The sequence below is a fragment of the Pseudophryne corroboree genome, chromosome 1 (assembly GCF_028390025.1).
Source record: "Pseudophryne corroboree isolate aPseCor3 chromosome 1, aPseCor3.hap2, whole genome shotgun sequence".
NCBI lineage: Eukaryota > Metazoa > Chordata > Amphibia > Anura > Myobatrachidae > Pseudophryne > Pseudophryne corroboree.
In genome coordinates, this window is record NC_086444.1 from 222,070,726 (window position 1) to 222,142,814 (window position 72,089).

Below are 72,089 nucleotides of genomic sequence, written 5' to 3' on the forward strand. Positions count from 1 at the left end.
GCTGGTCGAACTTGGGATATACTGGTTTACAGGGACGTGCAGTCAGGGGAGGCAGGGGAGGCAGTGCCTCCCCTGTCCCTAATCATTCAAATTACAAAGAAGATACGTTATGACACAGGTTCTGTGTCATATGTATCTGTTATTCTTTATATTATTTAAAGCATGTAAAAAAAAAAAGTTTTAAACATGTTCGGAGGCACCGTTTTCGATGCCTCCTGCTGTCAATATAAAAGGTCCGGAAATGGGGGGCGGGGCCAAACACCGGGCAGTAGAAGCGGCAGTAGAAGCCCATTAAAAAAAGCCACATAAGCGGCACCCATAGAAGTGCCTCTGCGACAGGGGCGTGCTTTCAGCTCATACGAAAGCACGCCCCTGTCACTAACACTGATGTGATTGGGCAGTGGGCAGGGCCGAACTGGCTGCCCGGCACCAAACCACTCCCCATTCTTGGGCTGGCAGATACGAGTAACACACCCCCCTGCCCCCGATCTTATACCAGCAGCGGCCAATAATTGCCCCCCCTACCTGCTGGATTGTACAGCCGACTATATGCAGGGCGCTGCAGCGGAGATCCTGCCCCCCCACCGAGAGCCGCCCGCCGCCGACTTTCTCAGACAGCGCCAGTGTTCAGGGCCGCGGACTCTGGGGCACTGGCAGCGGGCAGCGTTGCTGCCATCGCTGCGCTGCCCGCTGCCAGTGCCCCAGAGTCCGCGGTAATGTGGCCACCTACTGCTGTAGTGTTCGGGTTCCGGACAGGAGGGGGAGGAGGAGCCGCCTTTCTTAGCTCCTCCCCCCAGAGTCAGTAATACAGCCTGTGTGGATGTGAATTGGCCAGCCGGAGGGGGAGGAGGGGCCTCTCTCTTAGCTCCTCCCCCATTCTCCCCCATGCTGCCTGTTTGGGACTCCACAGCTAGAGGTGGGAGAAGGGGTCAATACTTCTCCATGTCCCCTGACATGATCATGTCCATGAGAGGGAATCAATGTGCAGCAGCAGCATGATTGTCCACGCCACAGTAGCAGGTAGGAAAAACAAACGAGTTGTAAAGGTGGCAAGTGCTGTTCAGCATCTCTTTGTCAGTCCGTTGGCCCCCCACTCTCTCTATCTATCTCCCCCTCAGCTCCCACTCTCTCTATCTATCTCCCCCTCAGCTCCCACTCTCTCTATCTATCTCCCCCTCAGCTCCCACTCTCTCTATCTATCTCCCCCTCAGCTCCCACTCACTCTATCTATCTCCCCCTCAGCTCCCACTCTCTCTTTATATCTATCTCCCCCTCAGCTCCCACTCTCTCTATCTATCTCCCCCTCAGCTCCCACTCTCTCTATCTATCTCCCCCTCAGCTCCCACTCACTCTATCTATCTCCCCCTCAGCTCCCACTCTCTCTTTATATCTATCTCCCCCTCAGCTCCCACTCTCTCTATCTATCTCCCCCTCAGCTCCCACTCTCTCTATCTATCTCCCCCTCAGCTCCCACTCACTCTATCTATCTCCCCCTCAGCTCCCACTCTCTCTTTATATCTATCTCCCCCTCAGCTCCCACTCTCTCTATCTATCTCCCCCTCAGCTCCCACTCTCTCTATCTATCTCCCCCTCAGCTCCCACTCACTCTATCTATCTCCCCCTCAGCTCCCACTCTCTCTTTATATCTATCTCCCCCTCAGCTCCCACTCACTCTATCTATCTCCCCCTCAGCTCCCACTCTCTCTTTATATCTATCTCCCCCTCAGCTCCCACTCTCTCTATCTATCTCCCCCTCAGCTCCCACTCTCTCTTTATATCTATCTCCCCCTCAGCTCCCACTCTATCTTTCTATCTCCCCCTCAGCTCCCACTCTCTCTATCTATCTCCCCCTCAGCTCCCACTCTCTCTTTATATCTATCTCCCCCTCAGCTCCCACTCTCTCTTTCTATCTCCCCCTCAGCCCCCACTCTCTCTATCTATCTCCCCCTCAGCTCCCACTCTCTCTTTATATCTATCTCCCCCTCAGCTCCCACTCACTCTATCTATCTCCCCCTCAGCTCCCACTCTCTCTTTATATCTATCTCCCCCTCAGCTCCCACTCTCTCTATCTATCTCCCCCTCAGCTCCCACTCTCTCTATCTATCTCCCCCTCAGCTCCCACTCACTCTATCTATCTCCCCCTCAGCTCCCACTCTCTCTTTATATCTATCTCCCCCTCAGCTCCCACTCTCTCTATCTATCTCCCCCTCAGCTCCCACTCTCTCTATCTATCTCCCCCTCAGCTCCCACTCACTCTATCTATCTCCCCCTCAGCTCCCACTCTCTCTTTATATCTATCTCCCCCTCAGCTCCCACTCTCTCTATCTATCTCCCCCTCAGCTCCCACTCTCTCTATCTATCTCCCCCTCAGCTCCCACTCACTCTATCTATCTCCCCCTCAGCTCCCACTCTCTCTTTATATCTATCTCCCCCTCAGCTCCCACTCACTCTATCTATCTCCCCCTCAGCTCCCACTCTCTCTTTATATCTATCTCCCCCTCAGCTCCCACTCTCTCTATCTATCTCCCCCTCAGCTCCCACTCTCTCTTTATATCTATCTCCCCCTCAGCTCCCACTCTATCTTTCTATCTCCCCCTCAGCTCCCACTCTCTCTATCTATCTCCCCCTCAGCTCCCACTCTCTCTTTATATCTATCTCCCCCTCAGCTCCCACTCTCTCTTTCTATCTCCCCCTCAGCCCCCACTCTCTCTATCTATCTCCCCCTCAGCTCCCACTCTCTCTTTATATCTATCTCCCCCTCAGCTCCCACTCACTCTATCTATCTCCCCCTCAGCTCCCACTCTCTCTTTATATCTATCTCCCCCTCAGCTTCCACTCTCTCTATCTATCTCCCCCTCAGCTCCCACTCTCTCTTTATATCTATCTCCCCCTCAGCTCCCACTCTCTCTTTCTATCTCCCCCTCAGCTCCCACTCTCTCTTTATATCTATCTCCCCCTCAGCTCCCACTCTCTCTTTATATCTTTCTCCCCCTCAGCTCCCACTCTATCTATCTCCCCCTCAGCTCCCACTCTCTCTTTCTATCTATCTCCCCCGCAGCTCCCACTCTCTCTTTCTATCTATCTCCCCCGCAGCTCCCACTCTCTCTTTCTATCTCCCCCTCAGCTCCCACTCTCTCTTTATATCTATCTCCCCCTCAGCTCCCACTCTCTCTTTCTATCTCCCCCTCAGCTCCCACTCTCTCTTTCTATCTATCTCCCCCTCAGCTCCCACTCTCTCTTTCTATCTATCTCCCCCTCAGCTCCCACTCTCTCTATCTATCTCCCCCTCAGCTCCCACTCTCTCTTTCTATCTATCTCCCCCTCAGCTCCCACTCTCTCTATCTATCTCCCCCTCAGCTCCCACTCTCTCTTTATATCTATCTCCCCCTCAGCTCCCACTCTCTCTTTCTATCTCCCCCTCAGCTCCCACTCTCTCTTTATATCTATCTCCCCCTCAGCTCCCACTCTCTCTTTATATCTATCTCCCCCTCAGCTCCCACTCTATCTATCTCCCCCTCAGCTCCCACTCTCTCTTTCTATCTATCTCCCCCGCAGCTCCCACTCTCTCTTTCTATCTATCTCCCCCTCAGCTCCCACTCTCTCTTTCTATCTCCCCCTCAGCTCCCACTCTATCTTTATATCTATCTCCCCCTCAGCTCCCACTCTCTCTTTCTATCTATCTCCCCCTCAGCTCCCACTCTCTCTATCTATCTCCCCCTCAGCTCCCACTCTCTCTTTCTATCTCCCCCTCAGCTCCCACTCTATCTATCTATCTATCTATCTATCTATCTATCTATCTCCCCCTCAGCTCCCACTCTCTTTCTATCTATCTCCCCCTCACCTCCCACTCTATCTATCTCCCCCTCAGCTCCCACTCTCTCTATCTATCTCCCCCTCAGCTCCCACTCTCTCTTTCTATCTATCTCCCCCTCAGCTCCCACTCTCTCTTTCTATCTATCTCCCCCTCAGCTCCCACTCTCTCTTTCTATCTATCTCCCCCTCAGCTCCCACTCTCTCTTTCTATCTATCTCCCCCTCAGCTCCCACTCTCTCTTTATATCTATCTCCCCCTCAGCTCCCACTCTCTCTTTCTATCTATCTCCCCCTCAGCTCCCACTCTCTCTTTCTATCTATCTCCCCCTCAGCTCCCACTCTCTCTTGCCTCTTCCCCCCCCCTCTCTCTTGTTTACTCTCTCTTCCTCGGCCCCCCCTATCTCCCTATCCACCCCCTCTCTCTCTCTCTATTCTGCCCCCCTCCATCTCCCACATCACTGTCTCTCCCTCTTGCCTTATTCCCCCATTTGTAACTGCTTGTAGTACCTTTTCCTTGCATTAACTAGTTCTGATTTGGGTATTGTATGAGTTGCCGGCGGCCGGTTCCCTGGTGGCCAGCATACCGGCGCCGGGGTCCCGACCGCCAGCTTAGCGACAGCGGGACAAGCCCCTCTTTTCTCCCAAGAGGGAGGAAAGGTGTCGGTATGCTGGTTGTCGGGATTCCGGCACCGGTATACTGTGCGCCGGGATCCCAACAACCGGTATACTGAATACCACCCTTCTGATTTTTACTTACATACTGGCTTATTGCTATATTTGGTGGTCTCCCCCTATTCCTCCTCCCTCTCTCTTTCATCTCTCCAGTCACCCCCTATTCCTCCTCTCTGCCATCTCCCTCTGTTCCTCTCTCACTCCCATCTCCTCCACATTTCTCCTCTCTCCTGTTTCCCCGATACTTCTCCTCTTTACTGTATACCCCTATTCCTCCTCTCTCTCTCTGCAATCTCCTCTATTCCTTCTCTCTCTCTCTCTCATCTCCCTCTATTCCTTCACTCGCTCCCATCTCCGTCTATTCCTTCTCTCTCTCTTCCTTCTCCCCCTATTCCTTCTCTCTCTCATCTCCCTCTATTCCTTCACTCGCTCCCATCTCCCTCTATTCCTTCTCTCTCTTCCTTCTCCCCCTATTCCTTCTCTGTATTCCTTCTTCCACTATTCCTCTCTCGCTGCCTGCCGTCTCTCCCATTCCTCCCCTCTCCCTCTATGTTGTCTCCCCTCTATTCCTCCTCTCTCTCTCTCTCTCTCTCCAGTCTCCCCCTATTCCTCCTCTCTCCAATCTCCCTCTATTCCTCCTCTCTCCAATCTCCCTCTATTCCTCCTCTCTCCAATCTCCCTCTATTCCTTCTCTCTCCAATCTCCCTCTATTCCTTCTCTCTTCCTTCTCCCTCTATTCCTTCTCTCTCCAATCTCCCCCTATTCCTTCTCTCTTCCTTCTCCCTCTATTCCTTCTCTCCAATCTCCCTCTATTCCTTCTCTCTTCCTTCTCCCTCTATTCCTTCTCTCTCCAATCTCCCTCTATTCCTTCTCTCTTCCTTCTCCCTCTATTCCTTCTGTCTCCAATCTCCCTCTATTCCTTCTCTCTTCCTTCTCCCTCTATTCCTTCTCTCTCCAATCTCCCCCTATTCCTTCTCTCTTCCTTCTCCCTCTATTCCTTCTCTCTCCAATCTCCCTCTATTCCTTCTCTCTTCCTTCTCCCTCTATTCCTTCTGTCTCCAATCTCCCTCTATTCCTTCTCTCTTCCTTCTCCCTCTATTCCTTCTCTCTCCAATCTCCCCCTATTCCTTCTCTCTTCCTTCTCCCTCTATTCCTTCTCTCTCCAATCTCCCTCTATTCCTTCTCTCTTCCTTCTCCCTCTATTCCTTCTGTCTCCAATCTCCCTCTATTCCTTCTCTCTTCCTTCTCCCTCTATTCCTTCTCTCTCCAATCTCCCTCTATTCCTTCTCTCTTCCTTCTCCTTCTATTCCTTCTGTCTCCAATCTCCCTCTATTCCTTCTCTCTCCAATCTCCCTCTATTCCTTCTCTCTTCCTTCTCCCTCTATTCCTTCTGTCTCCAATCTCCCTCTATTCCTTCTCTCTCCAATCTCCCCCTATTCCTTCTCTCTTCCTTCTCCCCCTATTCCTCTCTCTCTTCCTTCTCCCCCTATTTCTCCTCTCTCTCCTGTCTCCCCGTTCCTCACATCTCGATACTTCTCCTCTCTCTTCCATCTCCCCATATTCCTCCTCTCTCTTTCCCATAAATGTATAAAAATTGTCAATATATTAGCCTGTCTGCTCATCACAAGTTTGATGAGCAGGCAGGCTGCGGGCATTGGCGGTGGCTTTGCCAGTAGCGGGCATTGGATCAGCGGCTGTAGGAGTCATCGGCGGCACTCAAAGGACATTATGGCTGCAGTGCCTCACCAGCCACTGACCTCACCGCACGCCACTGCTGGTTTAAAATTCATTATATTGCATGGTGTATGCACTAATATTCAGGTACAAAGAGCTGGAAGCTGTATCTAGTTGTGCAGAAATTTGATATCAGTGACTGGGCCATTATCATATGGTGTTTTTATAAGAAAATGAAGTTCTATCACACTGACTGACCACTATTGCTTCACCCATAATGAAGTTGACAATGATGAAATGTGCTGGGGGTTTATAATCTGTGTCCACAACACTGCAAACCGCCTCTGTCACAAGCTTGTGTCCTAGTGTTAGGGCAACACAAAGAGTGGCAATTTCCATCTGCAGTTTAGTGTTAATAGATTCTTTGTCAATGGTGTATCTAAATAATGATGGTCATGTTTTTATTGAAAACTATTTTATGAAAAAATGTTTTAACAAATATCTGTAAGTTATCAATTTATGATTTTGTATCAGGCAAATATTCTGCTACAAGAATTAACACTCAAAATATTGCACATCACTAGGTCAACTCAGTTTTTTACTAAATATCACACTCTGTAAAATTGATATCTTCATATCACACTTTAATATAACATACTGTATAACATTAAATAATCAAAAGACATGAGAAAGAGGTGGGAAAGTGTGTGTGTGTGTGTGTGTGTGTGTGTGTGTGTGTGTGTATGGGGGGTGGGGGGTGCTGTGTGATCAAGGGATACATCAGGAGGAAAGAGCTGGTAGGTGGATATCAGCTGGTATATACAGTATACTGTAAGTAGAGCCGAAAAGACGAGTAAAGTGGTGACAAGAGAGGTACTTGTCCTTGTCGCTTCAAATATGTCTCTGTGCAGTCCAGAGCTTCTTGTAAACTAATAAAGGATAATTTGAATAAAGCAAGCATTCCCAACCACGGTCCTCAAGGCACACCAACAGTGCAGGTTTTAGTGATATCCAGGCTGCAGCACAGATGGTTAAATCAAAATAACTGAGCTACTAATTAAGTCACCTGTGCTGAAGCCTGGATATCACTAAAACCAGGACTGTTAGTGTGCCTTGAGGACCGTGGTTGAGAATGCCTGGAATAAAGGATAAAATAAATTGTCTGCCTACTAATCATATTTTGCAGAAACAATTATTTTGCATACCAGTCCTGTCTCCATCTTTTGGGTGATATTGTGTGGCAGTCACTAAAATGATCTATTAGTCCCTAGGATGCTCTATGTCACAGGTTCTCAAACTCGGTCCTCAGGACCCCACAAGTGCATATTTTGCAGGTCTCCTCACAGAATCACAAGTGAAATAATTTGCTCCACCTGCGTATCTTTTAAAATGTGTCAGTGAGTAATTAATACACCTGTACACTTGCTGGGTTACCTGCAAAACATGCACTGTGTGGGGTCCTGAGGACCGAGTTTGAGAACCACTGCTCTATGTATTTTATGGTGGTCACAAGGATGCTCTCTGTATTGTCTGGGAGTCAAAGGGATGCTCTTGGTTTTGTATATCAGTATTTATACTGTATTTCAGTGCATGTTAAATACATTTTCCTTGTAATATGGAGTTTAGCTGGCTACCTCTTTAATTGTTACCACTTACTTTTAAAGCTCTCTCTGTCTTTCATGATGAAAGTATCCTCTTCACTTTATCACATAGGGGGGCCACCTAATTTAATTAGAACAGCAGGACTAGTATACAGATCCATTAGTTGCTTAAGAAGTTGCATCCTTTAAGCAAACAATATATCAGAGACAGTATGTACGATTAAGAAAGTGAATACTTAATACTAAATTTTAAGAATAGGGCAAAGTTCAAAAACTACTTATTGTATTTCTTCCTACTAACATCTTTTTTATGTTGAATGTTCATTAATAATAATTACATTACCAAGCTTGTTGTATTCAGGGCAGTAACTACCGGTGTTCAGGGAGAGAGCTAGACTTTTCATTTAAGGCGGTGGTTGATTAATTAACATAGACCCCTCCCCCTTTTTATTCCTGACTTCTCTCACTTCTGTGTCAATTCTGTGTCAATACAATTATAATTCAAATGAAAACAACATACCAGTGTACACCATTCCACAATACTAAAATGCATCATAATACTCCATGCAGGGAACTGAAACTCCCAGACTATAGTTAGACATTCAACCATGTATTTGCACCATGGTAATAATAACCTTCATTAACTTAATTGCTATCAATTAAAATAGACATCACTTCAAGCAAGGGAGTTGAACACCAAACCTCCTATTCTATATTAAGGCACTTAACTTGTCTCCCTGACACTTAACAAATAAGCTATTTGTTTCTATGTAGCCAGCCTAGTAAGCTAGTTATAATTGTTAGCTTAAAGCCCTGCATCCTGAAAGATCAGTAAGTATTGTGAGGCAGCAGGCTAGTAGGAGGACCTCAGACAGTACTTGCTGCCCCTCTGCTAGCCTGCAGCCACATAGATCTTCCTGGCTGCAGTGGTTTAAACTAACATATACAACTAACTTACATATAATTAGTATTATAAGGCTTGCAACATACAGTAGTAGCAATTAACTCATCTATAAATTGCCAGACCATGGTGCATGAGGTTGTGAGTTCAAGTCCTGTGTATGGCATGCTGAGCATTGTATGTTTTAAACTCTATCGCATTTAAGTTAAAGGTATTATTGACAAAGAAGCACCTGTCAAATGAGACTAAGCTGCCTCCAGGGGGCTACTGAAATGTCATTCTGGCGACCAGCTTGAGAGCCAACTGTTGAGACCAATGAGTACGTTCCAGGGCAGATATTATTTAATGTTTTGTTTCCTCTGTCACATGGGAGAATCTAAAAACGTATGTAAAATATATTAATATATAACACAACTAAATAAGGTAATGCGTCAAGTAATTTAGGGAAGGCTGGTGGTAAACATTTTAGGCAATATATGGTTACAGGACCATTGATATTCTTTAAGCATTCATATCCAAGCAATTGCTAGCTTCACATGCAAACTATTAAGGACTTCAAAACAAAAGCCAGTTTTTCCAGAAGGAGGGGTGTTTTTAAGATTATATAAAGAGGATTTGTGATGAAGTGCAAGTTTAGAGACAGATGATCTGATTAATCTAAGGATTTGACAAACAGGGAATGCAGGTGAATGGGATTTGTGTCAGGGATTATCATCAGTTAGTTTTGGCTTCAATTGCCAGAATTATTCAAAACTGGGCTCACAGATTCACAAATACTGTAAACATTGTAATTATTGCTCAGTGCTAAAACAGACCCAACAATGTGGAAAGTTCTCTCTAAAAATAATGAGCAAGACAAGTATGGAATGTTTTTGTGCATTTGTGCAACAATATTTAGAACTCATGATTGAAAGTGTTTGAAAATACAAAATAGACTCAAACAAGGATGTAACTAGAGCATATATTACTCACAGGGTCTGATTCAGAGGTGGGTGCGAGATGGGCAAATTACATGCTCAGAAATAATAATGACGTTTGCCTTTATTTAGACTTGGTGGTTGTATCTATGTTGCTACACTGTTATAGTAGTCATCACTATCATCGTACACTTGAACCAGCCCTGTCAAAGATTCTACAGATTCATCTGAAATCACACTCAACTGAATAACCTTCAATTCTGCCTACATGCTGTAAAAGTCGAAAAATATTGCAATACACACATCACGTACAAACTACACACAGATGGCCTCCGCGCGTGTACTTGTTCTGCTGTACATGCGCATATTCGCAATTTGTGTATGGTCGCTCCCGCGGTCCTGCGCATTAGCGTGTGGTATGAGTATTTACGGTAAAGTTTGTGAACGCATGTAAAAGCCATCAAAACACATTACATATTTAATCCAAATAGTGCACAATGTACACATAGTCTCCCTGCATCACACCAGCAAGTTACAACAGTTTAAATGGTATCAGAACAAAGGGATTCACCTTTACATGATAGGAGGGGACAGAACAAGGTTATAAGGTGGTGTTTGGTATCCAGCTGTAGGGTATTTTAAGGGTAATATTCCGGTGTTGGTTTGCAGAAGATCGCACGCTCCTGCAAATAGTTATGCACAGGAGCAGAATATAAATATAAACTGTATTTACTGTACATTTGGTATGCGGCGGGAACCCAGAGGAGACCACCCACAAGTGCATCTGGAGCAGACATCGCCCACCTATTCAAATTAACCTATGTCCTCTCCTGTACTGTAAATGACCATCCCTGTGTCCAATGGACAAAGAGATTACAGTATCCATTGTGTTAAGTTTTGGAAGATTGTATAAAAGAGCCAGCTGCATGCCTGGTCACACACAGACTCTAAAGGTCATCTACCCTGATGACTGAGGACCAGACTGGGAAGCGCAGGTGAAATCAAACAAGTATGTACCATTGACTGTATTTCCATTATTCAATTGCATTGTATTATATTGTTATTGTAACCCCCTTTCAGTAATTATATGTTGGTGTGTCGGAACCCGGCATTTTAAATACAATCTGGTGTCGTGTTTCCTTTCCCTGCTAAGGTTATTAAGTGTATTACAATCACATGTGTAGCTGCTAAGGGCTCATGGAGTATATTTAGGTGTGTACGCACTGAGTGTACTTTGTACAGCCAGCGCGGCGTTTGTACGCAAAGTACGTACACGGTACGGGGCTCTGTACGCTAATAGTGTAATAAGTACGTAGGTTAAGAATTGATTATAGCGGCCGTAGCGGCTCCATTTAAAGTGTATTAAATGTCTTTTTAAAGTGTTGCTTTTAGTCCTGAAAGTAAACCAGCGTTTACAATTGGGGGCATTGTCCGGTTTTCACATGCTAACAGCCTAACAGATCATAGCAGACTTAATCTATCAGCAAAGGGCGGAAAGTTATCCTACGTAACCTTTTCCTGGTCGATGGATATGCTGAAAACCCTATTTGTGTGCTGTTAGATTGCGTCTGCTCTGTCTGGTCTACAGATGTGCTGATAGAACCCGTAAAACAGGAAAAAAGCTATTTAAAAATCTGTGAATTTTTTTTGGTGCCAAAAGCGTACACAAAGGGCACCCATACTTTGCATACCCTCTCACATTGTTGCCGCAAGACTCAGATTGCTAGATTCATTTAGATCTGTGTGAAATCGGATACGTTTGTTGCTATATAGTTAAAATTGAAATAACAGTATTTAAGGAAGTAAGTGTAAAGACACAAACGCAGGTCTGCATAAAAGTTTATACAGAACAAGTTGTGTCTATTGGGCAATAGTAATTAGTATTGTTCACATTTATAGAGTTGTGTGATTTGTTTTATTGCGGATGCACGGTTTTGTACACGTGTCTCGGACAAAGTACAAGACTGCGCACGGTCATGTGTTTATGCAAAGTGCGTAAGAGTGTGGACGATAAGTACAAATTACACAATAGTTTCATTCAGTTAAAAGGTGGGACAGTAGCCATGCTACAATAGCACATAACTATCCGGTTTCTAAAGCAGATTAGTATAAAACTTTTGTTTAAACTGTATTGCCTCTGGGGGTAAAGCTGCCGATCAGAACGAGTGAAAAATTTTCTGCACAGAAAAACAAAGTATATTTGGATGAGTGAAAGCAAGAGCGAGTGAGTTGAACCCCATGGAATTCGGGATCCCGTCGTTTGGTACACCAAGTAAGTGAAGGCTTGGTGGCGTGAGGCGGCTGACTCACGTTAGTATAGATTGAAATACGCAAATCGTGAGGAAATTTGCGAAGGAGCGTAATAGGGAATTGTGCATTGTGTAGTATTGAAGTAAAAAGGTTTTTTTGTTACGCTCCGGCTGAGGGTCGCAGTTTGTACATCGACTCGTGGTCGTACGGCAGCTAGGTAACAAGTACCTAGATGTCATGCAATTGGACCGCATGTTTGTGGGTGCGATACATAGCACAACTTGATACCCATTTTACGAGCTTTTGCATAAAATCGTGGTATCATTAGCATCGTGTAGAGCATACGCAAGTGTGATTTGTGTATAAGTGCATAGGGAGTTTTCGCTGGTCTCTCTCACGAAAATCTCCAGCGGTGGATATTTGCTGGAAAGGGTAAGTCACTCCTAACACTTCCAGTAAATAGAAATCTTAGGTCGACCTCAGTGTGTACGCGGTGGTCACTATTGGAGTGAGTCGTGGTACTCAGCGGAGAAAGAGTGGGTGAAAGCGCTCTAAGAACTTTCACCGTATATTCGTGTAGTGCAATTGGGGATTGCATAAAAGGAAAAAGTCTGCGATGGGATCCAATTGCACAAGCGGTGGACGTATGATAGCCAGGGTTCAGGTTGAAGAGCCACAGCCAAAGGGGTCAGTGAGGTTTGTTATGTGTGGAAAATATGGTCCACACGCTGAAGACTTTTTGTCTGAATGGGTATGTATGACTGACAAAGATAGGGTACCATTCCCTAGGGTGGGCAGCTTTGAACCAGAGGTATTGCAGAATGTAGGCAGTAAAATATGTCTGCTTAAATCCAGAAAACAAAGGATTAGACATAACGAATGTTTAAAATTATGGCAACAAGAGGGGGAAATGCAAAGGGAACAAACCTGCAAAGCAGGTTCCAAACCTAGCAGGAACAAGGACACAAACACACCATTATCGACACAGGTCAAGAGGGTAGAGATGGCTACAGTCAATGGTATATCTATGAATGATAGGATAATGCAAGATAAATGAATTAACCCTAATTTTTGCAAGATGTATCCTATTTTGAAGTCTTTTCAAGGTTATAGGTCACAGGACGATGAAGGATCCAGCCAAATCGCAGCTCTCATTCAGGCAGTCACCTTGCAGGAAACTCAGGTGGGGCCTGTCCATCCAGTTAGAGCAGTAACAGTATTCCCCACAGAAAGAACTGGTGAGGTCACAGCTACCGGTAAGTGTGAGACGGGTCATTGCACAGAGACAACAACACCTTACAACAAACAGATTAGGAACGGAATGGTAGGATTAGATCCTGTCTTGGAAATAGTAACTCCCAATGGGGGAACCGATAGTCAGGGAGAAATCCTCACCAGGAATAATGAAATGTATTGCCCATGGTCCAGAGCTGAGCTGCGGTCAATCATTTCAGAATTCCCCGATCCCTGGAAGCATTTAGCCAGGATGTCAGAAGTTTATCAGAGATCTGGGTAATGCTCATGAGCCAGCTAACAAAGATTGGCAGATATTTTTAAAAGCATGCCTACCCCCTAATATTGACACCCAAAAATGTATCACTGATTGTAGATTAGAGTCAGATAGTCCTATGACTGATGGAAACAATCAGGAAAATGTAGAACAAATTAATAGGCAACTAGAGTTGTATTTCCCCACTACTGTTAAGTGGAGAAGAATTTTCTCCATAAAACAGAGAGAAAATGAAATGGCGTCTGAATATTTCCATTGGGCCCTGCAAATAATGGATACATACATTGGGATATCAGATCCAGGGAACGATGTGAATTACAGGGAGGTGGCTGTCTCTGTGCTAATGGACTCAATAAGACAGTAAGGGACAGGGTAGAAACATTTTTGCCTAATTGGAGAGGGGCCACAGTAGCTTGTCTTAGAGAGTGTGCAACGGAGCACCACAAGAATATTGCTAGGTGCAGAGAACAACAGGAGGAGAAGCTGATGACAATAAGTCTACAGGCTCTTGCAGCAAAGCCTCATCAGCCTAAACCCCAAAACCCTGGTAGTTGGAAAAGACCGAGAATATGTTACATTTGTAAAAAGGAAGGGCATTTTGCCAGAGATTGTAGGTATAGTAGAACACATAGTCAATATAGACCCCTAGACAGAGAAAACAAGACACATTATTAAACACATAGGTGGGATCAAGGGACATATAGTAAGGAATCACGAGCCATATAGAAAATACAGATTTGGTTAATGGGAAGAACGGAATAAATGCCACTTTACCCTTTTGACAAAACTTGCTGGGGTTAAGATGAGGCCTCTAAACTTTTGCTTCTTTCTCTAGCAGAAATGGCCCCTGATTGACTTAACAGGAGTTTTGTTAGAGATGGTATACATATAGGCCCTCATTCCGAGTTGTTCGCTCGCAAGCTGCTTTTAGCAGCTTTGCACACGCTAAGCCGCCGCCTACTGGGAGTGAATCTTAGCTTATCAAAATTGCAAACGAAAGATTAGCAAAATTGCGAATAGACACTTCTTAGCAGTTTCTGAGTAGCTCCACACTTACTCGGCAACTGCGATCAGTTCAGTCAGTTTCGTTCCTGGTTTGACGTCACAAACACTCCCAGCGTTCGGCCAGACACTCCTCCGTTTCTCCAGCCACTCCTGCGTTTTTCCCAAAAACGGTAGCGTTTTTTCGCACACACCCATAAAACGGCCAGTTTCCGCCCAGAAACACCCACTTCCTGTCAATCACTTTACGATCACCAGAACGAAGAAAAAACCTCGTAATGCCGTGAGTAAAATACCTAACTGCATAGCAAATTTACTTGGTGCAGTCGCACTGTGGACATTGCGCATGCGCATTAGCGACTAATCGCTCCGTTGCGAGAAAAATATAACGAGCGAACAACTCGGAATGACCCCCATAGAGTGCTCCCGCCCAGGAAGCACAAAGTATGTTGGATACCCACGAAGACTAATGTTGCATTTCACGGTTCTAGATTCATGTCCATCACAGGTAGAGGAAATTATCTCACAGATGCCGGGTTCCCTATGAACTTAGGATGGACAGGACACTGGATTGATGGTTGGGATAGTCCTAGTAGAGATACGACACACATAGATTTTTTTTTTTAAAGGGGAGCAGACAGTAGAGAATCATTTCCCCATAGTGCCCAATCCAGTTGTCAAACTTTATAAAATCCTCTTTGCTGCTACAAACTTATCTGTTACTAACCTCTATGTGATTTTTCTTCAAAGTTTCCTCCTCATCTCTTACGTTCACCGACAGGAGGGTACAATACATGTACCCGATTACAGTTCAAACGCCACATGCCTACTCGGCCCTTCAGAGATCTGCCCAAAATCCAGTATATCTCACTAGCATAAGGACACAAGGACACCAGTATTTATGCAGTGTGCCTGGTCATGCACAAAGGGTGGAGAATGAGAATACTGGTGAAGGGAGACTGTGTACAGACACCGATATGCATGATGATGTGACAGCCTGTTGGTGAATGACAAACCTGACATTTTCTTCTTTTTTTTATTTACTATTTTTCCCCTCTTCTCTCATCCAGAGACGGTTTACTTCACACAACTGATAACACACGATAGAAAATTAAAATGCAAAATTTATGTTCCTTACAGGAAAAGGCAGTCTGGAGGGCAAAGGGGTATGGCCAGGAGTCCTCAGGACTGTGGACAGGTGGACACGGTAAGCCAGTAGCCTCCAGAGTATATCTTCCAAGTCTAGCTGAGGTGGCACACGGTCTGACTCATCTAGGCAAAGAGGGTATGTGAAGGCTGATGAGAGCCTACTGGTGTGCGCCAGGATTCTTTTCTCATGCAGGTAAGAGAGACATGTTTAACTTGCTTGAGGAAGAATATTGGTAAGACAATCCCAACAGAGCCATCCCATATCCCTCCGACAGACGGACCTTTTCAGGTAATACAAATCGACTTCATACAGTTACAACCCTGTAGGAATTTGAAATATGTGTTAGTTTGTATTGATCTATTTTCCAATTGGGTAGAAGCGTTCCCTGCTGCCACAAATACTGCTACGTTTACTGCAAAGAAAATTGTGCAGGAATTTGTGTGTAGATATGGTATCCCTAGAATAATTGAAAGTGATAGGGGTACCCATTTTACAGGTGAAGTCTTTCAGGTCATGTGCAAACTGATGGGAATTAATAGCAAGCTGCATACTCCGTACCGTCCACAGGCAAGCGCAAAGGTAGAGAGAGTGAAGAGCACTATTAAGAACAAGCTGAGCAAATTAATGGCTGAAACTGGATTGTTGCGGCCAGAGGCTTTGCCACTAGTGTTGTACAGCATCAGAACCACTCCCAGGTCTCCACTTAATTTATCACCCTTTGAAATTCTTTTTGGTCGACAGCCTCATGTAATGATAGACCCCCAGGATGATTTGAAATGTAATAATGAAGTGACTGTGAAATATTTGGTTGGGATGAGCCAGCAGCTAAGAAATCAACAAAGAAATTTAAAGCTGGTGATTCCTGACCTACCGAACAGTAATTGTCATGACATTGAGCCTGGGGATTATGTGATGATTAAAAATTTCTTACGTTCAGGTTGCCTCATAGACAGGTGGGAAGGACCATACCAAGTCTTGTTAACCAGCACGACAGCACTAAAGGTTGCCGAAAGAGAGACTTGGGTCCACTCGTCCCACTGCAAGAAGGTCGCTGACCCGGAGAGAACTCGTGACAAAGTAGTAACTGTGCGTTCAAAGTGAACTGTGTGTTCAAAGAGCAAGGCAGAGACACTAGAGTGTTTGCTCCGGGAAAGTTGAGAGGCAGGACTCTTGAAAGGCACATGAGCACGGAGAGAAACAAGATCTAGAACGGTTGTTGCACCATTTTCTTTTTTCACCTCCCCCTGCATTTTCCTTTCTTTTCTCCTTCTTATTTTCCTTCTTTCCCCTAACAAAATGGATCGATCACAAGAGACTGCGTTTCGGGTTCTGTTAGTAATTCTGTTTTTGATCAGGACAATTTGTTTTGGTGAGGGTCCCAGAGAGGTCGAGCAGGGATCTGGAATGGGTTCTGATGGCGAGTACGAATTTGTAGTATCTCAGGAGCAGCACATCACTCGAGTAAAGGCTGGTATCAGTAAGCACTCTGGTAGTCATGGAGCTCAGAGGCACTGTGAAGGGATATTGTCTGCTGAACTTGTATGCCAAATAGACAACAGTGGGAGGTATTTTTGGTATAGGTATACCCGTGGAAGCAAGACCATGTGGGTTGGAAAAGTATTGTCAGGGTATTGTGCTCATATCATCCAGCCCGATACTTGTACTGAGCAGATGGGAGAACTAGGGATTGGTTTCTTTACTTGGAAAATTTGTAATATGGTGATGCTATATTTTCGTCCCCTATGTTCTCCCAGATGATGCCTATTTCATATGTGGGAGGAAAGCGTACAAGTGGCTTGCCCCGAGCTCAGAGGGATTGTGTTATATTGGGAGAGTACTACCAGAGGTCATGACCATAACCCATGATAAAATGAAAGACATTCACAGCAGTGCTCAGGCTCCTTACACTCATACGCACTATGAACACATCATCAAGAGACACCTCATAGATAGGGCAGAGCACGCAGCCTCTGATTTGATCCACGAATCCACCGGGATTCAGTTCCTTCTCGCATTAGACATTACCCGTACTGCCAGAGGAACTATAAATTATAGGTATATCCATGCACTAGCAAACTTGATAGATAATATCACTGAGATGTATGATAACACCTTCAGGTATACGGAAAGGGAGTTACAAGCCTACAAGAAGGAACTGATCCAGCACAGGATGGTCCTTAATTATGTCACAGCCGTGACAGGTGGGTACTGTGTTACTCTGGCAACTCAATATGGTGTGAAGTGCTGTACATATATAATGAACAGCACTGACGACCCCACGGAGATCATCGATCAGAAGATGGACGAGATCTTGCAGTTGAAGTGGGAGTTCAGGAGGAAGAACAACCTTACCTTAGCGACTGTGAGTAATGAACTGACCGGCTGGGTCTCATGGTTGAACCCACGTAAATGGTTCTCAGGTTTAGGAGAGTGTGCTCAAAATGTCATTATGAGTGTGGGGAAGTTTCTCCTTTGTATCCTGGGAGTCATCATAATTATTGGTTTGATATTTAGGTGTGTTCAAATTCTAACGCGGCGCAAGCACGGCACAATTTTGATGAGTCTAAGGAGCAAGGGCGCTGTTACAGCAACAGATTTAAATTATGATCCTTCCGTAGAGACAGCGTTATGATAAGGATTGCAAATGAATTTCATGGCCTGTTTCTTTCACCCATTTTTCTTTGTCTCCCACTCTGCCCAGATACATCCTGCCGGAAAAGACGTCAGCCCTACCCAAAATGTTTAAGTGAATGTATTTTTATATATGTGTCTTATCTTCATCTCTTCAACCTCCAGTTAATGGCACACATAGTTGACAGGTGATATCCACATATACTAGCACTCACATATGTTCCCCCTCCATGTATCATCAACTAAATGTGCACCCCATTTGTTGGAACAAAAAGCCGAAAAGAGCTCAGTAGTGTTTGTTGGCCCATTTACTGACCCTTAATACGGGATGAGAAGGATTTAATGTATACTTCGCAATACCTCAAAGCTTATTTAGAACATATATGGCACGATGATACATGCCCCTCAGACATGGATTCATACATACATGCTTTTACTATCCTACTAGGTCATATATTTCCCACCTACAACTCTACCCCGATCATCCAAGCTTCTGTATATATATTGTATAGATGTTTTTCTGTTTATTGATTAGGTAGTGGCAGTTATTGGTGACTGCCAAATGGTGGACTGTCAAAGTAAAAAAATATTGCAATACACACATCACAAACAAACTACACACAGATGGCCTCCGCACGTGTACTTGTTCTGCTGTGCGTGCGCATATTCGCAATTTGCGTATGGTTGCTCCTGCGGTCCTGCGCATTAGCGCGTGGTATGAGTATTTACGGTAGAGTTTGTGAACGCATGGAAAAGCCATCAAAACACATTACATATTTAATCCAAATAGTGCACAATGTACACATAGTCTCCCTGCATCACACCAGCAAGTTACAACAGTTTAAATGGTATCATAACACAGGGATTCACCTTTACAGGATAGGAGGGGACAGAACAAGGTTATAAGGTGATGTCTGGTATCCAGCTGTAGGGTATTTTAAGGGTAATATTCCGGTGTTGGTTTGCAGAAGATCGCACGCTCCTGCGAATAGTTATGCACAGGAGCAGAATATAAATATAAACTGTATTTACTGTACATTTGGTATATGGCAGGAACCCAGAGGAGACCACCCACATGTGCATCTGGAACAGACATCGCCCACCTATTCAAATCAACCTAAGACCTCTCCTGTACTGTAAATGACCATCCCTGTGTCCAATGGACAAAGAGATTACAGTATCCATTGTGTTAAGTTTTGGAAGATTGTATAAAAGAGCCAGCTGCATGCCTGGTCACACACAGACTCTAAAGGTTATCTACCCTGATGACTGAGGATCAGACTGGGAAGCGCAGGTGAAATCAAACAAGTATGTACCATTGACTGTAGCCATTATTCTATTCTATTGTATTATGTGGTTATTGTAACCCCCTTTCAGTAATTATATGTTGGTGTGTCGGAAACCGGCATTTTAAATACAATCTGGTGTCGTATTTCCTTTCCCTGCTAAGGTTATTAAGTGTATTACAATCACATGTGTAGCTGCTAAGGGCTCACGGAGTATCTTTAGGTGTGTACGCACTGAGTGTACTTTGTACAGCCAGCGCGGCGTGTGTACGCAAAGTACGTACACGGTACGGGGCTCTGTACGCTAATGGTGTAATAAGTACGTAGCTTAAGAATTGAGTATAGCGGCCGCAGCGGCTCCATTTAAAGTGTATTAAATGTCTTTTTAAAGTGTTGCTTTTAGTCCTGAAAGTAAACCAGCGTTTACAATGCTGACAGCATGCCTTCATAATCATCCTGTAGCCACCCAGTTGCACTTATACAGCCAAAAATGGAGATGCAGTTGGGATGCATAGATCTAATTCACCGGTAGTTGCTAAAAGTTGTGTCTGCCTGTTCAGAGTTGTATGCAAACTCGATGGTGTGCATACAGCTCTGTTGGCAGGTCCTGCATTGTCGTTCGCAATGTTCCCAAGCCACAATGTAATTGACATGCTGTGGCTTTTTGAGGCCTGGAGTGGGGATGATGATGGGGACCACTGTAGAAAACGAGAGCTTGTCAACCATGGTTTGTAGGAACACCGAGGCCATAATTTGTTTCTTCTGGCACAGATTTCCATGCGCCATCAGAGGATTCTGGCATTCATTCCAAGTGAGGTAAAGCTTACTCAGGTGGCTGATGGCTGCGACCATCACAATGGATGGTTGTGATGGTGATCCAGTGAAGCACATGGATCAGTGATGCTGTTAGGACGCATCTTTTGTTTTCAGACGTCTCCTTAGCAAATTTTTGCAATGCTAATACATTCATCTCTGAATGACCCCCTATGGAGCATGCACAGCAAAAGCTATCCCAAGATCTATCTGCAAAGCAGATTGCGTGCAACACTGAATCAGCCCCTCACTTCTTCGGAAATAGCTCATTCCAGATGTAGAGGTATGCAGGGATTTTAATATGTAACATGTACAAAACACATTTATTAATGTATCAGTATTGATGATTACTTTATGAGATCTGAACACTGTGAGAAATGGCAGATGTTATAATTGACAATTTACAGTTTAATAAAGTTAACTTTTGAATAGTAGTCACATCCGATCCAATGTTCTAGCCAATGGCATTATTGGTGATCTCAACATCCCCATCAACAACCATATCAACACCTCTAAACTTAGCTGGTTAGACCGACCTTCTGTTTTCCCAATTTCAATTAATGCCACTCACACTGTCCTTTTGATTTTTATCAAGATAATACATCACCTCAGCCTGGACCAGGGACGTGCGGTGAGCTAAATGGCTCAGGAGGCACTGGCTGGCACCAGTACCAGATTTACACGATGAGCCAAAGGGTATATCTGGGCAGTAGTATATCTGCAGTAGTATAAACTCCTGGAAATTTAGTGAGTTTTGATCAGAGATGTGTGCGGAAAAGACAGGCAGGGGAGGCACTGCCTCACCTGCCATAGACTTTGTACTCCAGAGTTTTGGCTATACAAATGATTAGACTAATACAAAGAAGATATTCAAACAAATTATTTGTATTTTCCATATACTTTATACAGTCAAAACTCTGGAACAAACATTAGTATGACAGGACAGGCTCTGCCTCACCCCACCGCACATCACTGGACTGGACCAATCTTCTGACCTCTGCCCCATTTGCTACACCATCTATTGCAGTGAGTATTTTTTCTACTGCATTGACCACTGACTTAGTTGTTACTCTGCCTTTCCAATTGCTAGCTGCTGCTCTCTGGCAACTACTACCTGTAGAAATACCAGCAACTATTATCCTTTTCCCTTTCTGTCTAACTGTGGTGTTTGCCACTGCTGTGTTTTACATCTTGCATGCAACTTACAATCTTCGATACATTTTGCTGTGGTCTGTTTTCTGTATTCAACTATTGAACAGTGACTGCTGGTTGTTCTTGGTACTACATTGTGCATCTCTCCACTTGTACCATGGAGTGGTACCTTGAGATTAGATATTTGTGTTTTCTAGTCATCAATCTCCTGTGAACCTGCAGCTGACAGATAACCACAACGTCTAGTTTGGGTCATGGGTTTAACAAAGTACCTGTGAACATATAACATTCAATTGGAACTGGGGTTGCTATATTTGAAAGTCTTGCCAAGATTTGTTCTCATAATTTATCTTGTGTATGAGTTTTGTAACGGTGCTATGACATTTTGCACATACTGGCACATAGTTCAAGGTGCCTACACACTGTAGCTAAAAAGATCTAATTTTCCTGAGTATGAGGGACAGCATAGCCAAGCCAAGATGTCTTTGCTATTGTTGTTAGATATCATCTGCCTATAAAATTATTTTGAAAACCAGAACACCAGTCAAGTCCTGTGAACATTAGGTATGCAATTCTTCTATGTTCCTTTCTGCATATAAAGCTGCCCATTACCTGTTGCCTAAGCAGTACCAAAGTGTCAGCAAGATCTTAGACCAAAAGCTGGCATAGAAAAAGAAAGTAACTCTCCAATTCACTTGCTAACTAAAACATGCAGGAAACATCTGCTGACTGAGCATTAGACAAGGTATATGAACACCAAAATACAGCAGGACTTGGACTAAGGTTTCATAACGAAGCCAGGTATAGGATTCTTTTTCATGGCCAAGGAAAATGCTTTCCCAGGATGCTGCATTGGATGTGAGGAACTCAACAAAATCACCTTCAACATTCTATACACAATCCTACTAATCTGTTCTTTGAACTGGATTTTTGAGGAGCATACACAGTTTCATGGCCCAAATCTAGGAGAATAATGAATGGAAGACTTTAACATAAAGGATGGCAAGGAATAGCATGTCATCCTGCTCAGCTGTTAGGAAGCTTGGTCCAGTCTGTGGCATCATGCAGCCTATTTTCCATTCATATACCTTATTTTGCATGATTATGTGATTATGTGATATGTGATTGGTGATTTAGATTACAGATATATTTAAACATTACCAGCAGGCAAAAGACAAGAAGAGCAATCCCATGCCACAGTGTGGTGTCACCAAGAGTGGGCTGTGCAAGCTGGATGCAGCAAACAGCTTCTTGTAATCATCTGTATAGCTACAATTACAGCATTTACTATCTTTGTGAATAATATTTTCTTGTCTACTGCTATTGCTTCATTCTGAGTTCAGTCTCTACATAGCATCACTATTACATTCATCTGACATCAGCTTGTGCAATACCACAGCCATCTTTCAAGCATAAAGTATGACAATTTCCCATTTATAAATCTACATGAAACAACAGTGCCCATCTGAACAGGGGCGTAACCAGAACTTTGTGTGCCCCATAACAACATTTTAAAGGGTCCCCATCCCAATACTTCTAGAGATACACTTCTCTGCAGCAGTCATTAATTTTATGCCCTATAATAGAGCCTTAGTTCATTTTCTGTGCCACAGTAGAGCCCTATTTAATGTTATGCCAATAGTAGTGCCTTAGTTTCTTTTATGAATCGCAGTAGTACTTAATTTCACCCTATGTCAAATTTCAGAGCTGCTAGTACACATTATGCTACACAGTATGCCCAATTCACATTATGATATATAGTGCTCCCCATTCATATTGTGCCTCATCCCATAGATTGTAAGCTTGCGAGCAGGGCCCTCCTACCTCTATGACTGTTTTTACCCAGTTTTCTCTTCTAATTGTGTCTAGTTGTAAAGCGTAATGGAATTTGCTGCGCTATATAAGAAACTGTTAATAATTACAGTGCCCCAGTTCATGTTATATAACATTATAATGCCCTCCAGTTCATTTTACACCACACTACAATGAGCAGGTCCAGGGGCATATCTAAATATATTGCAGGCCCCAAGGAATTTTTTTTTTTTTTAATGGACCCCTACATACTACCCAGTGGTGAAAAATGGATATAACACATGTAACTTTTACAGGGAATGTGGGCCCCTCTCAGCTCTGGGCCCCATAGCAGCTGCACTGCCTGCGCCTATGGTAGCTACGCCCTTGCATCTGGATGATATTTTCATTTTCTTGGTCACACTTGATGAACATAGTAACCAAGTAAACTTTCTGATACATATTATTTCAGCATAGTGCATAGAAATAGATCTGGAAAAGCTATCTGCTTGGTTGAATTGGGCAGGGCACAGATGGATTAGTGGTATGTGGGCTTAGCAACTTTATATTTTACATGCAATTTATTATTGATGAGGCAAATTCAGATTGCAAGCAAATTTATTTTGCAGATTAAGCTTGGTTAATATTTTTATTTAATTTTTTTGCACTGTGCATCCAACTGAGCCAAATACTGAATACATACCTATGGATGACAACGTACAAAACTTTTCATCTCTACTTGTGGTTGAGTGGATGTACTGTAACTAGGCAGTAAGAGTCATCCGTATGTAGACTATGCAGTTATTTGTCCACAGAGATCTGCCTTTTTTCAGAGAACTCTATTGCACGAATGGTTGGACTGGTGCAAATGCTCACTGATAATGATGATGGCTACTTGAACAAGGTGTTGCTTAGTTACAAAGATGCATATACTGTACCTCTGTATACAGCAAATACCGACATTTAGGTCCGAACATGCAATGTGGTTTTTCACTCTATAATGCATTTGGCCAAGTAAGGTACTCCTAAGGACATATGCTACTAGATGTAAGAAGATGCGATTTCTTTGGGTGTAAAAAAAATTGCACCAAATTGCACGTTTGTAACGTGTGAATTTTACCTATAAATCGCAAATGTAGTAGGACTCGATTTTTAGGGTTAAAATAGAAATCGCTAGCGATGTTTAGTAATTTTTCTAGTAAAAGAAACGTAGTTTTTAGTAATAAAAACATGTAATTTTTAAGACATGTTTTCATTTCTTTGTGCACTTAGCCAGAAGCATGCACATTTTCAGTGTGATCTGTGCATGCTTCTGTCTGGAACAGTAATGAAAGTGTTAAAAATAATAAACAAAAAGACATGCAGGCCCCCCCCAAAAGCATAACTAGCCCTGAGCTTTTGGACCAGTCCTTGTTCCAAAAATACGGGGGACAAAAGAAGTAGGGGTCCCCCCGTATTTTTTAAAACCAGCACCGGGCTCCACTAGCCAGGGAGGTGATGCCGTAGCCTGGGGACATTTTTATATAGGTCCCTGTGGACGCAGCATCACACACCCTAGCTAGTCACCCCCGGCAGGTGTTCCTTGGGGCAGTGGGGACCCCTTGGATAAAGTTCCACAACAAAATTAATATCCAAAAAACCACAAGACACACACCGTGAAAGTAAAAGTTTATTTATACTAGAGATGTGCGGCTGTATGACTAAGCTAAGAGACACAAGTGTGCGGCACAAATACCTGGCCTATCTAGGAGTGGCACTGCAATGGCAGACAGGATGGCACTTAAAAAAACTAGGCCACAAACAGCACATCATGCAAAGAAGAAAAAGAGGAGCAATGAGGTAGCTGTATGACTAAGCTAAGTGACACAAGTGTGCGGCACAAACAACATGGGACGTGCTGGAATTTGCCCAGATGTAAAACACGCATAATATTGGTGGCACAGGATAGCGTACACCTAAACCACACACACACGCATGGCAAAGCCTGTAAAATTAATTTGGATAATAATAGCCATTTGATTTGGAGCTATTATAATAATATGCAGCACAGGCGAGCATATCCCTACACCACAAAGGGCAAACCCTGTAAAAATTATTTGGATAATAATATAAGTAATGTATATAACCCTTTTATTTGGAGTAAATAATATACAGCACAAGACACCACCACTGGACTTATGGCCGCACAAGATACCACCACTGGACTGATGCAGCCCAAGACAGCACCACTGGACTGGACTTATATGGCAGTACCCCTGGACTTATACGGCAGTACCCCTGGACTTGTATGGCAGTGTCAGACAGGATGGCACTTTCAAAAACTAGTCCCCAAACAGTACATGATGCAAAGAAGAAAAAGAGGTGCAAGATGGAATTGTCCTTTTCCTCGCAGCCCCAGTTGCCGGAGAAAATGAAGGAGGAGCTGTTGACGGGTCACTGTCAGGAATCTGCATTCTCCATCGCATTACTTACTGTGGAACTACAGGTTCCAGCAGTTCAGTTCAGTTCCAGCTCCAGTTTTCAGTCTACTGCAGCCTGGAGTACACAGTGCTTCAGCTAACTCACAGCTGATCTGAACACCCAATCCAGCGGGGTGTGTTCTCACAGAGATGCAACATCCAATCATCACAGACCAAGGGGTATAAACTCCAGTTCCTGGCTCAGTCTCATCGCCTTGGACAACATGTCACATTCTGTGAACAGGCGGCTCCTGTTTGCAGTCTTCTGTCTGCAGAGATACCCCTGTGTATTGGACCTGTGGAACTACAGGTCCCAGCAGTTCCAGTTTCCAGTTCCAGGTTCCAGTCTTCAATTCTTTGTTTCCAGCAATCTCCTATTTCTGGCATCTCCAAGTTGTTTCCCTGTTCCAGTGTTCCTGTGGAACTACAAGTACCAGCAACCACTCCAGCTCTCCTGCGAGTCACATTCAGTGTGCAAGTTCCTGTGTTCCAGTCTCCAGTCTTCATTGTTCCAGTTTGCTACAAACTCCAGTACAGTCTGCACACCCATTTGCAGTAAGAGACTCTCCTCAGGTGTTTTTCAGTTCTCAGCCTGTGCACCTAATTACCAGCATTCCACTCTGTGCATTGCCTTTAGCATTTATCATCTTGCTGTGTTAGGACTGTCTCCTGCTAGGGCCTTGCTTGGCTTAAAGATGTATGCTTCTACAGAGACTGTGTGCTTTGATTGCTATTCATTATATAGTTTTGTTTGCTGCATCTGATTTCATTATTGCCTTATCATTTATATCAAGTTTCAAGTTCATCTTCATTGTTCATGTGTTACCAGTGACTTTTGCAACATTCATTTAATCGGACTAAGTTATCATTCATTATTCCTGTCATCCGTTATATCAGTTGTTCAGTTGCTGTGTTATCCCTGTGTGATAATAAATATCAAGCGCACATGCGCGGAACTTTTTGTCAGTCTCTCCGTTTCCTCTATCACACCTACACTGACCCACTAGTGCCCCCTCCGGAGACAGACAAAGTTACAGATTCCTGACAGTCACGTTCCGCTTGACTTGACAATTTTCTCACCAGCACGTCTTTGAACCTCTGCAGACTTGTGTCTGCCGGAAAGAGAGATAAAACATAGGCTTTAAACCTAGGATCAAGCACGGTGGCCAAAATGCAGTGATCTGATTTCAACAGATTGACCACCCTTGAAACCTGGCAAAGCAAATGAAGGGCTCCATCCACAAGTCCAACATACTTTGCGGATTCGTTCCGTCTTAGCTCCTCCTTCATTTTCTCCAGCTGCTTCTGCAAAATCCTGATGAGGGGAATGACCTGACTCAAGCTGGCAGTGTCTTAACTAACTTCACGTGTGGCATCAAAGGAAAGAAACAGGCCCAGATGCGCTATCACAGTTGCCTGTAAGGGATTGTCAGTCCCAAAGAAATAATGTGAAAAGAGAATATGAACTGGCGCTATGTGCTTCTCCAATAATAATGAATAACTGTGGATGAATTTCAATAAAATAACATTTAGTTTATTTGGCTAAACATCACATGCTAAAAACAAAAATATAAAATTCAAATGTAAACATGAAGTTTAGGGCATAGATGGAGCTGAGAATGAAATAATAATCAGAAAAAGATTGGTAGAGTCTGCACAGGATCACTCAATCTGAGTGTTTGATAATTTAGGATAATATCATTAAAGCGATAGCTCTAGTATAAACCAACATCTGGCCAATGTACAAAACAAATAATTGGTATTAGGCACTGGGTTGGTGGTGCTCCCAGAAATAGTTCAGTAAACTAATGGTAAAAGATGGTTCCTGTATAGTACCGGAGCCAAGAAAGAAAGACTATGTGTCTTTTCTGGGGCACACTTTTGTTGAAAATGGAATGATGTGTTCTGTTTAAAATATAACTTTTATTATCAACCTTCTTAAAATAATAGAAATAAACAACCGCGCCTGATTAAGTTACGAGATGCATACACAAATACTTGTCAATACTTCTTAAAATAATAGCTATGAGGCAAAAAGAGAAAAGAGAAAAAGAGAAATTCTAACAATTAAAGATAACATTATTAATCCAAATACACATCACATGATGTAATTTCATCAATAATGGCTGCTAGTAAGTGTCCACAAAGGATCCCGGACTGAAACAATGTGCAAAGTTCCCTGGGGAGAAGGAATTAAATACAGCTGGTGTTACCCGTGATGACGGAGACTTCCAGAGGCTTGAAAATTGGCAGCAAGCAAGCTGTGCCGTTTGTATAGAAACTGGGTCTCTCCAATCGATGCTGTAAAGGTGAAATCCCACAGAGAAAGTTCCAAAGGCAGGTTTTATAAGTCCATATCTGGATCCTTTCAAGAGTAGAACACTTGTGATGGTAGTGTGGCATGTTCGAAGGGTTGGAGAACCTTGCACAAGGTGGAAATCATTCTCCACTGTGCTTGAGTCAGGTGCATTCCCCACCTTTGCCTATATTTAGGCTTGAATGGATGTATATGCTTGAATGGCCTTTTGCTGCTCCTCCATCCTCTGAAGCATATAGAGGGTTGAATTCCACCTTGTTACCACCTCTTGCTTCAGGTGATGGCAGGGTAGGTTCAGGAGTGTTTTCTGGCGCTCCAGTCTTCAGCATGCGGTGGCTGAATGTTGAAAGTGGCCCGCAATTTTTTTGGGCCACTGACAGCCTCTTCTGCACGCCCCTGTCATTTTTAAAAAAACTCTGCACTACCAAATGAATTGTATGTGCAAAACATGGGACGTGCTGGAATTTGCCCAGATGTAATACACGCACAATATTGGTGGCGTTGTCAGATATCACAAATCCCCAGGAGGGTCTAATTGGGGTAAGCCATTGTGCGATGATGTCCCTCAGTTTCCATAGGAAGTTGTCTCTTTTGGAAAGCGGTGATACATAGCATAGCCTGCCTAGGAACGAGCTGGCTTTTGCAAGATGCTGCTACTAGTGCCAATGCTGTTGCTACGGGAGGTAAAAAATCTACCCAGTGGGCTGTCACAGTCATAGAGTCCTTATTCTGCCCTGTTCCACTTGTCCACATTTCCGTGGTAAAGTGGACAGCGGGTACAACTGCATTTTTTAGGACACTAAGGACACTTTTTCTGACGTCTCTGTACATTCATGGTATCACCTGCCTAGTGAAGTGGGACCTAGATGGGGTTTGGTGCCGGGGACACACTACCTCCATCAATTCTCTAAGTCCCACTGAACTAATGGCAGAAACCGGACGCATGTCTAACACCAACATAGCTGTCAAGGCCTCAGTTATCCGCTTTGCAACAGGATGACTGCTGTCATATTTCATCTTCCTCACAAAGGACAGTTGGACAGTCAATTGCTTAGTTGAAGTAGTACAAGTGGTCTTCTGACTTCCCCTCTGGGATGACGATTGAATCCCGGCAGCAACAGCAGTAGTAGGCGTACCAATCAAGGATCCTCCGGAGAAATCCCGGTTAGGAGAGGACTCCTCAGTCTTGCCAGTGACATGGCATGCTGGACTACTGACGTTCCTGACTGAGGAGGAAGTTGATGTTGAGGGAGTTGGTGGTATGGCTTGCAGGAACTTGGGTATAAGAGTAAGAAGGGATTTAGGTGTCAGTGCACTGCTAACGCTCTTACCCAAAGTTTTACAACTTGACACTGAATTTTGATGAATGCGCAGCAGGTGACATATAAGGGAGGATGTTCCTAGGTGATTAACATCCTTACCCCTACTTATTACAGATCGACAGAGGCAACCAGTGTCAGACTGGGGAATGAAGGGCCTACCGGGGGGATGCTGTTGTAGGGGCCCATGCTTAACAGTGTGGCCAGCCACCACAGAGGTTTGGCTAACCATTACAGAGTACATGTTCTGTGCCCCTTGGTAAATATATAATAAACCATGTTCTTATGAAGTGCAATGTAACATATGTATAATGCATAATTCATGTGCACTAGGATAGAGACTGGAACCTGATCCCTAGAGGAGGAGGAGGGCCCAAAGGTAGTGTGGCCTACCGGTGGTTTCCCCTGTCCCCCTGTGGGCCAGTCCGACTCTGGAGGCAACAAACGGCTTGGTACCTGTTGTCCGGATTTGTGGAGAAATAAATCCACACCGAAGAGGTGGCTTTTTGGTATTTTGCCCAGGCATCACAATGGGTTTATTCATCCCACAGACAACAGGTGTCTCCCCCGGTGCCTGATTTAAACAAACCACATCACCATCAGAATCCTCATCGTCAACTTCCTCCTCAGCACCAGCAACACCCATATCCTCATCCTTGTGTACTTCAACAGTGACATCTTCAATTTGAATATTAGAAACTGGACTGTGGGTGCTATTTCCAGCACTTGCAGGGGATGTGCAAATGGTGGAAGGAGCCACCTCTTCCCATCCAGTATGGGGAAGGTCAGGCATCACAACCACCGACACACTTGGACTCTCCTTGGGGATTTGTGATACCATCTTAGAATGCACAGTTCTTTGCTGTGCTTTTGCCAGCTTAACTCATCCTTTTTCTAGCGGGAGGATGAAGGCTTCCCTCGTCATGAACATAGGCCAGGGCCTTAGCAGTTCCTTGCCACTCTGTGTCAGAAATGGCATATTGGCAAGTTTACGTTTCTCCTCAGACCATTTAAATTCATTTTTTTGAGTCTTTTTACTGAACTTTGGCTTTTTGGATTTTACATGCCCTCCACTACCACATTGGGCATCTGATTTGGCAGACTAAGTTGATGGCATTTCATCGTCTATGTCATGACTGGTCGCAGCAGCTTAAGCACTAGGAGGAAGTGGTTCTTGATCTTTCCCTATTGTATCCTTCAAATGTTTGTTCTCCATTATTTTTCTGGAGTTATATAACAATATGCAGTAAAGGACAGCATACCTCTACACCACACAGAGAAAACCCTGTGAAAATGATTGGACTAAATATTAATTACTCATTTATTTGGAGTAAATATTATACAGCACAGGACAGCACCACTGAACTTATATGGCAGCACCACTGGACTGGACTTATACAGCAGTACCCCTGGAATTATACGGCAGTATCACAGGACTTATACGGCAGAACCACTGGACTGGATTTATACGGCAGTATCACTGGATTTATATGCCAGTACCACTGGAATTATATGGCAGTATCACTGGGGCAGTATCACTGGAATAATACGGCAGTACCACTGTACTTATACAGCAGTACCACTGGACTGGATTTATACGGCAGTAACACTGGACTTATACGCCAGTACCACTGGAATTATATGGCAGTATCAATGAAATTATACAGAAGTATCACTGGATTTATTGACCAGTACCACTGGATTTATACGGCTGAACCACTGGACATATACGACAGTATCACTGGATTTATACGGCAGTACCACTGAACATATATGGCAGTATCACTGGAATTATATGGCAGTACCACTGGACATATATAGCAGTATCACTGGAATTATATGACAGTGCCACTGGATATATACGGCAGTATCACTGGATTTATACGGCAGTACCACTGGACATATATGGCAGTATCACTGGACATATACAGCAGTATCACTGGACATTTACAGCAGTACCATTGGACATATACAGCAGCACAGGGACACCACCACTTGACTGATGCAGGACAACACAGCACCACTGCAATGGACTGGATTTATACAGCAGCACTGGACATATGGCAGCAGAGGACACCACCACTATGACTGGACTGATGCTGCACAACACACCACCACTGGACTGATGCAGCACAACACAGCACCACTGGAATCGACTTATACAGCAGCACTGGACAAATGGCAGCAGAGGACACCACCACTGTGACTGGACTTATGCAGCTCAACACACCACAACTGAACTGATGCAGCACAACACAGCACCACTGGACTGGACTTATACAGCAACATTGGATATATGGCAGCAGAGGACACCACCACTGTGACTTGACTGATGCAGCCCAAGACACTACCACTGTACTGATGCAGGACACTGAGGATGGAGACACGTCCTCTCGCTACACTCACCAATGCCGGAGTGAAAATGGCGGCGGCGTGCGGCTCCTTATATGGAATCCAAACCCCGCGAGAATCCGAAAGCGGGATGATGATGTTTTGCCTCGTTCTGGTTTCTGAGTCAGGTGGGAAAACCCGAGCCTGACTCGGATCCGGGCTCGGGTTGTGAAGTTCCAGGGGGGTTTGGTTCTCAGGGAAACGAACCCGCTCATCTCTAATTTACACATGCATGCATACTTACACACTCACACATACTTACCTACATCCCATACCACCATTCGTGTTCCCTCCTCCAGTAGAATCCATTAGGGTACCTGGGTACCGAGTGGGGATTTTGGCCGGCAGTCGGGATTCCGACCACCGGTATTTCACCGGGTGTCGGGATTCCGGCGTCAGTTTCCTGACAGCCGGGATCCTGGCAATCGGTAAATTGACTGTCTTCCATCACAGGCAAGGCAGATGGAATTGCTCTGGACAGGTTGAAGACAGCAGGAGCCTAGATATCTGGCACCCACAGCAGTCTGTAGTCACGGGTGGAAGGAATGGATCAGCTGCTTTGTAGTCCCTGCCGGAGGTGATCGGTCAGGCAGGAGAGGATAGTGGTGTCCCAGGTACAGGCTTACAAATGGTGCTGGCAGTGAGGGATACACCAGCAGCACCCTCATAGAGATGACCCATGCCCCGGGTACAGCAGTTCAATAAGAGGCCCAGATACTATTTGGGGGTTCCCTTTCATTAGAAGAGAAGCAGGATGTCTCAAATGGCTGGTATTTAGTTGAACGACAACAGAGCTTCTCCAAAGTGCGTCCACCATGTTAATACACTACACCAAATTATCAAGGAAATATTGTGTAAATGAAACGCACAGCAATGATCAGGTCTGAATAAGGCCATAAATCTTAACTTATTCCCCACATAAATCTATATAAGTAGGCCTACAATACTATAAAACAATATAAGGTTTATTGGCGATGTGCAGGCGGGTATATATAGAAAGACCTTTATATCAGCTGCCACCAGGTGAGGAGGTAGCCAGCCTCCTCTATATAGCCAAAACTAAAGAATATAAAACATATACATGGTAGGCGCTTGATAACAGAGACAATTTATTTAAAAATAAACAATTTATTCAACATTAATAAAACTCTTAAACAACACACAATTAAAATAATGGTAGTAATAATGGTCGTAGTAATGGTCAGGTGTTACCATGAATCAGAATAATAAATCCGAAATACCACATGCATGTGTAAAAATGAGAGTTCCTGAAGTTAAAAAATAAATGTTCAGAGCATAAAAAGTACATGACGTGCAATTACCACCAATGTTTGTAGCGGGCGGAGACTCTCAGTAGTAGTTCAGTCAGTCTCAACGCCAAAGGTGTATATATATGAGGTGAATATTATATCTGCATATGGAGATAGACAGGCTGTAGATAGTTTAACCTCCGTATCTTGATGTACTTATTGTACATACCATATAGGCAGTAGGTAGCTGTTGTATACCTGAGGTGGCAAGGTGGCCGCTGGTGATGGCCATTTGTAGATGTGCAACGGGTATATGATGTGGAGAGCTGCTACGGACGATCGCTATTGTCAAGTAGCCGATCCAGCTGCTAAAGGTATCCGTTGATAAGCAGGCAGCTGATACAATGTTGCAGAGAGCCACTGAGAGTGTGTACTGGTGTCTAGTAGCGGATCCAACAGTAATACCAGGCGCACGTAGCATTGCTGTGGCAGATGTTGTAATGTAAAGAGCCACTATGCCAGCCACTCGTTTGTAAAAGGGTCGCAAGCCCAGTAATCTCCGGAGCCACTAAAGATGAAGCCAAACGGTTTGCTTGTGCAAATATACGGCACATACAGCCAATGGTGTACAGGCTATGCAAAGGTCATTCCAGGGATCTCCTCTCTGTTTCCTCAACGCATTTGTTCGCACATGAGACAGCTTTGTCAAGAGGCAGAGTTTATTACCATACTATATCTTTAAATTGGGACACTCATTAAATATACAGGTACTGTGGCTGATTGACTGACTTCAAGTCTGCATTTCACCTGATTTTAATCAGCCACAGAACCCGTGTAGTTCACGAGTGTCCCGGTTTTAAGGGGATGGTTTGGTAACCCTATTTAAGTACTAGACAAAAGTATTGTTACCTCTTGGAAGTAGTTAGTAATAACTGAATTTCAAGCAGGTGAATCCCCTATGCTTTGATTCAAGGGATCCTGTGCCAGCAAGAATTGGAACCTCCCTGTACTCTTCTCTCATCTTGACTCAATAATCTTACTTTACAAAGCAAAATCTAGTGCAACTAGTCAGTACTTAGCTGGAATGCCTTTGCTATGTCCAGCTTCTCCCCTCCACATGTGCACACTTCATATCATCCACAAGCAAAACCACCTTGTTCTGGAAAATCCATGTGTCATGGTTGAAATCTATGAGCATGCTCATAGCTCAACCCGCATAGGAGGACCAAAGATAATTTAATCTTGTGGCTAAATTGTCACCAGTGGAATCAACACACAAATAGAGGAGACATCTGAAATTTTAATATTATGAAAAGAAATGTGCTATACTCCCTCATGAATAAAAAACCCACCACATATACTAGTAAGAAGACAAATTGGAGTTTTATACCCTATGGGGGTAATTCCAAGTTTATCGCAGCAGGATTTTTTTTCGCAATTGGGCAAAACCATGTGCACTGCAGGGGAGGCAGATATAACATGTGCAGAAAGAGTTAGATTTGGGTGGGTTATTTTGTTTCTGTGCAGGTTAAATACTGGCTGCTTTATTTTTACACTGCAAATTAGATTGCAGATTGAACACACCCCACCCAAATCTAACTCTCTCTGCACATGTTATATCTGCCTCCCCTGCAGTGCACATGGTTTTGCCCAATTGCTAACAAAAATCCTGCTGCGATCAACTTGGAATTACCCCCTATATGAAGTGCTTGACCTTCATCCTCGTTCTCTTATATGGTCAGAGAACATCACAGTGACTCCTGTCTTTTTCTGTTATGTTTCTTAGCAATGGATTCAGTTTTTATAAACACACAAACTTGTAACCTATTAATTAGGGATTTCAATTATTTATTTTAAAATTATTCAGAATTATCACATCTTAATGTAATTTACCCAGCCTGTTTTTATCATGTCATGTACACTTATACAGTACATTAGTGGATTAGTTATAATGAACATTAGCGAGTTATATTAAGAGAAAAGAAATACCCTTGGGCAGTCGTTCTGCCTCTGAGATTTTTTTTAAAAAGCCATTTTAATTATCAGCTCTTCCAAAGAGATATATTTATTTGAAATTATTTACCAGGAAAGATACATGAAGTAGAACATCTTGTTTTCAAGTATGGTTATTAATTGATACTTTGCAGAGAGACATACAACGAAATAAACAAAATTAAGAATTAAAATGCAATGTATGGCTCAGGCAGTTAATCACCTTAAATAGGCTAATCAGCTTTAATACACAAGTACATGCAAAAGCATCATGCAAAGCACAATGATCTGCTGCTTCACTGTGATCTAATAGGCATTGTTAGTTATGTGATCTTCACTTTTACTTGCTGACTACCTTTAAAAAAGAAAATTAGATTCATTCCTCACAGAGATATTTGTTCGAGTTTTTCCACATCATTAGATATATGCGGCTCTACTCTACAGGAATTTCTACAGAGAAAATGCAACTTTCCTCACATAAATTAACGGAAATCACTGAGTCTGCTTCTATAGACCATAATTTTTCTTTATTACACTTAATGTTCCCGCTGTCATACTGTGAATTTACACACATGGAATTAGAAAGCGGAAAGAGTTGGTTTACAGGGAAGAAAAACTTTAACAAATACAGAAATTTGTTAAAAACAGAGCTGATGTGGAGCAACATTGTGGCCACTGTTTATGCGTTAGATATTTAAACATTTTCCTACATATTTCAGATCTCTCTTGCATTTTGCTATATTTTGAATAGCAAATGCAATATTATATATTTAGTTTGTTTACACAGATGTGTTCTCATACACCGTTGCTCATGTTGCGGCCAAATAGCCTCTCTCGGTGCGCAAGGTCCTGGACAACAAAACTACTTTCGCAGATTGCACTGATCAATTTGTTGTGCACCATTTGTATATCTGTGTGCTACTGGGTATGCATCTGTGTAAGAACTGCTCCGATGCAGCGGCCACAGCTTTGTATGTGTTCACAACAAATACCTGCATGGTAACAGCTCAGCAACTCTAGTACACGGTAAGTGGTGTTTTGCTGAGTCTGTGAATAAGACTCGAAATGTAACCATTAATGGGCATGGTCACATGGGATGCGATGGCTTCCAGGTGGGCTTTGTCTGACATAGTCACATCCCATGCGACCATGCTCTCCCACTGTGTCCCCACCAATTAAAATAGGAAATCAGTTCTGAACTTGTGCAGGTCTGATTTCCTTCTGATGGCCTGACACCCCAGCAGTGATGTAGTTGTCTGTGACTGTCAACATCAATGCTGATTTGGAACCCCAGAATACCATGGCAGTAAAGTTAAAATCCAGTGCAAAGAGTGGAACTAAAGTTCATCTATGTGCACTCACTATTAGCTGATCATTGTATTCCGAATGTAAATAACAGCATGACCCGTTCTGCATGCAGCAAGGGGTTAAGTCACTGGTGGGGTGCATGACCAGGCACAGGGCAGTTAATACATACAAGGTGACGATGGGTTAATGCCACTAGCTGGTTTATTGCCACTGGAGGTAGGAAGTTACTATTACTATGTGACTTCCTATCCCCAGAGGGACTACAGACAATAAGATGGTGGCAGCAAAACCACTGGGGAATCTATTATTATTAAGGTGATGGGGAATCTTTCATTAAATGATGGATCAAAGTTAATGTATCAATGGGGACGTTTGGACATGGGGATGGGGGGGAATACTAGACCTCCTTAGGTGTTTTGTTTTTTTCACTAAAACATTTAAATATTCTTTTAAAAATATTTTTTTTACGTAATTAAATGTAAACATTTTTAAAAATCATCAGTTAAGCAGTTAAATAAAAATACAGTAAGATACTTCTTACTGAGCATCTCACCCCAGATAGTGTATAGTCACTTACTATTTGTACTAGCTTGCAAGAATATCTACACGTCTGTTTACCAACACCTCTTAAATCCAGTGAAAGCTGAACCCTTTGAAGGATTTAGGGCTTTTGGCTGTTTCTCAAAGTCCCCACTCTGGGAAAGCCATTGCAAGTTATAGCTTTCATCAGGGCATTCTGAGATGCTACCATATGCAAAGTATTGGAAATCTTTTTATCACAGAAAGCTGTAGAAAACATGCTGCAGCTGTCCTCTGATAGCCAAAGTCATTTTAGGCTACAGCAGGGACATGTAGTTGGCAGCAGGGTATGTCCACAGGAAAAATGCTTCGTTTTTAAAATAGTTAATAGTTTAATAGTTAAATAGTTAATTTTCTTTTTATATATATATATATATATATATATATATATATATATACACACACTGCTCAAAAAAATAGATCTGAATGAATGAAATATTCTTATTAAATACTTTGTTCTTTACATAGTTGAATGTGCTGACAACAAAATCACACAAAAATTATCAATGGAAATCAAATTTATTAACCCATGGAGGTCTGGATTTGGAGTGATCCAACTTTGATGTAATGTCCTTAAAACAAGTCAAAATGAGGCTCAGTAGTGTGTGTGGCCTCCACGTGCCTGTATGACCTCCCTACAACACCTGGGCATGCTCCTGATGAGGTGGCGGATGGTCTTCTGAGGGATCTCCTCCCAGACCTGGACTAAAGCATCCGCCAACTCTTGGACAGTCTGTGGTGCAACGTGGCATTGGTGGATGGAGAAAGACATGATGTCCCAGATGTGCTCAATTGGATTCAGGTCTGGGGAATGGGCGGGCCAGTCCATAGCATCAATGCCTTCGTCTTGCAGGAACTGCTGACACACTCCAGCCACATGAGGTCTAGCATTGTCTTGCATTAGGAGGAACCCAGGGCCAACCGAACCAGCATATGGTCTCGCAAGGGGTCTGAGGATCTCATCTCGGTACCTAATGGCAGTCAGGCTACCTCTGGCGAGCACATGGAGGGCTGTGCGGCCCCCAAAGAAATGCCACCCCACACCATTACTGACCCACTGCCAAACCGGTCATGCTGGAGGATGTTGCAGGCAGCAGAACATTCTCCTTGGCATATCCAGACTCTGTCACGTCTGTCACATGTGCTCAGTGAGAACCTGCTTTCATCTGTGAAGAGCACAGGGCGCCAGTGGTGAATTTGCCAATTTTGGTGTTCTCTGCCAAATGCCAAACTACCTGCATGGTGTTGGGCTGTAAGCACAACCCCCACCTGTGGACGTCGGGCCCTCATACCACCCTCATGGAGTCTGTTTCTGATCATTTGAGTAGACACATGCACATTTGTGGCTTGCTGGAGGTCAGTGCTCCTCCTGTTCCTCCTTGCACAAAGGCGGAGGTAGCGGTCCTGCTGCTGGGTTGTTGCCCTCTACAGCCTCCTCCACGTCTCCTGATGTACTGGCCTGTCTCCTGGTAGCGCCTCCATGCTCTGGACACTACGCTGACAGACACAGCAAACCTTGCCACAGCTCACATTGATGTGCCATCCTGGATGAGCTGCACTACCTTAGCCACTTGTGTGGGTTGTAGACTCCGTCTCATGCTACCACTAGAGTGAAAGCACCGCCAGCTTTCAAAAGTGACCAAAACATCAGCCAGAAAGCATAGGAGCTGAGAAGTGGTCTGTGGTCACCACCTGCAGAACAACTCCTTTATTGGGGGTGTCTTGCTAATTGCCTTTAATTTCCACCTGTTGTCTATTCCATTTGCACAACAGCATGTGAAATTGATTGTCAATCAGTGTTGCTTCCTTTGTGGACAGTTTAATTTCACAGAAGTGTGATTGACTTGGAGTTACATTGTGTTGTTTCAGTGATCCCTTTATTTTTTTGAGCAGTGTATATATATATATATATATATATATATATATTTATACAGATGTATCCACCGTTATCTTGAGTAGTTTTCTGTGCCTAGTCACAACATGATTTATTAGCATAAACCCTCCAGCTATTATTCTCAACTGCAATACAATACAGAGAACAATACAGCAGGGGATTAAGTCATTACAGCAGGGGATTAAGTCTGACTGGCCAGTCACAGTTAATCCTATTAACCGTCAAGATAAATGGGATACATCTGTATAAATATCTGTAACTGCAAGCTAAGTCCAGGCTTCTAGTGTCATGTACAAGCAGGGGCAATACACCAGCTCACACATTTGGATGATACTCATTTAAGGAGGGTTTAACTCATAATCAGCATCTATATACAGCCTTGCATTTTCATGCATAACAATTATTACCATACAATTTAACAGCAAAGTATTAAAAATGATATCAATACTGATTTTTGTCATAGGTTAGAGTCTGTGGTTACAGATAATTTTAAAGGTAGCGTATAATTATAGAAGCAGAAAAGGTTGCCGTTGTGTGAATGTAGTCTGCTGCAAGCAGAGCCAGTTCTAGGCATAGGCAAACTAGGCAAATGCCTAGAGCATTTGGAATGCCATGGGGCACAAGCAGCTTCTGCTGATTAAAATGATATGCAGCATGCTTATATTCTGTGTGTGACTGCGGCTGTATCTGCATACAAAAGGCTATTTTACAGTGTATTCCTGTAAATCACTGAAACATAGCATTTCGTATGCAGATACAGCCACAGCCGTACACACAATATAGGCATGCTGCATATCATTTGTGCGTCCTAGTCATGTAGCATGTCAGGCATCTCCTTATGCATTCTGCATGTCCTATTGAGGCAAGATGTATGAGGACTAGAGATGAGCGGGTTCGGTTCCTCGGAAACCGAACCCGCCCGAACTTCAGGTTTTTTTACACGGGTCCGAGCGACTCGGATCTTCCCGCCTTGCTCGGTTAACCCGAGCGCGCCCGAACGTCATCATCCCGCTGTCGGATTCTCGCGAGGCTCGGATTCTATCGCGAGACTCGGATTCTATATAAAGAGCCGCGCGTCGCCGCCATTTTCACACGTGCATTGAGATTCATAGGGAGAGGACGTGGCTGGCGTCCTCTCCGTTTAGAGAAGAGAGTGAGACAGTAGAGAGAGACACAGTAGTAGTAATTTTGGGGAGCATTATTAGGAGGAGTACTACTATACTACTACTACTTGCTGAAGTGATATAGATTAGATAGTGTGACTGTATTAATTATCTGACTTGTGGGGGAGACACTGACAGTGGGGAGCAGTTAGAGTCTGAGAGCAGGACTCAGGAGTACATATAACGTACAGTGCACACTTTTGCTGCCAGAGTCAGTGCCACACTGCCATTGTGACCACACTGACCACCAGACCAGTATAATATATTTTGTGATTGTCTGCTTAGGAGTACTACTTGCAAGTTGCTGATAGTGTGACCAGTGACCTGACCACCAGTTTAATAATCAATCACCACCACCAGTTTAATATATATATATATATATATATAATTGTATATAATATATATATATATATATATATATATATATAATATTGTATACCACCTACCCGTGTTTTTTTTTTTTTTCATTCTTCTTTATATATACTACTATAGTAGCTTACTGTAGCAGTCTGCGGTGCTGCTGAGCTGACAGTGTCCAGCAGGTCCGTCATCAGTCATTACATAATAAATATATATACCTGTCCGGCTGCAGTACTAGTGATATTATATATACATATATATTGATTTCATCTCATTATCATCCAGTCTATATTAGCAGCAGACACAGTACGTTAGTCCACGGCTGTAGCTACCTCTGTGTCGGCACTCGGCAGTCCATCCATAATTGTATACCACCTTCCCGTGGTTTTTTTTTTTTCTTTCTTCTTTGTACATACTACTATAGTATAGTAGCTTACTGTAGCAGTCTGCGGTGCTGCTGAGCTGACAGTGTCCAGCAGGTCCGTCATCAGTCATTACATAATAAATATACATACCTGTCCGGCTGCAGTACTAGTGATATTATATTGATTTCATCTCATTATCATCCAGTCTATATTAGCAGCAGACACAGTACGTTAGTCCACGGCTGTAGCTACCTCTGTGTCGGCACTCTGCAGTCCATCCATAATTGTATACCACCTCCCCGTGGTTTTTTTTTTCTTTCTTCTTTGTACATACTACTATAGTATAGTAGCTTACTGTAGCAGTCTGCGGTGCTGCTGAGCTGACAGTGTCCAGCAGGACCGTCATCAGTCATTACATAATAAATATACATACCTGTCCGGCTGCAGTACTAGTGATATTATATTGATTTCATCTCATTATCATCCAGTCTATATTAGCAGCAGACACAGTACGTTAGTCCACGGCTGTAGCTACCTCTGTGTCGGCACTCGGCAGTCCATCCATAATTGTATACCACCTCCCCGTGGTTTTTTTTTTTCTTTCTTCTTTGTACATACTACTATAGTATAGTAGCTTACTGTAGCAGTCTGCGGTGCTGCTGAGCTGACAGTGTCCAGCAGGTCCGTCATCAGTCATTACATAATAAATATACATACCTGTCCGGCTGCAGTACTAGTGATATTATATTGATTTCATCTCGTTATCATCCAGTCTATATTAGCAGCAGACACAGTACGGTAGTCCACGGCTGTAGCTACCTCTGTGTCGGCACTCGGCAGTCCATCCATAATTGTATACCACCTCCCCGTGGTTTTTTTTTTTTCTTTCTTCTTTGTACATACTACTATAGTATAGTAGCTTACTGTAGCAGTCTGCGGTGCTGCTGAGCTGACAGTGTCCAGCAGGTCCGTCATCAGTCATTACATAATGAATATACATACCTGTCCGGCTGCAGTACTAGTGATATTATATTGATTTCATCTCGTTATCATCCAGTCTATATTAGCAGCAGACACAGTACGTTAGTCCACGGCTGTAGCTACCTCTGTGTCGGCACTCGGCAGTCCATCCATAATTGTATACCACCTCCCCGTGGTTTTTTTTTCTTTCTTCTTTGTACATACTACTATAGTATAGTAGCTTACTGTAGCAGTCTGTGGTGCTGCTGAGCTGACAGTGTCCAGCTGGTCCGTCATCAGTCATTACATAATAAATATACATACCTGTCCGGCTGCAGTACTATTGATATTATATTGATTTCATCTCATTATCATCCAGTCTATATTAGCAGCAGACACAGTACGTTAGTCCACGGCTGTAGCTACCTCTGTGTCGGCACTCGGCAGTCCATCCATAATTGTATACCACCTCCCCGTGGTTTTTTTTTTTCTTTCTTCTTTGTACATACTAGTATAGTATAGTAGCTTACTGTAGCAGTCTGCGGTGCTGCTGAGCTGACAGTGTCCAGCAGGTCCGTCATCAGTCATTACATAATAAATATATATACCTGTCCGGCTGCAGTACTAGTGATATTATATATACATATATATTGATTTCATCTCATTATCATCCAGTCTATATTAGCAGCAGACACAGTACGTTAGTCCACGGATGTAGCTACCTCTGTGTCGGCACTCGGCAGTCCATCCATAATTGTATACCACCTCCCTGTGGGTTTTTTTTTTCTTTCTTCTTTGTACATACTACTATAGTATAGTAGCTTACTGTAGCAGTCTGCGGTGCTGCTGAGCTGACAGTGTCCAGCAGGTCCGTCATCAGTCATTACATAATAAATATACATACCTGTCCGGCTGCAGTACTAGTGATATTATATTGATTTCATCTCGTTATCATCCAGTCTATATTAGCAGCAGACACAGTACGTTAGTCCACGGCTGTAGCTACCTCTGTGTCGGCACTCGGCAGTCCATCCATAATTGTATACCACCTCCCCGTGGTTTTTTTTTTTTCTTTCTTCTTTGTACATACTACTATAGTATAGTAGCTTACTGTAGCAGTCTGCGGTGCTGCTGAGCTGACAGTGTCCAGCAGGTCCGTCATCAGTCATTACATAATAAATATACATACCTGTCCGGCTGCAGTACTAGTGATATTATATTGATTTCATCTCATTATCATCCAGTCTATATTAGCAGCAGACACAGTACGTTAGTCCACGGCTGTAGCTACCTCTGTGTCGGCACTTGGCAGTCCATCCATAATTGTATACCACCTCCCCATGGTTTTTTTTTCTCTTTCTTCTTTGTACATACTACTATAGTATAGTAGCTTACTGTAGCAGTCTGCGGTGCTGCTGAGCTGACAGTGTCCAGCAGGTCCGTCATCAGTCATTACATAATAAATATACATACCTGTCCGGCTGCAGTACTAGTGATATTATATTGATTTCATCTCATTATCATCCAGTCTATATTAGCAGAAGACACAGTACGGTAGTCCACGGCTGTAGCTACCTCTGTGTCGGCACTCGGCAGTCCATCCATAATTGTATACCACCTCCCCGTGGTTTTTTTTTCTTCTTTCTTCTTTGTACATACTACTATAGTATAGTAGCTTACTGTAGCAGTCTGCGGTGCTGCTGAGCTGACAGTGTCCAGCAGGTCCGTCATCAGTCATTACATAATAAATATACATACCTGTCCGGCTGCAGTACTAGTGATATTATATTGATTTCATCTCATTATCATCCAGTCTATATTAGCAGCAGACACAGTACGTTAGTCCACGGCTGTAGCTACCTCTGTGTCGGCACTCGGCAGTCCATCCATAATTGTATACCACCTCCCCGTGGTTTTTTTTTTCTTTCTTCTTTGTACATACTACTATAGTATAGTAGCTTACTGTAGCAGTCTGCGGTGCTGCTGAGCTGACAGTGTCCAGCAGGTCCGTCATCAGTCATTACATAATAAATATACATACCTGTCCGGCTGCAGTACTAGTGATATTATATTGATTTCATCTCATTATCATCCAGTCTATATTAGCAGAAGACACAGTACGGTAGTCCACGGCTGTAGCTACCTCTGTGTCGGCACTCGGCAGTCCATCCATAATTGTATACCACCTCCCCGTGGTTTTTTTTTCTTCTTTCTTCTTTGTACATACTACTATAGTATAGTAGCTTACTGTAGCAGTCTGCGGTGCTGCTGAGCTGACAGTGTCCAGCAGGTCCGTCATCAGTCATTACATAATAAATATACATACCTGTCCGGCTGCAGTACTAGTGATATTATATTGATTTCATCTCATTATCATCCAGTCTATATTAGCAGCAGACACAGTATGGTAGTCCACGGCTGTAGCTACCTCTGTGTCGGCACTCGGCAGTCCATCCATAATTGTATACCACCTCCCCGTGGTTTTTTTTTTTCTTTCTTCTTTGTACATACTACTATAGTATAGTAGCTTACTGTAGCAGTCTGCGGTGCTGCTGAGCTGACAGTGTCCAGCAGGTCCGTCATCAGTCATTACATAATAAATATATATACCTGTCCGGCTGCAGTACTAGTGATATTATATATACATATATATTGATTTCATCTCATTATCATTAGAGATGAGCGGGTTCGGTTTCTCTGAATCCGAACCCGCCCGAACTTCATGGTTTTTTTCACGGGTCCGAGCAGACTCGGATCCTCCCGCCTTGCTCGGTTAACCCGAGCGCGCACGAACGTCATCATGACGCTGTCGGATTCTCGCGAGACTCGGATTCTATATAAGGAGCCGCGCGTCGCCGCCATTTTCACACGTGCATTGAGATTGCTAGGGAGAGGACGTGGCTGGCGTCCTCTCCATTTAGATTAGAAGAGAGAGAGAGAGAGAGAGATTGACCTGATTTACTGGAGCTTAGGAGTACTGTAGAAGTGTAGAGAGTGCAGAGTTTACTAGTGACTGACCACAGTGACCACCAGACAGTGCAGTTTTATTTAATATATCCGTTCTCTGCCTGAAAAAAACGATACACACAGTGACTCAGTCACATACCATATCTGTGTGCACTGCTCAGCCCAGTGTGCTGCATCATCTATGTATATATATCTGACTGTGCTCAGCTCACACAGCTTATAATTGTGGGGGAGACTGGGGAGCACTGCAGTGCCAGTTATAGGTTATAGCAGGAGCCAGGAGTACATATTATATTAAAATTAAACAGTGCACACTTTTGCTGCAGGAGTGCCACTGCCAGTGTGACTGACCAGTGACCTGACCACACTGACCACCAGTATAGTTAGTAGTATACTATATTGTGATTGCCTGAAAAAGTTAAACACTCGTCGTGTGACTTCACTTGTGTGGTGTTTTTTTTTTTAATTCTATAAAAAACTCATTCTGCTGACAGACAGTGTCCAGCAGGTCCGTCATTATATAATATATACCTGTCCGGCTGCAGTAGTGATATATATATATATTTTTTATATCATTATTTATCATCCAGTCGCAGCAGACACAGTACGGTAGTTCACGGCTGTAGCTACCTCTGTGTCAGCACTCGGCAGTCCATCCATAATTCTATACCACCTACCCGTGGTTTTTTTTTCTTTCTTCTTTATACATACATACTACTACATCTCTTTATCAACCAGTCTATATTAGCAGCAGACACAGTACAGTACGGTAGTCCACGGCTGTAGCTACCTCTGTGTCGGCACTCGGCAGTCCGTCCATAATTGTATACCACCTACCCGTGTTTTTTTTTTCTTTCTTCTTTATACATACATACTACTACATCTCTTTATCAACCAGTCTATATTAGCAGCAGACACAGTACAGTACGGTAGTTCACGGCTGTAGCAACCTCTGTGTCGGCACTCGGCAGTCCGTCCATAATTGTATACCACCTACCCGTGTTTTTTTTTTCTTTCTTCTTTATACATACATACTACTACATCTCTTTATCAACCAGTCTATATTAGCAGCAGACACAGTACAGTACGGTAGTCCACGGCTGTAGCTACCTCTGTGTCGGCACTCGGCAGTCCGTCCATAATTGTATACCACCTACCCGTGGTTTTTTTTTCTTTCTTCTTTATACATACATACTACTACATCTCTTTATCAACCAGTCTATATTAGCAGCAGACACAGTACAGTACGGTAGTTCACGGCTGTAGCTACCTCTGTGTCGGCACTCGGCAGTCCGTCCATAATTGTATACCACCTACCCGAGGTTTTTTTTTCTTTCTTCTTTATACATACATACTACTACATCTCTTTATCAACCAGTCTATATTAGCAGCAGACACAGTACAGTACGGTAGTCCACGGCTGTAGCTACCTCTGTGTCGGCACTCGGCAGTCCGTCCATAATTGTATACCACCTACCCGTGGTTTTTTTTTCTTTCTTCTTTATACATACATACTACTACATCTCTTTATCAACCAGTCTATATTAGCAGCAGACACAGTACAGTACGGTAGTTCACGGCTGTAGCTACCTCTGTGTCGGCACTCGGCAGTCCGTCCATAATTGTATACCACCTACCCGTGGTTTTTTTTTCTTTCTTCTTTATACATACATACTACTACATCTCTTTATCAACCAGTCTATATTAGCAGCAGACACAGTACAGTACGGTAGTCCACGGCTGTAGCTACCTCTGTGTCGGCACTCGGCAGTCCGTCCATAATTGTATACCACCTACCCGTGGTTTTTTTTTCTTTCTTCTTTATACATACATACTACTACATCTCTTTATCAACCAGTCTATATTAGCAGCAGACACAGTACAGTACGGTAGTTCACGGCTGTAGCTACCTCTGTGTCGGCACTCGGCAGTCCGTCCATAATTGTATACCACCTACCCGTGGTTTTTTTTCTTTCTTCTTTATACATACATACTACTACATCTCTTTATCAACCAGTCTATATTAGCAGCAGACACAGTACAGTACGGTAGTCCTCGGCTGTAGCTACCTCTGTGTCGGCACTCGGCAGTCCTTCCATAATTGTATACTAGTATCCATCCATCTCCATTGTTTACCTGAGGTGCCTTTTAGTTGTGCCTATTAAAATATGGAGAACAAAAATGTTGAGGTTCCAAAATTAGGGAAAGATCAAGATCCACTTCCACCTCGTGCTGAAGCTGCTGCCACTAGTTATGGCCGAGACGATGAAATGCCAGCAACGTCGTCTGCCAAGGCCGATGCCCAATGTCATAGTACAGAGCATGTCAAATCCAAAACACCAAATATCAGTAAAAAAAGGACTCCAAAACCTAAAATAAAATTGTCGGAGGAGAAGCGTAAACTTGCCAATATGCCATTTACCACACGGAGTGGCAAGGAACGGCTGAGGCCCTGGCCTATGTTCATGGCTAGTGGTTCAGCTTCACATGAGGATGGAGGCACTCAGCCTCTCGCTAGAAAAATGAAAAGACTCAAGCTGGCAAAAGCAGTAGCACCGCAAAGAACTGTGCGTTCTTCGAAATCCCAAATCCACAAGGAGAGTCCAATTGTGTCGGTTGCGATGCCTGACCTTCCCAACACTGGACGTGAAGAGCATGCGCCTTCCACCATTTGCACGCCCCCTGCAAGTGCTGGAAGGAGCACCCGCAGTCCAGTTCCTGATAGTCAGATTGAAGATGTCAGTGTTGAAGTACACCAGGATGAGGAGGATATGGGTGTTGCTGGCGCTGGGGAGGAAATTGACCAGGAGGATTCTGATGGTGAGGTGGTTTGTTTAAGTCAGGCACCCGGGGAGACACCTGTTGTCCGTGGGAGGAATATGGCCGTTGACATGCCTGGTGAAAATACCAAAAAAATCAGCTCTTCGGTGTGGAGGTATTTCAACAGAAATGCGGACAACAGGTGTCAAGCCGTGTGTTCCCTTTGTCAAGCTGTAATAAGTAGGGGTAAGGACGTTAACCACCTCGGAACATCCTCCCTTATACGTCACCTGCAGCGCATTCATAATAAGTCAGTGGCAAGTTCAAAAACTTTGGGTGACAGCGGAAGCAGTCCACTGACCAGTAAATCCCTTCCTCTTGTAACCAAGCTCACGCAAACCACCCCACCAACTCCCTCAGTGTCAATTTCCTCCTTCCCCAGGAATGCCAATAGTCCTGCAGGCCATGTCACTGGCAATTCTGATGATTCCTCTCCTGCCTGGGATTCCTCCGATGCATCCTTGCGTGTAACGCCTACTGCTGCTGGCGCTGCTGTTGTTGCTGCTGGGAGTCGATGGTCATCCCAGAGGGGAAGTCGTAAGACCACTTTTACTACTTCCACCAAGCAATTGACTGTCCAACAGTCCTTTGCGAGGAAGATGAAATATCACAGCAGTCATCCTACTGCAAAGCGGATAACTGAGGCCTTGGCATCCTGGGTGGTGAGAAACGTGGTTCCGGTATCCATCATTACTGCAGAGCCAACTAGAGACTTGTTGGAGGTACTGTGTCCCCGGTGCCAAATACCATCTAGGTTCCATTTCTCTAGGCAGGCGATACCGAAAATGTACACAGACCTCAGAAAAAGAGTCACCAGTGTCCTAAAAAATGCAGCTGTACCCAATGTCCACTTAACCACGGACATGTGGACAAGTGGAGCAGGGCAGGGTCAGGACTATATGACTGTGACAGCCCACTGGGTAGATGTATGGACTCCCGCCGCAAGAACAGCAGCGGCGGCACCAGTAGCAGCATCTCGCAAACGCCAACTCTTTCCTAGGCAGGCTACGCTTTGTATCACCGCTTTCCAGAATACGCACACAGCTGAAAACCTCTTACGGCAACTGAGGAAGATCATCGCGGAATGGCTTACCCCAATTGGACTCTCCTGTGGATTTGTGGCATCGGACAACGCCAGCAATATTGTGTGTGCATTAAATATGGGCAAATTCCAGCACGTCCCATGTTTTGCACATACCTTGAATTTGGTGGTGCAGAATTATTTAAAAAACGACAGGGGCGTGCAAGAGATGCTGTCGGTGGCCAGAAGAATTGCGGGACACTTTCGGCATACAGGCACCACGTACAGAAGACTGGAGCACCACCAAAAACTACTGAACCTGCCCTGCCATCATCTGAAGCAAGAAGTGGTAACGAGGTGGAATTCAACCCTCTATATGCTTCAGAGGTTGGAGGAGCAGCAAAAGGCCATTCAAGCCTATACAATTGAGCACGATATAGGAGGTGGAATGCACCTGTCTCAAGCGCAGTGGAGAATGATTTCAACGTTGTGCAAGGTTCTGCTGCCCTTTGAACTTGCCACACGTGAAGTCAGTTCAGACACTGCCAGCCTGAGTCAGGTCATTCCCCTCATCAGGCTTTTGCAGAAGAAGCTGGAGACATTGAAGGAGGAGCTAACACGGAGCGATTCCGCTAGGCATGTGGGACTTGTGGATGGAGCCCTTAATTCGCTTAACAAGGATTCACGGGTGGTCAATCTGTTGAAATCAGAGCACTACATTTTGGCCACCATGCTCGATCCTAGATTTAAAGCCTACCTTGGATCTCTCTTTCCGGCAGACACAAGTCTGCTGGGGTTGAAAGACCTGCTGGTGAGAAAATTGTCAAGTCAAGCGGAACGCGACCTGTCAACATCTCCTCCTTCACATTCTCCCGCAACTGGGGGTGCGAGGAAAAGGCTCAGAATTCCGAGCCCACCCGCTGGCGGTGATGCAGGGCAGTCTGGAGCGACTGCTGATGCTGACATCTGGTCCGGACTGAAGGACCTGACAACGATTACGGACATGTCGTCTACTGTCACTGCATATGATTCTCTCACCATTGAAAGAATGGTGGAGGATTATATGAGTGACCGCATCCAAGTAGGCACGTCACACAGTCCATACTTATACTGGCAGGAAAAAGAGGCAATTTGGAGGCCCTTGCACATACTGGCTTTATTCTACCTAAGTTGCCCTCCCACAAGTGTGTACTCCGAAAGAGTGTTTAGTGCCGCCGCTCACCTTGTCAGCAATCGGCGTACGAGGTTACATCCAGAAAATGTGGAGAAGATGATGTTCATTAAAATGAATTATAATCAATTCCTCCGCGGAGACATTGACCAGCAGCAATTGCCTCCACAAAGTACACAGGGAGCTGAGATGGTGGATTCCAGTGGGGACGAATTGATAATCTGTGAGGAGGGGGATGTACACGGTGATATATCGGAGGATGATGATGAGGTGGACATCTTGCCTCTGTAGAGCCAGTTTGTGCAAGGAGAGATTAATTGCTTCTTTTTTGGGGGGGGTCCAAACCAACCCGTCATATCAGTCACAGTCGTGTGGCAGACCCTGTCACTGAAATGATGGGTTGGTTAAAGTGTGCATGTCCTGTTTTGTTTATACAACATAAGGGTGGGTGGGAGGGCCCAAGGACAATTCCATCTTGCACCACTTTTTTCTTTTATTTTTCTTTGCGTCATGTGCTGTTTGGGGAGGGTTTTTTGGAAGGGACATCCTGCGTGACACTGCAGTGCCACTCCTAGATGGGCCCAGTGTTTGTGTCGGCCACTAGGGTCGCTTATCTTACTCACACAGTCAGCTACCTCATTGCGCCTCTTTTTTTCTTTGCGTCATGTGCTGTTTGGGGAGGGTTTTTTGGAAGGGCCATCCTGCGTGACACTGCAGTGACACTCCTAGATGGGCCCGGTGTGTGTGTCGGCCACTAGGGTCGCTAATCTTACTCACACAGCTACCTCATTGCGCCTCTTTTTTTCTTTGCGTCATGTGCTGTTTGGGGAGGGTTTTTTGGAAGGGACATCCTGCGTGACACTGCAGTGCCACTCCTAAATGGGCCCGGTGTTTGTGTCGGCCACTACGGTCGCTAATCTTACTCACACAGCTACCTCATTGCGCCTCTTTTTTTCTTTGCGTCATGTGCTGTTTGGGGAGGGTTTTTTGGAAGGGACATCCTGCGTGACACTGCAGTGCCACTCCTAGATGGGCCCGGTGTTTGTGTCGGCCACTAGGGTCGCTAATCTTACTCACACAGCTACCTCATTGCGCCTCTTTTTTTCTTTGCGTCATGTGCTGTTTGGGGAGGGTTTTTTGGAAGGGACATCCTGCGTGACACTGCAGTGCCACTCCTAGATGGGCCCGGTGTTTGTGTCGGCCACTACGGTCGCTAATCTTACTCACACAGCTACCTCATTGCGCCTCTTTTTTTCTTTGCGTCATGTGCTGTTTGGGGAGGGTTTTTTGGAAGGGACATCCTACGTGACACTGCAGTGCCACTCCTAGATGGGCCCGGTGTTTGTGTCGGCCACTAGGGTCGCTAATCTTACTCACACAGCTACCTCATTGCGCCTCTTTTTTTCTTTGCGTCATGTGCTGTTTGGGGAGGGTTTTTTGGAAGGGACATCCTGCGTGACACTGCAGTGCCACTCCTAAATGGGCCCGGTGTTTGTGTCGGCCACTAGGGTCGCTAATCTTACTCACACAGCTACCTCATTGCGCCTCTTTTTTTCTTTGCGTCATGTGCTGTTTGGGGAGGGTTTTTTGGAAGGGACATCCTGCGTGACACTGCAGTGCCACTCCTAGATGGGCCAGGTGTTTGTGTCGGCCACTAGGGTCGCTTAGCTTAGTCATCCAGCGACCTCGGTGCAAATTTTAGGACTAAAAATAATATTGTGAGGTGTGAGGTATTCAGAATAGACTGAAAATGAGTGGAAATTATGGTTTTTGAGGTTAATAATAATATGGGATCAAAATGACCCCCAAATTCTATGATTTAAGCTGTTTTTTAGGGTTTTTTGAAAAAAACACCCGAATCCAAAACACACCCGAATCCGACAAAAAAAATTTGGTGAGGTTTTGCCAAAACGCGGTCGAACCCAAAACACAGCCGCGGAACCGAACCCAAAACCAAAACACAAAACCCGAAAAATTTCAGGCGCTCATCACTAATTATCATCCAGTCTATATTAGCAGCAGACACAGTACGGTAGTCCACGGCTGTAGCTACCTCTGTGTCGGCACCCGGCAGTCCATCCATAATTGTATACTAGTATCCATCCATCTCCATTGTTTACCTGAGGTGCCTTTTAGTTGTGCCTATTAAAATATGGAGAACAAAAATGTTGAGGTTCCAAAATTAGGGAAAGATCAAGATCCACTTCCACCTCGTGCTGAAGCTGCTGCCACTAGTCATGGCCGAGACGATGAAATGCCAGCAACGTCGTCTGCCAAGGCCGATGCCCAAGGAGAGTCCGACTCCAATTGTGTCGGTTGCGATGCCTGACCTTCCCAACACTGGACGTGAAGAGCATGCGCCTTCCACCATTTGCACGCCCCCTGCAAGTGATGGAAGGAGCACCCGCAGTCCAGTTCCTGATAGTCAGATTGAAGATGTCAGTGTTGAAGTACACCAGGATGAGCAGGATATGGGTGTTGCTGGCGCTGGGGAGGAAATTGACCAGGAGGATTCTGATGGTGAGGTGGTTTGTTTAAGTCAGGCACCCGGGGAGACACCTGTTGTCCGTGGGAGGAATAGGGCCATTGACATGCCTGGTCAAAATACCAAAAAAATCAGCTCTTCGGTGTGGAAGTATTTCACCAGAAATGCGGACAACATTTGTCAAGCCGTGTGTTGCCTTTGTCAAGCTGTAATAAGTAGGGGTAAGGACGTTAACCACCTCGGAACATCCTCCCTTATACGTCACCTGCAGCGCATTCATAATAAGTCAGTGACAAGTTCAAAAACTTTGGGCGACAGCGGAAGCAGCCCACTGACCAGTAAATCCCTTCCTCTTGTAACCAAGCTCACGCAAACCACCCCACCAACTCCCTCAGTGTCAATTTCCTCCTTCCCCAGGAATGCCAATAGTCCTGCAGGCCATGTCACTGGCAATTCTGACGATTCCTCTCCTGCCTGGGATTCCTCCGATGCATCCTTGCATGTAACGCCTACTGCTGCTGTTGTTGCTGCTGGGAGTCGATGGTCATCCCAGAGGGGAAGTCGTAAGCCCACTTGTACTACTTCCAGTAAGCAATTGACTGTCCAACAGTCCTTTGCGAGGAAGATGAAATATCACAGCAGTCATCCTGCTGCAAAGCGGATAACTGAGGCCTTGACAACTATGTTGGTGTTAGACGTGCGTCCGGTATCCGCCGTTAGTTCACAGGGAACTAGACAATTTCTTGAGGTAGTGTGCCCCCGTTACCAAATACCATCTAGGTTCCACTTCTCTAGGCAGGCGATACCGATAATGTACACGGACGTCAGAAAAAGACTCACCAGTGTCCTAAAAAATGCAGTTGTACCCAATGTCCACTTAACCACGGACATGTGGACAAGTGGAGCAGGGCAGGGTCAGGACTATATGACTGTGACAGCCCACTGGGTAGATGTATGGACTCCCACCGCAAGAACAGCAGCGGCGGCACCAGTAGCAGCATCTCGCAAACGCCAACTCTTTCCTAGGCAGGCTACGCTTTGTATCACCGCTTTCCAGAATACGCACACAGCTGAAAACCTCTTACGGCAACTGAGGAAGATCATCGCGGAATGGCTTACCCCAATTGGACTCTCCTGTGGATTTGTGGCATCGGACAACACCAGCAATATTGTGTGTGCATTAAATATGGGCAAATTCCAGCACGTCCCATGTTTTGCACATACCTTGAATTTGGTGGTGCAGAATTTTTTTAAAAACGACAGGGGCATGCAAGAGATGCTGTCGGTGGCCAGAAGAATTGCGGGACACTTTCGGCGTACAGGCACCACGTACAGAAGACTGGAGCACCACCAAAAACAACTGAACCTGCCCTGCCATCATCTGAAGCAAGAAGTGGTAACGAGGTGGAATTCAACCCTCTATATGCTTCAGAGGTTGGAGGAGCAGCAAAAGGCCATTCAAGCCTATACAATTGAGCACGATATAGGAGGTGGAATGCACCTGTCTCAAGCGCAGTGGAGAATGATTTCAACGTTGTGCAAGGTTCTGATGCCCTTTGAACTTGCCACACGTGAAGTCAGTTCAGACACTGCCAGCCTGAGTCAGGTCATTCCCCTCATCAGGCTTTTGCAGAAGAAGCTGGAGACATTGAAGGAGGAGCTAACACGGAGCGATTCCGCTAGGTATGTGGGACTTGTGGATGGAGCCCTTAATTCGCTTAACAAGGATTCACGGGTGGTCAATCTGTTGAAATCAGAGCACTACATTTTGGCCACCGTGCTCGATCCTAGATTTAAAGCCTACCTTGGATCTCTCTTTCCGGCAGACACAAGTCTGCTGGGGTTCAAAGACCTGCTGGTGACAAAATTGTCAAGTCAAGCGGAACGCGACCTGTCAACATCTCCTCCTTCACATTCTCCCGCAACTGGGGGTGCGAGGAAAAGGCTCAGAATTCCGAGCCCACCCGCTGGCGGTGATGCAGGACAGTCTGGAGCGACTGCTGATGCTGACATCTGGTCCGGACTGAAGGACCTGACAACGATTACGGACATGTCGTCTACTGTCACTGCATATGATTCTCTCACCATTGAAAGAATGGTGGAGGATTATATGAGTGACCGCATCCAAGTAGGCACGTCACACAGTCCGTACTTATACTGGCAGGAAAAAGAGGCAATTTGGAGGCCCTTGCACAAACTGGCTTTATTCTACCTAAGTTGCCCTCCCACAAGTGTGTACTCCGAAAGAGTGTTTAGTGCCGCCGCTCACCTTCTCAGCAATCGGCGTACGAGGTTACATCCAGAAAATGTGGAGAAGATGATGTTCATTAAAATGAATTATAATCAATTCCTCCGTGGAGACATTCACCAGCAGCAATTGCCTCCACAAAGTACACAGGGAGCTGAGATGGTGGATTCCAGTGGGGACGAATTGATAATCTGTGAGGAGGGGGATGTACACGGTGATATATCGGAGGATGATGATGAGGTGGAGATCGTGCCTCTGTAGAGCCAGTTTGTGCAAGGAGCGATTAATTGCTTCTTTTTTGGTGGGGGTCCAAACCAACCCGTCATTTCAGTCACAGTCGTGTGGCAGACCCTGTCACTGAAATGATGGGTTGGTTAAAGTGTGCATGTCCTGTTTATACAACATAAGGGTGGGTGGGAGGGCCCAAGGACAATTCCATCTTGCACCTCTTTTTTCTTTAATTTTTCTTAATTTAATTAATTAATTAATTTTTCTTAATTTTATTTTTTGCGTCATGTGCTGTTTGGGGAGGGTTTTTTGGAAGGGCCATCCTGCGTGCCACTGCAGTGCCACTCCTAGATGGGCCCGGTGTTTGTGTCGGCCACTAGGGTCGCTTATCTTACTCATACAGCTACCTCATTGCGCCTCTTTTTTTCTTTGCGTCATGTGCTGTTTGGGGAGGGTTTTTTGGAAGGGCCATCCTGCGTGCCACTGCAGTGCCACTCCTAGATGGGCCCGGTGTTTGTGTCGGCCACTAGGGTCGCTTAGCTTACTCACACAGCTACCTCATTACGCCTCTTTTTTTCTTTGCGTCATGTGCTGTTTGGGGAGGGTTTTTTGGAAGGGACATCCTGCGTGCCACTGCAGTGCCACTCCTAGATGGGCCCGGTGTTTGTGTCGGCCACTAGGGTCGCTTATCTTACTCACACAGCTACCTCATTGCGCCTCTTTTTTTCTTTGCGTCATGTGCTGTTTGGGGAGGGTTTTTTGGAAGGGACATCCTGCGTGACACTGCAGTGCCACTCCTAGATGGGCCCGGTGTTTGTGTCGGCCACTAGGGTCGCTTATCTTACTCACACAGCTACCTCATTGCGCCTCTTTTTTTCTTTGCGTCATGTGCTGTTTGGGGAGGGTTTTTTGGAAGGGACATCCTGCGTGACACTGCAGTGCCACTCCTAGATGGGCCCGGTGTTTGTGTCGGCCACTAGGGTCGCTTATCTTACTCACACAGCTACCTCATTGCGCCTCTTTTTTTCTTTGCGTCATGTGCTGTTTGGGGAGGGTTTTTTGGAAGGGCCATCCTGCGTGCCACTGCAGTGCCACTCCTAGATGGGCCCGGTGTTTGTGTCGGCCACTAGGGTCGCTTATCTTACTCACACAGCTACCTCATTGCGCCTCTTTTTTTCTTTGCATCATGTGCTGTTTGGGGAGGGTTTTTTGGAAGGGCCATCCTGCGTGACACTGCAGTGCCACTCCTAGATGGGCCCGGTGTTTGTGTCGGCCACTAGGGTCGCTTATCTTACTCACACAGCTACCTCATTGCGCCTCTTTTTTTCTTTGCGTCATGTGCTGTTTGGGGAGGGTTTTTTGGAAGGGACATCCTGCGTGACACTGCAGTGCCACTCCTAGATGGGCCAGGTGTTTCTGTCGGCCACTAGGGTCGCTTAGCTTACTCACACAGCTACCTCATTGCGCGTTCTTTTTTTCTTTGCGTCATGTGCTGTTTGGGGAGGGTTTTTTGGAAGGGCCATCCTGCGTGCCACTGCAGTGCCACTCCTAGATGGGCCCGGTGTTTGTGTCGGCCACTAGGGTCGCTTATCTTACTCACACAGCTACCTCATTGCGCCTCTTTTTTTCTTTGCGTCATGTGCTGTTTGGGGAGGGTTTTTTGGAAGGGCCATCCTGCGTGCCACTGCAGTGCCACTCCTAGATGGGCCCGGTGTTTGTGTCGGCCACTAGGGTCGCTTATCTTACTCACACAGCTACCTCATTGCGCCTCTTTTTTTCTTTGCGTCATGTGCTGTTTGGGGAGGGTTTTTTGGAAGGGACATCCTGCGTGACACTGCAGTGCCACTCCTAGATGGGCCAGGTGTTTGTGTCGGCCACTAGGGTCGCTTATCTTACTCACACAGCTACCTCATTGCGCCTCTTTTTTTCTTTGCGTCATGTGCTGTTTGGGGAGGGTTTTTTGGAAGGGACATCCTGCGTGACACTGCAGTGCCACTCCTAGATGGGCCCGGTGTTTGTGTCGGCCACTAGGGTCGCTTATCTTACTCACACAGCTACCTCATTGCGCCTCTTTTTTTCTTTGCGTCATGTGCTGTTTGGGGAGGGTTTTTTGGAAGGGCCATCCTGCGTGCCACTGCAGTGCCACTCCTAGATGGGCCCGGTGTTTGTGTCGGCCACTAGGGTCGCTTATCTTACTCACACAGCTACCTCATTGCGCCTCTTTTTTTCTTTGCATCATGTGCTGTTTGGGGAGGGTTTTTTGGAAGGGCCATCCTGCGTGACACTGCAGTGCCACTCCTAGATGGGCCCGGTGTTTGTGTCGGCCACTAGGGTCGCTTATCTTACTCACACAGCTACCTCATTGCGCCTCTTTTTTTCTTTGCGTCATGTGCTGTTTGGGGAGGGTTTTTTGGAAGGGACATCCTGCGTGACACTGCAGTGCCACTCCTAGATGGGCCAGGTGTTTCTGTCGGCCACTAGGGTCGCTTAGCTTACTCACACAGCTACCTCATTGCGCGTTCTTTTTTTCTTTGCGTCATGTGCTGTTTGGGGAGGGTTTTTTGGAAGGGCCATCCTGCGTGCCACTGCAGTGCCACTCCTAGATGGGCCCGGTGTTTGTGTCGGCCACTAGGGTCGCTTATCTTACTCACACAGCTACCTCATTGCGCCTCTTTTTTTCTTTGCGTCATGTGCTGTTTGGGGAGGGTTTTTTGGAAGGGCCATCCTGCGTGCCACTGCAGTGCCACTCCTAGATGGGCCCGGTGTTTGTGTCGGCCACTAGGGTCGCTTATCTTACTCACACAGCTACCTCATTGCGCCTCTTTTTTTCTTTGCGTCATGTGCTGTTTGGGGAGGGTTTTTTGGAAGGGCCATCCTGCGTGCCACTGCAGTGCCACTCCTAGATGGGCCAGGTGTTTGTGTCGGCCACTAGGGTCGCTTATCTTACTCACACAGCTACCTCATTGCGCCTCTTTTTTTCTTTGCGTCATGTGCTGTTTGGGGAGGGTTTTTTGGAAGGGACATCCTGCGTGACACTGCAGTGCCACTCCTAGATGGGCCAGGTGTTTGTGTCGGCCACTAGGGTCGCTTAGCTTACTCACACAGCTACCTCATTGCGCCTCTTTTTTTCTTTGCATCATGTGCTGTTTGGGGAGGGTTTTTTGGAAGGGACATCCTGCGTGACACTGCAGTGCCACTCCTAGATGGGCCAGGTGTTTGTGTCGGCCACTAGGGTCGCTTAGCTTAGTCATCCAGCAACCTCGGTGCAAATGTTAGGACTAAAAATAATATTGTGAGGTGTGAGGTATTCAGAATAGACTGAAAATGAGTGTAAATTATGGTTTTTGAGGTTAATAATACTTTGGGATCAAAATGACCCCCAAATTCTATGATTTAAGCTGTTTTTTAGTGTTTTTTGAAAAAAACACCCGAATCCAAAACACACCCGAATCCGACAAAAAAAAATCGGTGAGGTTTTGCCAAAACGCGGTCGAACCCAAAACACGGCCGCGGAACCGAACCCAAAACCAAAACACAAAACCCGAAAAATTTCCGGCGCTCATCTCTAATGAGGACACTTCTGTATGAAAGCAGAGGTAGAGGTCACAGTGTTAGCGGCAGTGTGAGTGCTGTGCGTGGGTGGGTTGGTTGTGCAGTAGTGTTCGGCATATGTGTAAGGGGCAGTATCTGTGTCATGTATTTAAATGCATTAATAATGTGCAACAAATGTGTAAGGGGCACTATGTGTGTCATGTATATAAGGACATAATAATGTGTGGCATATGTATAAGGGGCACTATGTGTGTCATTATGTGTGTAATTGCATTAATAATGTGCGGAATATGTGTAAGGGACATTATGGGGTATATTCAATTCATGTCGGAACCTTTCTGACGGAAAGGATCAAACATGTGAGTATTCAATAATCGGCCAAACTCGACAGGTTTGGCCCGTTCCTGGCAATGCCAATCTGACTTTTTTTTTAAAGTCAAACAGGCTAAAACCTGTTGGGTGTGGCTGCGCTTCCAACAGTACACGTGGATTCCGACAATCCACGTGTTTTCCGACAAGTCAGGAATTCCTGAGTTTTTGAATAGGTTGGAACCCATTCCGACCTAAAACTGTCAGAAACTGCCATCTTTCCGACAAGACGGCAGTTTCCGACAAGAATTGAATACCCCCCTATGTGTATAATGGCATTAATAAATGTGGCATCATGTGTAAGGCGCATTAGTTTATAGGACATTTATAATATGTGTCATTTGTGTAAGGGGCATTACTGTGCGGTATTATGTGTATAAAGACAATACTAATGTGTAGCATACTGTATATAAGGTGCTCTACTGTGTGGCGTATCATATAGAAAGGGCACTACTGTGTGGTGTAATATGAATAAAGTGCAATATGGTGTGGTGTAATATGAATAAGGAGCATTTCAGTATGATGTAATGTGTAAAAGGGGCACTACTGTGAGGAGTAACGTATTTAAGGTAAAGTGGAACTACTGTGTGATGTAACCTGAATAAAGGAAACTATCGAATGATAAAATGTGAATACAATTGAACTACTGTGTGGCGTAATTTGAATTGGGGGTACTATTGTGTGGCCATGCCCTTTCCCAGCAAAACCACGCCTCTTTTGGGCTGCGCACTGAATGTGCGCACAGTTCCTATTTAAAATATATGGGGTGGAGCACCAAAAATGAGGACTGCTATGAGTGATGGGTGAGGGTGCTGGGAAAGGGGTGCAGGGTCAGAGACAGAACTAGAGGGGGTGCTAGGGGGCACCAACCAAAATCTTGCCTAGGGCATCATATTGGCTAGGGCCAGCTCTGGCTGTAAGTACATCACATGATGCATGGATGACATTGGTATATTATAAAACACATGGAGGAGAACTTAGAATACACTCTAGACAGCTAGACATAGGTACTAGTTAAAAGGAACAGAGGTACTAGTTAAAAGGAACAGAAAAAGCAGTTATTAAGTTGTTTATACTGTCTTTTCCAAAAAGAAGACAGAAACATGATTGGAGATTTTCTCTGCTCTGTACAGACTATGAGCTAAATGTAATAGGGAGCGGGAGTTTGTGCAAGAATATCTATTTTTAGAGCGCCAATTGCTGCTCTAAAAATGTCTCTATTTTAAAGCTGCAATTATTTACAAGGCAAAACCAGGTTGCCGCTTTAAAACTACAGGCATTCTCACACAAACTCCCGCACCTTCAGCTTGTCACAACATATTACATTTAGCCCTACATGTCAGATGGACAACCCCTGTAATTAACCTTAAAGCAGAGTACATTTAATTTCTGTAGGGCTCAGGTTAAAGAGTAAAAACAAAAAATAACCAATTCTTAAATCCCGATAATAAAGGTTTGGATCATGCAAAATTCTTCATGCTAAATATCTACAGTAACTCAGCATTAGAAACGGGTACATAGTAATGTATATTCAGAGGCACTTCAAGAGAGGAGGATACCCGTGTGCAAACTCCATCTAGGCCACCTCCTCTCTAGCCGTCATTTTCGTGGAGACAACTGCAGCACTGCTGTTGCCGACGCAGGACTCCAGAGGGTAGTTTTTTTTTTTTTTTAAATGGGGGCAAGGGTGTGTGGGTGTGTAGGCCCCCCTGGACCCTGGTGCCCGTATGCACCGCACACACTGCACCTATTATAAATATGACAGCATTATATTATATTATTAGACAATAGCTCATATGACTAGAACAACTGTTATAGTAAGTAAGCTCACCTCTGGCTTAAAATCAAATACATTTCAGACCACATAAAGAAATAAATATATATATACTGTAAATGCTTAGGTCAAAAAATCACATACCATTTAGAATTCAGTAACTATCATATAACATGTGCTAAAAGGAGATTTTTGTAGGAAAATTAAAAAAATGTGGATCGCTCTTGTAGAAAAGGAACAAGACTCCCAGTCTCTCGCTGCATTTCAGGAATGCTAAATCCTTGGCCTTTCATGGGAGATCTCAAGATTGAGACAACTAATGAAGCATGTGGACTTTAAATCACAAAATTTTAGGTCACAGATCACTGATAATAGTTCACGCTGTATAAGCCTTGATTAGTTACAAAAATGATGATGGGAGTATTTGTGGGGGACATTTGTCTGCAACCAGGCACCAAAATAATGATGTATTGTAAATGTCTTGGTGTACTGACACTGGAAAAACAGGTTTCACACCACAAACTTTATAAAATGAAATGATTATATAAAAAAGGCAAGACGAAGCTATATAGCCTGTGGTGGAAGATACTGTAGGTTCATTAACTGTTTCTCAGAACCTTACCCCAGTATATAGTGTTCGAATGTCTCAGCAGTGCATATGTTGTTAATATAGAGATGGTATAATTGTGCCAATCTGGGGTTCATAATGGAGAGCCAGGGATTCACTGAAATTACTACAGAGCAAACAGAGCAAACTCAATTAGATAAGAATTTGCACGTCTTTTAACCATCTTAGGAAATGAAAGTGAAACTAAATTAATTCTACGAAGTTGAAATTTCTTGAATTCAGCTCAATCAAATAATTTAATGAATGTGGACTGTTTATTTGTGGGATAAAAATGCACCTTGCACAATCACACTAATCAGTCACTATAAAGAAAAGGAAAAGAGCCAATCAATTGTCATTCGCTGTGGGTCCCTGTGTCCCACATCACACTTCCTCAGGTTACCAGAAGTAGTCCTCTCCACCTCACCAGGGCATTTCAACACACAGTTGTCTTTCTCAGGGTAATACATAACACTGGCCACAAATGCTCCTTATATACCCTTTAGTTATATCATACCCCTTTAGGGAGTGATTAACACAATTTTTTTTTTAATATTAAAGGTTATATAAGGGGTATTTGTGACCAGTGTGTTGTATTACCCTGAGGAACACAACTGTGTGTCAAAATGGGTTAGAAAGGTGGAGATGATTACTTCTGAAACCTGAGGAAGTGTGACGTGGGACACAAGGACAGGAAAAAGGAGTCTGGAACCGATTTCCATTGATCAACAGATTAATTCTCACGTTTATTTTATAAGCGCCTTGAGTCCCGTTGGAGAAAGAGCACTAAATAAATAAAATGATCATTATGATTATTATTAGTACTCTGAATGTATTTTAAAGTTCTGTTCAATAAAATGAATGTAACCTCCATCCACATAATGGGAGCTATGGGAAAGAGGCAGAGTACATGTACAGTATGTACTGTATACAGGGGCTGGCTGGCAACTTTCAGCCTGGGGGGCAGACTCAAGCAAACGGCCCAGCTTTCACAGGGAATCTGCAGTCAGGTGGCCCTGGAACAGTTAAATTGCATTGGCCTGGGCGGCATCTGGCACCCTACCCCCCTGCCCAGCCAGCCCCTGACTGTATAATATAAATGCACTGTTTTTTATTATTGTAAGATGTATATTAAATGTATTTTGGTGCAAATGTGATATCCCCAGATTGGCTTCTCGGGGATTGCAGAGGTTAATGTACACATCAAGGGTTAACTTCCTGGCAGCCTCCTTGCATTTGAACAGTACAAGACTGCATTATACAGTGGAGGAGGGCTTTAGGACCCAACATTGCCTTCAGGAAAACAGCACGTGGGGGGACTGTGCTGAAACAGGAAGTCTGCTGTGTGAGAAGAGACCATGTGGCTGCTCTGAGCATCTGAGGTAAGAGAGTCACAGGCAGTGGTGTGCAGAGAGCTGGGGCCAGGAATTGAGTACCAGAGATCCGGATGCAGTAACAGGTACAGGAAATGGGGAGCAGCAGAGGCCAAGGCTTGTGTGGGGCACCAAAGGGAGCTATGAGTCCTTTCCTACAACTGAAGCCCTGTTTAAGACTCGGGGCGGCCATCAGTGGGTTATCCATCAATGGTTACCATCGATGGTGCTATTGATTGATAACCTTGATGGTGGGAAGCCATCTGCAAAGGAACCATCGATGGCTTTGGCCATCAATGGTCACCCTTACTTCAGTATAGAGTGATTCACGGGCCAATCGGGGCCCAGAAGCATGGCTTCTCGAGTGTTGTATACAGTATAGCCAATACAATTTTATTAAAAAATAAATAAAATTTTTTTATAATCTCTGCAGCCTCCGGAGGCTACTCAGGGAAGATGTGGGCTGTATTTCTACATTTTCCCAGCAACTGCTAATGCCTGGAGCCACTGGGTGTGAGGAGGGATGACAACAAAGCAGGAGAACCTTCTGAGAACAGCAACTGCAGGAAGATTCACTTCCTGCAGCCGTATAGTGAGTTTTCTGACAGGTCACATCAGATGCGACCATGTCAGGGAAAGCACAGCCAGAGGGGGCACCGCACATACAGATGGAGCCACACTAGTCATGGCTCCATCTGTGACTAGGCGCGCCCGCTTGGACGTGCCTATCGCCGAGAGCGTCCCCATCCCCCTGGGCATGCGCGCCCATGGCGGACATGCGTCCCATTCACTTGAATGGAGAGTGTCTCCATCTGCACGCCCAGACAGAGACGCTCTGAATAGGAGCATGTCTGTGCACTCCCGGCGTGACTAGGCGAACGGATTGCCTAGTCACACCGGGAGTGCTCGTTTGCGATGGAGCCTCCTCAGATGAGCATGGCTCCATCTGTAGTGCTGCAGAGTAGGGGGTACTGCTGGCGCCACTTGTCAATTATCTGTTTAAATTACCTTCACTTGTAGCTTCTCCCGTTTTTGAAACCCAGCATCTCCTGATGACCTCTGTCTCCTACCCTGACCCCTTCTGTCATTAATAGCTATACAACATTCATGAACTCAACTTGAGATTTTTTTATTCAGTCACACTGTCCTTTTTTACATTTCAAGATGCTGACATACCAAGGATTCGAAACCATTGCCTGTGGCATTGCAGTCAGACAATCTATACATTGAGCTATCTGCCTTTGCATAGAAATTCTAACTTCTTAAAGCTTACCTTGAACTTTGTGAAAAAATGATCAGTATTGTGGCTGAGCAGATGTATGTGGTGTGGGGCTGCAAGAGACAGGATTGGTAGCTGCACACTACATAGTTCTGCTCAATTGCAATGCTGATTATTATTATTTTTTAAAGTACCAGTAGATTCATATAGTGTTCATAGTTTTTATGCAGGATCAAATATCTCAATGAGTACGGCGTTTTCAACTCAACAAGTTATAGATATGCATCCTGGGTATGGCAGTATATTGAAATGTGTTATTTAATAAAGGGTATTGTAACTTGCAGTGGTCTAGTATAAATGTGTGTATGTATGTGTTTTGTGTGTGTGTATATATATATATATATATATATATATATAATGTGGGAAGGGGCATCATAGCATGGGTTTTCTCTGGGATCAATCTTGTCATGCACCTTCCCCAGGAGGCATGCACCTTATGCCCCTATTGGAAAAATGGGGCAGGGGCGACAATTTTCTCTCTGGCACAGGGCACCAAAAAGTCTACTTACTGGTTATTTCCATTGCGAGATAGCCAAATTGACCAACAGATAATGGAATAGGTATATGGTTTTATTCCTAATTACACTGAATACTAATAATGTTTTTATAAATGTATATATATTCATTATATGCACAGTAATTTTTACATGAACTATTGTTGTACTGTATATAGATTTCCCAATACAGAAGTGCAGAAAGTCATCGACTGTATATTGTATATGCAGTTTTTTAAGGAGTGATAATGCCTTGAACCTTTTTTGCTGCTCTGGTTTATCTGCGTGAATGTATATATGATTGAACAGTTACCATCACCTACAGTAATTATAGCTGGATTTGCACCTTTTCTTCTTTCATGACAGTAGTTTCTCTAAGACCAATCTTGATTCATGCTCATCTCTGTCTATTTCCCTTCTCAGTGTGAAGAATACTACAAATATTTTTCAGTTTACACTTAGTTTTGTTTGTATACATCTTCTTTTAATAAGTATTTTGCAGTGAATATCTTTGTAGTTGTGACTTACATAAGATGCAGTAGAACAAGATTTTTTTTGGTGTGTGTGTATTAACTGTCAACATAAAATTCTTCCCTTTCCACCAGCAGCTCAGTTTCTATGGACGCCTCAGAGCAGCCATCCATGTAGCTACAGTGCGATCAGTGTGACCATTCTAATGAGATGAAGAGGATGATAATTTACTCTTGTGTGATGACAAAGAGGGGAGAGATAAAGACAAAATACCAATGTTGTTTGATAAACAAGATTGTTTTCTGTCCAGAATGGGGAAGCATACAGGAAACCCAGCATCACAAATAGCATTGTTAACTCAAGCTAGCTTATGTCACAGCCAACTAAACAATTACACATAAATGTGAATCATTCCCAACACAATTCAATAAAAAAATAAATGTGACAGCAACATGGTTCCATTCCAATTAAAAATATAAGGAACTGTCTTTGTAGATGACAATATTTTTGAAAATGCAGTCAGATTTGTCAAGAAATATTCCAACATGCAGATGACAAGGAACATACAATGCATGTAAGCAGACACATAAATACTGTAAATACAAATAATGGATCAGCTGTAATCACAAACAAGAAAACAATACTCAGTATAGTTTCAGGAAAAATATATCGTTTCAGATTGAGGGAGAGATGAAATATGATACATAATGCCCTTATCCTCATGCATACCGGTGCCATTTACAGTATATAGAGCTGTCCCGGTTAAGTAGTGATTTCCAGATTTAGGACACAGGAGTCCTTCAGATCCCTCTCCCAGGCTTCTTGCAGTACAAACCATTTAGGCTTCTACAGGGGTGGTTGATCTCCCTGTTGCAGCTTCATTATACCATTGTAATAAAATGAATATGGTGACTAGTCAAGTTCCTCAGTGGGACAAAGTCCAAATCCTTTCACTTTCCATCAATACCAAAACCAAATAGCACTGTACCTTCAGAGCCAACCTGGCCAGCTTTCATTATAAAGTGTTGCAGGTCCTAAAGTTACTCAGTTCTTTCACCATGATATAATGTCCAGTATCCACAAGTGTAGCACGGTTTATCTTTCAGAACTGTCAACAGTTCTGTAAGGGCAGTTGGAAAAGATAATGCCATCTTTGCCTGTTCACACCACTGTCCACAGTGCCACCATACCATATGCATTTCTACCCACAAAGGGTTTTTTCAAGGCATATTCTGTCCTCTTAAGCACAGACTACAATAACAAATGAAAGACATATTTTGTTTAACGAAATGCTAATGTAAGTCCCATAAAGGGGTCTTTTTCAAGGAATAGAGGATCCCTCTTTTAGTTTCCTGAGCAAAAGATATTCTCTACAGGCTGTTGGAAAGTGTCCATTGTGTGGGTTTGCTGTATAGGGAGAACCCACTGCTCCTATTACAGAATTAAGGTGGAGGTTCATCCATTCAGAAATCCATATTTGAAAATTTAAAAGACTTCTTTTTCTTCTCATACTGTTATTTAGAGATAAGAAAATAAATGTATGGAAAACATTTACAAAGTGGATATTACAATTTAAGAGTGTCATGCTTGTTTTGTTTGTGAACTTGGAGTCTGTGTGAAGTCTGTGTGTGTGGGTGACTAGAGAGCTATACGTGAGACTGGCTGTACTGAGGAAAACACTAGACATGTAGAGAAGAAGTAGATGCAATACCTGAACGGGAATTGAACCTGTGTCTTGGCAGAGGGAAGCCAGTTCGTACCCAGTAGACCATCAGGGACTTCGGTGTAGATGACAGGATTATACTGTATGTGTAGCAGAGAAGAGTGTGGTACTAGATTAACCAGGCTGATTACTGGATTGATACGGTAGGTAGAAAATGACACCCTACTTACTTGGTAACTGTAGTATTAACCAGGCTGAAACTGGGTTGTCGCTGTAGAACAGGATCTGCATACCTCCCAACATGACCCTCTCCAGGAGGGACAGAATCCTCTGCTCCTGGACTTCCCTCTTAATTTATGATTGCCATCACCTGTGGTGAAACACCTTTCTTATCCATTAACCTGTTCAAAACAGGTGCCAGCAATCATAAATTAAGAGAAAAGTCCAGAAGTGGAGAGGGTCATATTGGGAGGTATGGATCTGGGAGCACTCAGATGATATCAGGACTGGATGCAGACTGAACAACGGGATGGCTAGTAACTGTAAATAACCAGGAGCGAACCTTTGCAGCCACAGATAGGGTTTGCACAGATCTGGAGCTGGATCAGGTAATAGGAAGAGACTGGAATCATCTGTGCAGCCAGACATGTACTGTAGTTTGCACAGGTGTGGAGCAGGATCAGGAATCTGTGCAGCATTCAGGTACAAACTGCACGAGCAGGATACCAGAATACAAAATAACTAACTGAATATGATGTGCAACCTTAGGAAGGGATTGCACACAGGTTAAACACACAGGCTCTAGTAAAACAGTATTCACAGACTCTAGTACAGTATTTGGCCAAACTGCAGTGCTCGGATGTAGTGAGAGAACTGAACTTCATCCAGTAGGGACTGGGTTAAACAGTTCACTGGTGGTTAGTGGAGAGTCAGAGAGTCAGAGATGAAGCAAAGGTGAATAATGCTGAATAAGAGCTGGGAGTCCAAGGTTAATTGCAGTGCAGTAGTTTCAGGATTTTATGTGGCACAGTGGAAGTACAGGTAATTTACATAGATGGTGATTAGACTCACAGCAGGCAAAGTCATATTCTCTAACATTACAGGAATCAAGCAAACTAACAGATAGTTGGCTCTGGATTCTGAAGATGTGAAGATGAAAATATCAGCAATTTGGATACTGGCTGGGATTCTGAACATTTGCTTGGAGAAGCCATACCTCCCAACATGTCTCTCCCCAGGAGGGACAGGATGCTCTACTCCTGGACTTCCCTCTTAATTTATGATTTCCATCACCTGTACTGAAACCCCTTTCTTATCCATTAACCTGTTCAACACAGGTGCCGGCAATCATAGAGAAGGGGAAAAGTCCAGATGCAGAGCATTCTGTCCCTCCTTGAGAGGGTCATGTTGGGAGGTATGGGAGAAGCACTAGCTAGAGAACTATATACAGGGATCAGGAGTATCTTCACCCAGCAGCAGACGTTCAGCAGGCTGACAGGACTTCCCAACACGACCCATTCCAGGAGGAACAAATTGCACTGTTCCTGGACCTTCCTCTTAATGTAAGATTGTTCTCACCTGTGTTGAACAGGTTAATTGATAACAAAGGTGTTTCAGCACATGTGATGGCAATCTTAAATTAAGAGGGAAGTCCAGGAGCAGAGCATTTTGTCCCTTCAGGAAAGGATCATGTTGGGAGCCGAGGTATGTAACTGCACTTCATAGGGTACCCACTTACTTTAGGGAAAGTAGTCCAGGAGCTCAGTGTAGCTGGGAACTGAGCTTAGACTTTGTACTCGACATTTGCAAGAACAGGTAGGTGGAACTTATACCCTTGGGCAGTGTCGGACTGGGGCATGAAGGGCCTATGCTTAGAGCAGGCATGTCCAAACTGCGGCCCTCCAGCTGTTGATAAACTACACATCCCAGCATGCCCTGACACAGCTTTAACATTCTCTGACAGCAAAACTGTGTCAGGGCATGCTGGGATATGTAGTTTCACAACAGCTGGAGGGCCGCAGTTTGGACATGCCTGGCTTAGAGGCTTGGCTAACCATTTGCGAGTGCTTAGTTCAGGCTCCTTGATAAATATATATATATAGTAAATACCAAAGGAGGGGCTGCAGGTCAGTTCAAATTTCAAATAGGGGAGCCACACCGAGGGGCATAACTAGAAGTTTGTGGGCCCCATAGCAAAATCTTGAAAGGTCAACACTTTTTTTTTATTATGAAGTTTTTTCTTTACGCCTTTTTTGCTATTACAATTTAATTGACTTTTAACTAACTTTAAAAGTGTAACCTTTTATTGATTGTTTCTCTAGGATTCTTAGTGCGATTCATTTATTCTGTGCAATTTTAGCAATTTTATGTAACATACTTTTATCTGCTATATCTGTCTAAATAAATTCATGTTATACTTTTTATCTAATATATCAGATATAATTTTATAGAAATTGAGAAACTTAAGGTCGTTTTTATTAGTGATGAGCGGGTTCGGTTTCTCGGAAACCGAACCCCCCCGAACTTCACCCTTTTTACACGGGTCCGAGGCAGGTTCGAACCTTCCCGCCCTGCTCGGCTAACCCGAGCGCGCCCGAACGTCATCATCCCGCTGTCGGATTCTCGCGAGATTCGGATTCTATATAAGCAGCCGCGCGTCGCCGCCATTTTCACTCGTGCATTGGAGATGATAGGGAGAGGACGTGGCTGGCGTCCTCTCCGTTTATTGTTGAAGTTGATTGCTTTATTGCTTAATTGTGGGGGGACTGGGGAGCAGCTGTTAGGAGGAGTACAGTGCAGAGTTTTGCTGATAAGTGACCACCAGTTTTTATCCGTTCTCTGCCTGAAAAAAATGCTCCATACCATATCTGTGCTCAGTGTGCTGCATAATATATCTGTGCTGAGTGCTCACACTGCTTAATTGTGGGGACTGGGGAGCAGCATATAGCAGGAGTACAGTGCAGAGTTTTGCTGACAGTGACCACCAGTATACGTTGTCTGCCACAAAAACACTACATATCTGTGCTCAGTGTGCTGCTTTATTGTGGGGACTGGGGACCACCAGTATAATTGATATTATATAGGAGGAGTACAGTGCAGAGTGAACTGCTGTACCTACCTCTGTGTCATCATCCATTAAGTATACTATCCATCTACATTCTATACCTGTGGTGCATTTTAGTTTTGCAGTTTGCTGACACAGTGACCACCAGTATACTATATATAGCAGTACGGTAGGCCACTGCTGTACCTACCTCTGTGTAGTCATCCATTAAGTATACTATCCATCTACATTCTATACCTGTGGTGCAATTTAGTTTTGCAGTTTGCTGACACAGTGACCACCAGTATACTATATATAGCAGTACGGTAGGCCACTGCTGTACCTACCTCTGTGTCATCATCCATTAAGTATACTATCCATCTACATTCTATACCTGTGGTGCATTTTAGTTTTGCAGTTTGCTGACACAGTGACCACCAGTATACTATATATAGCAGTACGGTAGGCCACTGCTGTACCTACCTCTGTGTCGTCATCCATTAAGTATACTATCCATCTACATTCTATACCTGTGGTGCATTTTAGTTCTGCAGTTTGCTGACACAGTGACCACCAGTATACTATATATAGCAGTACGGTAGGCCACTGCTGTACCTACCTCTGTGTCGTCATCCATTAAGTATACTATCCATCTACATTCTATACCTGTGGTGCATTTTAGTTTTGCAGTTTGCTGACACAGTGACCACCAGTATACTATATATAGCAGTATGGTAGGCCACTGCTGTACCTACCTCTGTGTCGTCATCCATTAAGTATACTATCCATCTACATTCTATACCTGTGGTGCATTTTAGTTTTGCAGTTTGCTGACACAGTGACCACCAGTATACTATATATAGCAGTACGGTAGGCCACTGCTGTACCTACCTCTGTGTCATCATCCATTAAGTATACTATCCATCTACATTCTATACCTGTGGTGCATTTTAGTTTTGCAGTTTGCTGACACAGTGACCACCAGTATACTATATATAGCAGTACGGTAGGCCACTGCTGTACCTACCTCTGTGTCGTCATCCATTAAGTATACTATCCATCTACATTCTATACCTGTAGTGCATTTTAGTTTTGCAGTTTGCTGACACAGTGACCACCAGTATACTATATATAGCAGTACGGTAGGCCACTGCTGTACCTACCTCTGTGTTGTCATCCATTAAGTATACTATCCATCTACATTCTATACCTGTGGTGCATTTTAGTTTTGCAGTTTGCTGACACAGTGACCACCAGTATACTATATATAGCAGTACGGTAGGCCACTGCTGTACCTACCTCTGTGTCGTCATCCATTAAGTATACTATCCATCTACATTCTATACCTGTGGTGCATTTTAGTTTTGCAGTTTGCTGACACAGTGACCACCAGTATACTATATATAGCAGTACGGTAGGCCACTGCTGTACCTACCTCTGTGTCGTCATCCATTAAGTATACTATCCATCTACATTCTATACCTGTGGTGCATTTTAGTTATGCAGTTTGCTGACACAGTGACCACCAGTATACTATATATAGCAGTACGGTAGGCCACTGCTGTACCTACCTCTGTGTCGTCATCCATTAAGTATACTATCCATCTACATTCTATACCTGTGGTGCATTTTAGTTTTGCAGTTTGCTGACACAGTGACCACCAGTATACTATATATAGCAGTATGGTAGGCCACTGCTGTACCTACCTCTGTGTCGTCATCCATTAAGTATACTATCCATCTACATTCTATACCTGTGGTGCATTTTAGTTTTGCAGTTTGCTGACACAGTGACCACCAGTATACTATATATAGCAGTACGGTAGGCCACTGCTGTACCTACCTCTGTGTCATCATCCATTAAATATACTATCCATCTACATTCTATACCTGTGGTGCATTTTAGTTTTGCAGTTTGCTGACACAGTGACCACCAGTATACTATATATAGCAGTACGGTAGGCCACTGCTGTACCTACCTCTGTGTCGTCATCCATTAAGTATACTATCCATCTACATTCTATACCTGTAGTGCATTTTAGTTTTGCAGTTTGCTGACACAGTGACCACCAGTATACTATATATAGCAGTACGGTAGGCCACTGCTATACCTACCTCTGTGTCGTCATCCATTAAGTATACTATCCATCTACATTTTATACCTGTGGTGCATTTTAGTTTTGCAGTTTGCTGACACAGTGACCACCAGTATACTATATATAGCAGTACGGTAGGCCACTGCTGTACCTACCTCTGTGTCGTCATCCATTAAGTATACTATCCATCTACATTCTATACCTGTGGTGCATTTTAGTTTTGCAGTTTGCTGACACAATGACCACCAATATACTATATATAGCAGTACGGTAGGCCACTGCTGTACCTACGTCTGTGTCGTCATCCATTAAGTATACTATCCATCTACATTCTATACTTGTGGTGCATTTTAGTTTTGCAGTTTGCTGACACAGTGACCACCAGTATACTATATATAGCAGTACGGTAGGCCACTGCTGTACCTACCTCTGTGTCGTCATCCATTAAGTATACTATCCATCTACATTCTATACCTGTGGTGCATTTTAGTTTTGCAGTTTGCTGACACAGTGACCACCAGTATACTATATATAGCAGTACAGTAGGCCACTGCTGTACCTACCTCTGTGTCGTCATCCATTAAATATACTATCCATCTACATTCTATACCTGTGGTGCATTTTAGTTTTGCAGTTTGCTGACACAGTGACCACCAGTATACTATATATAGCAGTACGGTAGGCCACTGCTGTACCTACCTCTGTGTCGTCATCCATTAAGTATACTATCCATCTACATTCTATACCTGTGGTGCATTTTAGTTTTGCAGTTTTCTGACACAGTGACCACCAGTATACTATATATAGCAGTACGGTAGGCCACTGCTGTACCTACCTCTGTGTCGTCATCCATTAAGTATACTATCCATCTACATTCTATACCTGTGGTGCATTTTAGTTTTGCAGTTT